Source organism: Euleptes europaea, chromosome 17 (assembly GCF_029931775.1).
Source record: "Euleptes europaea isolate rEulEur1 chromosome 17, rEulEur1.hap1, whole genome shotgun sequence".
Lineage (NCBI taxonomy): Eukaryota > Metazoa > Chordata > Lepidosauria > Squamata > Sphaerodactylidae > Euleptes > Euleptes europaea.
Window position 1 is genome coordinate 46713000 of NC_079328.1, and position 72089 is coordinate 46785088.

Here is a 72089-nt window from a genome sequence, read left to right on the forward strand (position 1 = left end):
ACCAAGGCCTGGCTCAGAGCAGCTCACATCCATTAGAATATAGCACATAACATATAAAATCCAATAAAACTCAGTAAAAACTCAACATAAGATTAAAATTTACCAATAACCAATTTGCACCTATTATTTGCACACTGGTCCCTAATGAGCTAGGGGATGGCAATCGGAACCTTTACTTGAATTTGATAAGATGGAAGAGAAAAGATGGGGTGGGGGAGGAAGGCCAGCTAGGATAACACACCATTGCTGCCCTCATCCATAGGCCTGGTGGAACATCTCAGTCTTACAGGCCCTGTGGAACTGTGTCAAATCCCGCAGGGCCCTTGTTCCACCAAGTCATGGCCGTGGCAGAAAATGCCCTGGCCCTAGTTGAGGGCGGCTGGACACTCTTCGGGCCAGGAACCACCAATACCTCACCTAGAGTATTGTATTCACAATTTAAGAAGGATGTAGACAAGCTGGAACGTGCCCAGAGGAGGGCAACAAAGATGGCGAGGGGTCTGGAGACCAAGTCCTATGAGGAAAGGGTGAAGGAGCTGGGTATGTTTAGCCTGCAGAGGAGAAGACTGAGAGGGGATAGGATCACCATCTTCAAGGATTTGAAGGGCTGACATATAGAGGATGGTGAAGAGTTGTTTTCTGTTGCCCCAGAAGGTTGGACCAGAACCAACGGGTTGAAATTAAATCAAAAGAGTTTTCATCTGGACATCAGGAAGAATTTTCTAACAGAGTGGTTCCTCGGGAGGTGGTAACCTCTCCTTCCCTGGAGGTTTTAAAGCAGAGGCTAGATGGCCATCTGTCAGCAATGCTGATTCTATGACCTTAGGCAGATCCTGAGAGGGAGGGCATCTTGGACATCTTCTGGGCATGGAGTAGGGGTCACTGGGGGGTGAGGGGTGAGGTAATTGTGAATTTCCTGCATTGCGCAGGGGTTTGGACTAGATGACCCTGGTGATCCCTTCCAACTCTGTGATTCTATGAATACATTATTATTTGCAGAGCGTAATGCTCTCTTGGGAGTGTGCCAGGAGAGACAGTCCCATAGATATGGTGGTTCCAGGCCTGCTATTGTTAAGGAACCTGGTGATCCATGAGGCTCTCATCTCTGGTTCTATGTTTATTTAGGCTGCCCCCCCCCCCCAAAAAAAATGACTTCAATGCATGTGCTACTGGGATTTGATAAGTGCTGATTGGCATGTTCCACTTCGTCCTTGCCAGGATTGCTCTTAGCCAGTTGTTTAAGTGTTTGCTGTGATTACACCCCATAAAGCTAAATGTTGACATTGGTTTTTATGACTCCATTGGAGCTGCTGCTGCAATCTAATAGCTCCGCTTCAAATATGAAGACGTAAAAAAATTATCACTACCGACTGAATTTCCCCCCATAAGGAAAGACCTTGAAAGTATTTCTACTCCAGCAATTGAGGCTAACTAGATATGCCATTAGAAGCTAGACAAGCTCAAGTAGAAAGTAACTCCTGTTTTTGTCCATGGCATATGGCCATTGCTAGTTTTCTCTGTGTTTTTCCAAAATGGCGGCAAAATGGCAACCAGAATGAAAAAGGTAAATGCCAGATGGGCCACCCTAAGCAGGGGGATAACCAACAGATAGTTGACTGGTGACCATAGGTGGCACACATGGACATATGGAAGGAGGTAGTCCTTCCAGGATGTAGACAAGCTGGAACATGTCCAGAGGAGGGCAACAAAGATGGTGAATGGTCTGGAGACCAAGTCCTATGAGGAAATGTTGAAGGAGCCAGGTATGTTTAGCCTCAACAGGAGAAGATTGAGAGGTGATATGATAACCACCTTCAAGTTCTTGAAGGACTGTCATATAAAGGATGGCGCCGAGTTGTTTTCTGTTGCCCCAGGAGGTCAGACCAGAACCAATGGGTTGAAAATAAATCAAAAGAGTTTCCGACTAGACATCAGGAAGAATTTTCTAACAGAGTGGTTCCTCAGTGGAACAGGCTTCCTCGGGAGGTGATAAGTGCTCCTTCCCTGGAGATTTTTAAGCAGAGGCTAGATAACCGTCTGTCAGCAATGCTGATTTTATGACCTTAAGCAGATCATGAGAGGGAGGGCATCTTGGCCATCTTCTGGGCATGGAGTATGGGTCACTGGGGGTGTGGGGAGAGGTAGTTGTGAATTTCCTGCATTGTGCAGGGGGTTGAACTAGATGACTCGGGAGGTCCCTTCCAACTCTATGATTCTATGATTCTAAGTATGTGGGTCGTGAAGGGTTCTTGCATGGCACATCTTCCTTGGAAAGGACGTGTGGAGGAGAATACCCCAGTACGTTGAGTCCAGAATTCACAAGGAGATGGACCCTTCGTAGCCCGATGCGGCAAAGTGATTCACGTTGAACATTTACTTTTAAGTCACCCCCAGATGTGCAGTGATTAAGGGCTAGCAGGCAAAGAAAGAGCCACGGCGGATTGCTTAGCTTAGAAGGCATTATGGGAGTGAGAAATTGTCAGGCGAATTTGGCCTGCATCGTCTTGTTTTGGGGAGGAAATGGATGGGAAACATTTACTTGAATCTTCCGAGTTGCCTCGTTAGCACCGCGATTCTGATCCATTTTCCATCCCCCTGGTCAATAGCATTTAGGTTTCACGGAATGTAATGCTGGGAGTCTGCGGGGTTTTTTTTTAATCATCTGAAATTAATTTGGTGATATCCATCGAGAGGGTAATTTGAGCTTTCCCCCAGAAAGAAATGGAGTGTTCAATAAAGCCAGCAAACGTGAACCATCTATCCTTACTAACTAAATTATTACGTATTAACTAGCCTGGCTGTTAAACGACAGGTGAATTTTAAACACAAGGAAAAGAAGGGTTGTTATACCCCAATTTTTCTCTGCCTTTAAGGAGTCTCAAAGCGGCTTACAGTCACCTTCTTTTCTCCTCCCCACAACAGACACCTTGTGAGGTAGATGGGGCTGAGTTTGGAGAGAACTGTGACTGGCCCAAGGTCACCCAGCGGGCTTCATGTGTAGGAGTGGAGAAACCCACCCGGTTCACCAGATTAGAGTCCACTGCTCTTAACCAATCACCCACGTTGAGTCACATTAAGTGTTGTTGTTTTTTTAAGAGCTTCTTGAGCTAAGTATCTATAGTTCATATCTTCTCCAACTGGGAAAGACATCATTTTATGAAGAAGACATTCTGATAGTAAATATTCTGCACTCCTTGGGTGATTCACCAGGAATCTCTCTGACCTTCATTTAGGGTTTTAAATTCTCTCAACTCCTCTTTATCTGAATTTCTCCCTGAAATCCATCAATACTTTTATTTTCTTCTTTTGTAGAAATTTGGATTTAAACTCTCCTTAATTCCATTTTGATCGAAAGAGAACTTGGAAGAGAGGAGGGACAGGAAGGGACGTTCTGCAGAATTTCACTTTGTAGATGCTCAGAGGCAGGCACTGTCATCCCCAATTTCCTTACCCTCCTGCTAGAACACCACCCTGTGGTGCACAACATAAAACTAAGGCTGCAGCTGAAGTTACAAAAGGGTGCATTGATTTTGGGTCAAAGAGAGATTAAAGAGAGCCCCATCTTTGAAAAGAGACTAGCTGAGGAACCAATGGCTAGGGTCATTTATCCATGGGTACTTTCAAAGTAGATTCCTTTGAAATGTGGTGTTGGAGGAGAGTGTTATGGATACTGTGGACTGCCAAAAAAACAAATCAGTTATAGATCAAATCAAGTCTAGAAGCTAAAATGACTAAACTGAGGCTATCGTACTTTGGCCACATTATGAGAAGACAGGAGTCACTGGAAAAGACAGTCATGCTAGGAAAAGTTGAGGGCAGCAGGGAAAGAGGAAGACCCAACCTGAGATGGATTGACTCCATCAAGGAAGCCACAGCCCTCAGTTTGCAAGATCTGAGCAAGGCTGTCAAAGACAGGACATTTTGGAGGACACTGATTCATAGGGTTGCCATGAGTGAGAAGCCACTTGACGGCACTTAACACACACACACTTTCACTCACATTCACCCCCCCCCCCGGACTGTCTCGGTTACATGAGTTTTCCGTCCTTAAGTATGTATGCAATCTGCCCTGGAGTAGCATGACACTGTCTCCAAGACTGGATGACGAGTTTATGAAAATGGTGATCATAAAATTTGGGATCTGACAGAGAGCGTCCACAGATGAGTGTACAGGCAAAGAATTGGATGGTCTCCATTCTTTGTTCCTTCCAAAGAAAAGTATACTGAGCAAGGCATACTTGTAGGGCAGGGCATGATAGATTACATATTTGCAAATCTCACAGACCCCTAGTTAGTGAAACTCCACCTCAAATTTGATTTGAGTAATAGCACAGCAATATTAACAAACAAATGTTTTTTTTCCCCTCTGCTTTATCTGATTCCATGTGAAAAGTCAATTTGCCCAGAAGGGAAACAAACAAATTATTTAAAAACAAACAGCAATAACCGTCTAGCAAACAAAGTAGCAAACGCTGCTTCAGCAGCATCTCTTTTGAGTTCAATGGCACGCGTATAGGCATTGGATCAGTTAGCAGAAGAAGCGTAGTCTCCTGCGTTGACTTGATTTGCATGCTAACAAGAATGGGGCTGTGGCTCAGTGGAAGAGCCCCTGCTTTGCACGCAGAGGGTCCTGAGTTCAACCCCCAGCATCTCCCGTTAAAAGGAACAGGTAGAAAGTGAGATGGAAGACCTCCGCCTGAGATCCTGGAGAGCAGTTGCTAGTCTGAGTAGACTGTACTGACCTTGGGGAGTTCCGTTTCCGGTTAGCTGTGTGGCGGTGGTATTTTGTTGTGCCCTCCAAAGAGTTGTGCCTTTTTACTATTACTTCTTTTACTTCTTTTATTTTGGACCAGCTGATTTGGGTCTCTTTTGTTCTGTCTCAAGGTAGCTGCCTCGGCAGCCTTGAGATTTTTTCTTAGTATTTCTCAGTATTTACTTGATAAGATGATAAGAGTGTCTTAATTAGCGTTGGTTTCGGGGAGGGTTAAATTGTGGAACTCCCTGCCCCAGGATGTGGTGATGGCTGCCAACTTGGACGGCTTTAGGAGGGGAGTGGACATGTTTATGGAAGAGAGGGCTATCCATGGCTACTAGTAAAAATGGATACTAGTGATGATGCACGACTATTCTCTCCAGGATCAGAGGAGCATGCTGAGTATATTAGGTGCTGTGGAACACAGGCAGGATAATGCTGCTGCAGTCGTCTTGTTTGGGGGCTTCCTTGAGGCCCCTGGTTGGCCACTGTGTGAACAGACTGGGGGACTAGATCGGACTTGATCCGATCCAGCAGGGCCTTTTGAGGGAACAGCTGGGGTATAGGTAGAGACAGAGCCTTCTTCTCTGCTTTATAGCTGTATGCTGCATATTGTGTTTTAATATTTATCTATTTATTCATTCATTTTAATTGTTATTACTTTTGAGAGAGTACTGACCTTGATGGACCAATGGCCTGATCCAGTATAAGTCAGCTTCACATGTAGGCGCCTGCTCCTCTGATACTGTAGAGCAGAGGTTCCCATACTTTTTGAGTCATGGAGTACTAATTTTCACCTGGCACCTAGAGAAATTCGTCACGGAGCACTAATTTTCACCTAGCATCTATATACTAAACTGAATGACAGTAGTATTTTTCTTTCCAATCTCTTCGCTGAGCGCTAGGAGATTCTTCGCGGAGAATAGGTATGCATCATGACTAGTATTCATTTTGACTAATAGCCATAGAGAGCTCCGTGAACGTGTCCACTCCCCTCTTAAAGCCTCTTATAGATACGCGTGTGCATAAAGTATTTCCTTATATACGAAGTAATTCTTCACATATATATAACCACAAATTACTGCCCATCGCTTTAGGTCTGTAAAGAACTCCTGACGTTTAAAGCTGGTCCACCAAGTTGCCATGGCGACAAGCAAAGGCTCGACATCCCACTCAGACGATCACCTTTTACACTTTCGGCTCCTCACTTCCAAGCCTCAGTTACTCCAGTCTGGATGCGCCGCCATGATCCCACTGCGTCCGCCCCAGCCGCACGACTGTCTTTGACGAACCTTTGGCCTCACTCTGGCTCACCGATGGATTCCTCCTTCGCGGCGGACAGCCGACACAATCGGTGGCCTCTCCGTTTCAGAGATTGCACCGTCGAGACTGGATCTTTCGGGAGCAGAGTTACAGAACGACTCGATTCCCCCCTCGCCCTTTCTCTGTTGACTCGTTGCTATTCAACTGTTTAAAAAAAAAACTTGTCTGTGGGTTAGTATTTGTATATGTATGAGTGTATGTATATGTATATATATTTATATAGAGAGAAGAGATATACAATAGGGTTAGCTTTTGTATGGCATTAGGTTTGTGGTCAAGGGACGGGGCAGAATCGCGCAGAGGCGTGGTGGCAAACACCCGCGAACAGCTAAACCCATTGTATAGGCTGCATATACAACGGTTTAACCAAAAGATGAGAGCGGGCCAGGATAGCGCCATGAGAAAAAGCCACCTTTGTGGCGTCCATTTTTCTCTGGCAAGTTTTCTAACCCTTGGTATAACTGATCATCCCTTTTTTTTCCAGCCCTCCCTTTCCTGTTTAAAGATGGTTGTATTCTTTCAGAGGCCTGGGTGAGCAAAAGTCGTGGGGGGGGGGGGGAGTTGAAAATTAAGTTCCTGCTGATTCTGAATGCAATTAGCTAGTTCTGATATATTTTAAACATGGTCTTTATAATAAAGGATTGGTCTTACCATGAAGAACAATACAGATGGTACAGTTGCCAGTTCTGGGTTGGTAACTTCCTGGAGATTAGGGGGTGGAGCCTGGGGAGGGCGGGGTTTGGGGAGGGCAGGGACCTCAGCATGGTATAATGCCGCAGAGTCCACCCTCCAAAGCAGCCATTTTCTCCTGGGGGACCTATCTCTGTCATCTGGAGATCAGTTGTAATTCTGGGAAATCTCCAGGTCCTACCAGGAGGATGGCAACCCTAACGGATGGTGAATCCCGAAAGAGGTTCTACCTTTCTCCCTCTCTGAACTTGTTCTTATAGAAATTGCCAGCTTGTTGTCTTGAAGGAATCTAATTTACCACTTGAACGACTAATGACTGAAGGCGGTGGACGGATCAGATGACTCAATGAATTCTCCACCCAACAATAAAATCCCTGAACATGGAAAACCAGAGGCTAGGGAGAAAAAGCTTTCTTGGTGTGCTAGTTTTCTATGTGGAGGGAAGGGGATCTGTACAGGGGATCTGTCAGCCACATCCTATGGTTTACCAGCATGGTGTATTGGTTAAGAGTGGTGGACTCCAATATGGAGAATCGGGCTTGATTCCCCACTCCTCCACATGAGCGGCGGACTTGACTCTGGAGAACCAAGTTGGTTTCTCCACTCATCCACATGAAGCCAGTGGGGTGACCTTGGGCCAGTCACGGTTCTCTCAGAACTCTCTCAGCCCATATATCCTCACAAGGTGTCTGTTGTGTGGAGGGGAAGGGAAGGTGATTGTAAGCCGGTTTGAGTCTGCTTAAAAAGGTAGAGAAAATCGGGGTATAAAACCCCCTCCCCCTCCCTCTCCCCCTCCCCTTCTTCTTCTTCTTCTTCTTCTTCTTCTTCTTCTTCTCCGTAACCTGGTATAGCCCAAACACAGGTTTGGCTGACCATCTTAGTCAGAACTAGAACGCTTTGTGTCCGTAACAAAACTGAGCATTGAAGATGCGTCATTTTGAATGTTTGCCTCAGGCACAAGAATGTTTACAAGCAGCACGAGCATGAACCATGTTATTCTACCATCAGATCATAAATTATGGTGGAAATGACTAGAAATTCAGTTTCCCGGGATCTATGAACTTGGGAAGAGGGGGAAAGTTGACGTCATTCAGGCCCACAAATGCAGTAAGATTCTAGATTATTTTGTCTTTCAGGAAGCTATGGTTCTTACTTTTTAATTTTTTTTAAGTTCCTTAATTACTAGTTCTGTTGTCTCAGCACCTGTGAAGCTAGCTCTCTTGAGCAAACCTGGGGGAGGGGAATTATATAAATATATACATATATATAATTTGTTTTGAATATAGTATATATACATACATACACACAGAGGTACACACAGAGTTTTAAAATGACAACTAACAAGATCTCTTTTTCTTCTTCTTTTTTCTTCTGTTTTCTTTTTGGCGTGTGCAAAATAATCACACTTGTTTGCAAGCTATAGAAATAAAGGGTGTTCATGATGTACGAATACGAATCCTCGAAAAGAAATCTGGTGAGCATGTAAGAAACCTTCTAACTGTATCATCGAGACGATCATCTTGTTAATAAATTGTAAATGAATCACGAAGCTCACACCAATTTTTTTTATAACAAAAGAAAAATCAGCAAAACAAGTATATTAGTGACAGACTGTGGCTTTTAATAGAACTTGACAGTAACTAGGGTAAGGTAAGTGTCTTAGACTCTTTTAATAAAGTTGCTTATTTAAAGTTTAAATTGCAGAGCTTTCTTACGCAATAGAATGTTGCGGCTGTATATTTTGGGTTGGGTTTTAAACAGGAATTCACACATCATGCTGTTTGTGATGAAGCGTTCTCCTTCTATGTCATACCTCTGTTCTAATAATAGCTTTTAATTTTCAAATCATTAAAGAAATCCAACCACACATTTAGTTTTTCATCCTGTTGCACCAAATAGCAAATGCGTATTGATAGGGGTGGGTGGGAAATGCTGCACACTGATCTCTTTCCTACCTCCTTATTGTATCAAACATGACTGGTCGCTGTAAATTTACTTAATGGGAATTGGGATTACACTGTGAGGTTGTGGGATAATGCTGATGTGGAAATTCGGTCCCTGATCCCTACAAATTGGCAGAAGCATATTACAGTTCAGGCCTTGCACAGTGGTTTGTTCAATTCTGCTAACCCATCCCTTAGTACATACCAGTTGGGCCAGGGGCCAAGTGGATGAGCTGTGAGCCAGAAGGTCCTAAGTTCAACTCATAAGTTGGATCCTGTGAAACTGTTGCATGAACAGAGATGCTTTCCTCCTAGCAGAAGGTCCCTTTCTCTGGTGCAAGAGAGTGGTTAAGAGAAACTGTGTGGTGGAGTGGTTAAAAGCATCAGACTAGTATCTGGAAGACCCAGGTTTGAATCCCTAACTGTGCCATGGAAACTTGCTGGGTGTCCTTGGGCCAGTCACACTCTCTCAGCCTACCCTACCTCACAGGGTTGTTGTGAGGATAAAAGGGAGGAAAGGAGAATGATATAAGCTGCTTTGGGTCCATGTTGGGGAGAAAGGTAGAGTATAAATGAATTAAATGAACCAATCAATAAATTAAGCATCTCCAGTAGCAGAATAGACCCATGGCATCCAATTCTATACTTTTTTTCAAGACTTAAAGAAATAACAGAAGAACTAAAAACAGTTTGGTCACAAAACAGTTTTAATTTCACCCAACGTGGAAGTTATTTTGTCACGGCATGAAAAAACAAGCCAAAAAATTGTTTTAACACAAACTCCCGTCTTTCTTATTTTGGATTAAGTGCAACATTTGTTAAGCATTAAGGCACATCATGCTGGTTTTATAGCCCAGAATTACTTCCCCCCTCTGCTCGCTATTTGAGTTGCTCGAATATTTCATTCCCCCCCCCCCGAAAAACAAGATATACTGACAGTGCAATCCTAAGGGGGGGGGAAGGCTTAAGAGACAGAATGGCCCTGGTGCCGACATAAACGCCACTTGTGCAGTCGAAATGTGCACTTACCCTGGCGCTGGGCCACTTACATCGGTGCCGGGGAGTGGTGAGGCAGCGCCGCGCATGGACGCCAGCGCAGCCATGGCTGCAGTGCACCTCCAGCACAGGGCCTGGCGACTTTAATCTGCTCCCTGACCTCTTTTGCCCCGGGAACACCCCTTTTGCCAGCACAAACCTGTGCCAACAAAAATGGTGGTGCAACCCTTACACATGAACACATGAAGCTGCCTTATACTGAACCAGACCCTTGGTCTATTGAAGTCAGTCTTGTCTACTCAGACCCGCAGTGGCTCTCCAGGGTCAGGCAGAGGTCTTCCCCATCACCTACTTGCCTAGTCCCTTTAACTGGAGATGCTGGGGATTGAACCTGGGACCTTCTGCATTCCGAGCAGATGCTCTACCACTGAGCCACAGCCCCTCCCGTAGAAAAGCATACAACAATTTCATGGGCATTGGGGGAGTATTCCTGTTCGGCTTGCTGGCCGCAGTGCAGCAACCCACTCAGGAGGTGGTGCAGTTACGCTATGGCTGCTTTCTCCTGGCCGCGGCGCAACTATGCCCCCCCCTTAGGATTGCGCTGTAAGTTGACTACATTCAGAGAGAGGCTCAGAATTTAATCAATTTTGTTTTTCAAGCGTGCATTACCAACAGCTTCAGTATTAAATCATGTCATTCCTTAAAACAGTATTTTCTGCTCAAAGCACAAGTTTGATATAACAGTCATTAAGTCAATCAAAGAATGGGACTGATTAGCAGGAGGGAAATGTGTCATTTTTCCATAGTAGTCATAATCGGAGAAACAGTCAACAAGCCTGTTCACATTTGGATTGTGCACATACATTAATGCTCATTTTTGTTGATATCTTCAAAGCTGAAAGATCAAAGCCAATGGAATTTCCCAGTGTGTGTCAAATGAGATTTTTATATTGTAAAAACCATTTGAGGGGGGGTGGGGCTTGGGATACCTGCTCAGCCAGAATCCTTTCTAACCCTTGTGTTAATCAAGAGTAATTTAAATGAACACAGTTTTATTTTTGATTCACGTGGATGTTGAATAGAGAAAATTATGCTTATTGTGTGCATTCAAGTGTTTCTTGGATTGGTTGATCCAGTTGGCACCTGTGCAATTTGGGGAGGGGCTGTGGCTCAGTGGTAGAGCATCTGCTTGGCAAGCAGAAGGTCCCAGGTTCAATCCCCGGCATCTCCAGTTGGACCAAGGGTCTGATGCAGTATAAGGCAGCTTCATGTGTTCCTGTGTCACACACAGGCTTGGGCAATTTGTCACATGTACATGTACACACACACAGTGCTTGCATGAATCTGCAGAGATAAACAGCAAGGACACTGTGCGCATGGGAGTATCGCTGGAAATGAGATGCCGCTTCAAATGGAGCTCAGTATAGGTACTGGAACCCTTGAGTCTGGATTCTGAGTACCCGACACAGCAAGTCCATTGTTAACATCCATTACAATTTCATTACATAACATCCGTTGTCAAAGTGGCTTACAACATCATTCTCCCCTCCTCCATTTTCTCACAACAACTCTGTGAGGTAGGCCAGGCCAAGAGTTTGCGATTGGCCAAGGTCACACAGAAAGCTTCCATGGTGAAAGTAGAAATTCAAACCCAGGATCCTAGCCCAACACTCAATCCACTATGTCACACCGACTCTCTCTGGCTGAGCTGGGGCCCTTCTCCACTAGGGTTGCCAACCTCCAGGTAAATGCAGGAGAGCTCCTGCTATTGCAACTGATCTCCAGGTGACAGAGATCAGTTCCCCTGGAGAAAATGGCCACTTCGGACAATTGGGCTCTATGGCATTGAAGTCCCTCCCCAAACCCTGCCCTCCTCAGGCTCTGCCCCAAAAATCTTTGGGTATTTCCCAACTACCCCCCTCCCCGGGCCACCTCACAAACTCTTCTGCAATGAGACAGAGTTTGATAGGCAGGCAGCTCTGAACAGATACCAGAGTCTGCAAATAAACTAAAATGCAGATTAAGCATTTCCACAGACCATTAACTTTATGCCACTGCAAAACTCGCTTTGATCCAGAATATTCAGGCTGACTTAAGTGCACAAGAAAACCACAGACTTGGGATCAATGAAGCAGTGCGCCAGGAATACTGGCTGCTGTCCCCCAGTTCAGCTTTGCATGGGATCCTGGAGGACACCGCCAAAACATTTATGACCACTTGTCAATCACATTTTCATCCATCACCCATCAATCACATTTTGAGAGAGAGAGAGAGAGAGAGAGAGAGAGAGAGAGAGAGAGAGAGAGAGAGAGAGAGAGAGAGAGAAAGATTCACCCAGTCAGATGAATGATCAGGGGCTAGAGCAACTGCCATATGAGGAGCGGTTAAAACACTTAGGGCTGTTTAGCTTAGAAAGAAGGTGGTTAAGGGAAGACATGATAGAGGTCTATAAAATTATGCATGGTATGGGGAGACTGTGGATAGGGAGAAGCTTTCCTCCCTCTCTCATAATACTAGAATGCAGGGTGAGAGATTCAAAACAGATAAAAGGGAGTATTTCTTCACACAACACATAGTTAAATTGTGGAACTCCCTGCCCCAGGATGTGGTGATGGCTGCCAACTTGGAAGGCTTGAAGAGGGGAGAGGAGAGATCTCCTGCTATTACAACTGATCTCCAGAGACCTGGAAAAAATGGCTGCTTTGGCAATTGGACTCTATGGCACTGAAGTCCCTCCCCAAACCCCGCCCCCTTCAGGCTCTGCCTCAAAAACCTCCCACCGGTGGTGAAGAGGGACCTGGCAACCCTATTTCTGGCAGAGCCTCATTGGAAACCAACTGAAAAAAAGGGGGGGAGAAACTCAACCTGAAAAAAGAGGGGGAGAAGAGGGGGCCCTTTGCTGGGCCAGATTCTGCCATATTCCTCCTCCGGCTCCTACCCTAGTTCTGCAACCTGCCAAGCACTGCTAATTAAGGCAGGGAATAAGCCTCTATGGCCCAAAGCACTTCACATTGCGCCAAAGCCACGTTTCCTTCTTTATGAGCTTGCAAGGATATCACAGCTGCTGCAGGCCTTTGTGAAGCGCCCATTATCCCAGCAGGGAGGTTTGCTTTCCAGGGCTTGGATTTTGAACTGCGGTAGAAAGCGCCCAATATATCCCCGCATCTCGGCGTCTGGAACGGCTCGCTTCAGGGCACACAAAGCAAAATAATAACACTAATAATAATTTTAAAAATCTCAATCCAGAGACAGGAAGTGATCTAATTAATCAAACCTCCCCACTTAATGATGTGCTATTTGCAATGGCTAAGAAGGTGGGTGGAACACCCAAGGCAATGAAGGGTCATTCCTTGCCCTCTGGAAAAAAAAGGGATTATCAGGAACTCAGCAGAGGAAGCTGACAAGCAGCTGCCGTAAAAATTATTGGTATCATTACTGCCACTTAAGCGTAGGGCTCCCACTACCCTGCTAAGACACGCCACTGATGCCACTTGCAATAAGAGGGGATAAAACACATACAGGATGATAAAAAGCCATATAAAACCGGACACAAAATATAAAAATTTGAATAGTGGGAATTAAAAAAAAAAAAACAATTCTAGGAGCAGAGAGCAACTGTTCAACAGAATTCAACCTGTGGATTAAACAGGGGGAATGTGGATCCACCCACACATCTATTCATAGGGTTGCCAATCTTCAGGTGGTGGCTGGAGATCTCCCGCTATTACAACTGATCTCCAGGTGACAAGAAATCGGTTCACTTGGAGAAAATGTCCGCTTTGGCAATTGGTATTAAAGTCCCTCCCCTCCCCAAACCCCACCCTCCTCAGGCTCTACCCCAAAAACCTCCCGCCAGTGGCGAAGAGGGACCTGGCAACCCTATTTCTGGCAGAGTCTCACTGGAAACCAACTGAAAAAAGGGGGGAGAAACACTGCCTGAAAAAAGGGGGGAGAAGAGAGGGGCCATTCGCTGGGACCTGGCAACCCTACCCGTGAGGTAGGTGGGACTGAGAGAGTTCTAAGAGATCTGTGACTAGCCCTGGGTCACCCAGCTGGCTTCATGTGGAGGAGTGGGGAATCAAACCCGGTTCTCCAGATTAGAGTCCACTGCTCCTGACCACCACTCTTAACCACTACACTGTGCTGGCATGGAAAGTGAGGCCTGCCATTCATCCCCCACCTACAAAGATGCCTGCCATTCAAACCCTGTCAAAAGAACTGCCAAGCAGGCAGGCCTTGCAGCACCTCATGAAGATCTCCAAGGAGGGGACCCACCTCACCTTTTCAGGGAGCTGGATAGGGTTGCCAGGTCCCTCTTTGCCACTGATGGGAGGTTTTTGGGGAGGAGACTGAGGAGGGCGGGGTTTGAGGAGGGGAGGGACTTCAATGCCATAGAGCCCAATTGCCAAAGCAGCAATTTTCTCCAGGTGATCTGATATCTATTGGCTGGAGATCAGTTATAATAGCAAGAGATCTCCAGATACTACCTGGAGGTTGGCGACCCTAGTGCTGGAGCCACAATGGAAAAGGCCCGGGCTCTGGTCAACACCAGGTGGGCCCTAAAAGTAGGCTCCTTCTAGAAGGACTTGAGAGGGGAAGGCTGAATGTTTGGCCCTTTCGTTAAAATTTTGAGCCATATACTCTGGCGCAGTCTCACTGGTTTTAATCTGAATACCTCTGTTGCCGCTTTTGTCAAGTGACAAAACATGTTTCCCCAAAACAAGAGGCCCTGCTGCCGCAATCGAGCCGATAATGAAAGTGAAAGCTTTGAAGTTTCTAATCACATCCGGCGCTCGCTTGGTTTTACATTAACAACAGGGAGAAAGGAAAAAAAAAACTAATGGAAATAATCCCGTAACATAAAGCTTGATTAAAGTGGCAATTAAAAAGGAATTGATCTGACGCATCTGATTCTTAAAATTACAAGGCTATGTCACATTTAAATCTTTATCTCTGCCGCGGAAGCCTTAAAGACTCCGGTGCTGATGGGCGACGCTTTTGAGAACAATAATGATTTGTCACCAAAGTAAGCTTTTACTACAGGATGTAGGGAAGGAAAACATGCGCGTGCGCACAGCACCCGATTCTTCCATTTTCCACAGCAGAGCGCCTTTCGCATTAGTGTTTGCTATTAGCGTAGTTCACGTCAATCCATCCTGCTGCCTTTCACTCAAAATCTTACATTTGTCAGAGCAGATGGGAAGTTAGTTTAAATTAATTGAGAGCATGCTGTGCGCAGCTTGTGGTGCTGAGAACATGCAAAGGAGGAAGGCAGAGACATCAATTCCCCGGTCTACGATACCTATAAATTCGAGACGAAATTTTGTTCACAAAGACGTCGGGCAAATTATACTCTACCACAAGCATCCCTTCCCTTTTAAAAAAGGCTATATTGCTTTGGTTTTGACATGAGGCAGCGGCGGCGGTAATGAAAATGCTTGGATGCGCTTCATTTGAAAACCCAGAGCCGGGCGGAGGGGGTTGGTTGCAATGACACAGCACTTTGCCGTTCCATTCCTGCCGTTTCCTTTTAGCCAGGATTTCCTGTGTGCTTCACCCGGTATTGATGTACTATTGCAGCTCATGATCTAATCACCTGCTTATCAGATCTTTCACAGGAAAGGGAAGAAGGCCAAGTCGAGCCAAAAGGGGAAAAAATGGGCCCGTCACTCTCCTTCGGTGATGGCCATTCTCTCCTTCCGACATTCACTCTGGCTGCTTGAGCTTTCTTTTTGTGCCTCTTTTGAACCGACTGCGCTGCACATCTCTAAACTGAAGGACGAATAATGACGGCCGCTGTCTCTTGACAACCGTGTGTGCTTTCTAAGCTTCTTTCCAAATTCAGAATGCTTTCCCCATCTCTCTATTGTGCAACGAAACAAACAAAAATGAGTAACCATGGGCTTAATAGAGCCAGCGTGGTGTAGTGGTTAAGAGCGGTGGTTTGGACGCTAATCTGGTGAACTGGATTTATTTATATTTCCACTCCTACACATGAAGCCAGTTGGGGGACCTTGGGCCTGTTACAGTTCTCTCAGAACTCTCTCAGCCCACACGGTGGCAAACCACCTCCGAACGTCTCTTGCTTTGAAAACCCTACGGGGTTGCCATAAGTCAGCTGTGACTTGACGGCACATACACACCATATCTGGGACCTATTCCCTTTTTACCTTCACAAGAACCTTGTCAAGAGGAAACCACAATTGGCCCAAGGCCATCAAGTAAACTTCCCAGCTGTGATTTGAATCAGAATGTCTCCAACTGGGTGTACTAACGTGTGTGTTAGTACAGCCAGTTGGACGCTTCCGACTCATGGCGACTCTTTGAATCAACGTCCTCCAAAATGTCCTATCTTTGACAGCCTTGCTCAGATCTTGCAAATTGAAGGCTGCGGCTTCCTTTATTGAGTCCATCCATCTCGTGTTCGGTTTTCCTCTTTTCCTGCTGCCCTCAACTTTTCCTAGCATGACTGTCTTTTCCCGTCTTTTCCACACAGTTAAAATGCCATGTACTGAGAAGCCCTTTAAGAATATAAGAAAGGCCATGCTGGATCAGACCAAGGCCCATCAAGTCCAGCAGTCTGTTCACATTTTGGTTGCTCTTTTCTGCACCCTCTCAAGCTCTGCAATAGCCTTTTTTTAGGTGTGGTGAGCAGAACTGTACACAGTATTCCAAGAGTGGTCTGACCATAGATTTGTACAAGGGAAGTATGAAAGTTTCCATCGGAAAATGGGAAGTGTCACTGATAAACAGATTTAAGAGTCCTTACATCTCCCCGCTTCCTTTATAAGACACTTTTGGATCAAGATACCCATCTGAGGGCGAGTCAGATATTGCTTTTATTTTAAACAAACAGAAATAACACCTTTAAAGAAACGGTGGCCTTTGAAAGAACACAAAGCCGAGAGGCAAATGTTAGACGAGATGTCCTGATGTAAAGGGAATCCATTTCCTGCCGAATGACATCTTTCAGCCTTCTTCAGCTAAACAGGTGTGGGCTCTCAACAAGTGGATTCATCATGACCAGCTAACTTCACAGAACCGAGACACAATCTTGTCAGTCCACGGAGGAAAACTGATGTGCCGAGGCCTTCCTCCGACTGTTTGAGAGGCGCATATTTCTTTGAAGCAGTGTCAGCCGTGCTCTTGGCTGTCAACAGTGATTTAGCATTTCTAAACACTTGGTTTAGAACATCCAAGATTGAGGTTGGTGCCCAGCGCTCCTTTTCTCACACACTCATCTTAAGATGCATGAAAACATCACTTAGGCAGGATCTATTCACGTCTCCTTCGTTTCCAGGAGACGTATTTGAACAACCGGCTGCCACAATTTTGTCGGACGCCTACCACTCAATTAGAAGTACACCATTCTTCTTGTTTTCTCTGATTTATTCAATTCACACAAAAAAAAATTAGACGAGCTCTGATAAGTACCAGGATGAGTAACAACAAATAAAGCTCATTTACAGGAAGCTAAAATGACCATTCCCAATTACTTAGTTATGAAGTTACCTTGGGGACTTGAAAGATGGGTGCGTAGGACTATGGATTTGTGTTGGAATTATCCTTGCTTCCCGACAGACCACTCAATTGTTTCAGCATAATCCAGTTGTCCCAGTCAAGTGACCCATTTTGAGGGCAGGAGCCCCAGTGAATATAGACCAGGTTGGAGCCTATGGGAAAATCTGTCAGGAGCACCTGGGAGAACAGGTATTTCCCCAGCAAATCCTCAAATCCTGTGCTGAAGGACTCCAGTAAACAAACTACATGGCCATGCAGGAAACAAACTCCGCTTGATCAAAATGAAAGGGGATGAGGCCAGATTAGCATCCGCTGCTCATGTGGAGGAGTGGAGAATCAATCCTGGTTCTCCAGATTAGAGTCCACCACTCCAAACCACCACTCTTAACCACTACACCATGCTGGCTATCTAGAGATGTCTGTGCGGAGATTCCAGAGGGAACTGGGAGGCACAAAAGAGAAATGGGTGATGACCAAGAAGAACTCACTGCATGTCGTATACAAATGAACAATTGTGGTGAGAAAGTTTGTGCTGCAGAGTCATGGTCACGAGCAAAGAGAGTTGAGACAATGAGGTTGTTTTTAAAGGAGCCATCTTAAACATGGCAATTGAGAACATTTGGGGAAATGAACAGAAGGCGTTGAATATATTAACATATAAGTGATTTGATCATGAGAATAAGTTGAAAACAAAAGAGATTGATGAGCAATGGATAGTTATCCTGTGTGGGTCTTGCTGGCTACATTCTTAGTCTTATAAATAAGGTAGCACCGAAGAGATCGACAAGATTTTCAGGATTTTCAGGGTTTTCGGGGCAGCTTTCAAGCATCAAGCTCATACCTCAAAAATCGCATTGGTCTCTAAGGTGCTACTGGATTTCAATCTAGCTGTTCTACTGCAGGCAAGCGTGGCTACCCTCTGAAAATACCATAAACGTGGCATTCTTTTAAACATGTCCTCCAGCTCAATGATATCACATATTGGGCATTTCACCGTTGTGATTCCAACCCCTCCGAGGCAATTTCATCACTTCTTTAATAAAAATGAAGATGAGACGCCAACCTAAAGTCAGTCCAGTTTGCATATCTTGCTCAGCTTTTATTTTTTTCCCCACCCACCCCCTTCTTTTAAACCGCTGACATGACATTTTGGGGATAGGTACGTGCACAAATGTTCATGAATAATTCGGTATTCATAAAGTAACTGGGAATGAGAGAAAAATTAACTTCTCACCTCCGAGTGTTACTTGAAGATTAATTTGCCTAAAAAAAAAAAAAAAAACCTAATGAGTTGACGCTCCACAAGTACAGTACCTCAGGTTAAAAAAAGGTTAAAAAAAAGAATAAAATTAATGTCTGTGTTGGGGAGAGGGATGCTAGCATACACGTACAAAATCTCGACGTGAATGGGTTCGATACACTGTTTATGAAGAATGCTGGATTAAACCTTCAAAGAAAATGTTTCCAGGGGAGACATGAAAAGGCAATATAGCATGCTCTCCTCCCCCCTTCCCCGGCTCCCAATGCTTGCAGTTAAAAACAAACATGTCCTTATATTAAAATTCCTTGCTGAAAGTGAACACGTTTGCCCTATATTGCCAAAGTTTATGTCATAACGTAACATAACATATGAACATAAGAAAAGCCATGCTGGATCAGACCAAGGCCCATCAAGTTCAACAGTCTGTTCACACAGTGGCCAACCAGGTGCCTCTAGGAAGCCCACAAACCAGACGACTGCAGCAGCACCATCCTGCGGCACCTAATATATTAGGCATGCTCCACTGATAATGGAGAGTATAGGTATGCATCATGACTCGTATCCATTTTTACCAGTAGCCATGAATAATCCTCTCCTCCACAAACATGTCCACTCCCCTCTTAAAGCCTTCCAAGTTGGCAGCCATCACCACATCCCGGGACAGGGAGTTCCAGAATTTAACTATGTGTGTATGAAGAAATACTCCCTTTTATCTTTTTTGAATCTCTCGCCCTCCAGCTTCAGCAGATGACCCTGTGTTCTAGTATTATGAGAGAGGGAGGAAAGCTTCTCCCGGTCCACTCTCTCCACACCATGCATCATTTTATAGACCTCTATCATGTCTCCCCTTAACGGCCTTCTTTCCAAGCTAAACAGCCCTAACATAACATATGGCCCAGGCTAGCCTGATCACATCAGATCTCAGAAGCTAAGCAGGTCAGCCCTGGTTAGTACTTGGATGGGAGACATCCGAAGAAGTCCAGGATCTCTATGCAGAGGCAAGCAATGGCAAGCCACCCCTGAACATTTCTTGCCTTGACTGCCCTATGGGGTCGACAAAAGTTGGCTACGACTTTATATCAACTCTCCCCCCAAAGGCCTAGCAACTCAACCCCCTGGAAGTCTTGGTTTTGGAAAGCATCATCCTGTGGTCAGCCCACATCACCATCTGAGATTGAAAGATGGTCAGTCAAGAAGTTTCCCTCTGCTGATGCCTTCAGTCTTTGCCTGCCTAAGGAGGTGCTGTCCATGGTATCTAACTGGCTCTTTTGCAAAAAAAAGTGTGCGTTTGGGTGTACGCACTGTCAAGTTGCAGCCAATTTATGGTGACCATGGCAGCTCCACTACTATCCCAACCGTGCAAAATATACAAGGAGGGGAAAGAACGGCAGCCCGTTAACACTTCCACCGAGAATCCTCCCCAAAACCACCAAAGGCAGGAACATTCACCTTTGGCGGACATGAATCAGCCTTTGCTTTGATTTTGTCTTTCAGAAAAGACTGCTAAGTTGCTTTGGTGATTGTCTGCCATTCTTTATTGGCCAGAACCTTTTTTTTTTTTATCTTCACTCACTCCTGTTGGAGCCAGCGCTTTGCAGGAAAGGAACATAAGACTGGAAGCATAAAAATACTCACTCTGAATATGAGAGAATTTCCCATATGTTGACAATGTAATACAGGCAAGACCATGGTTTTGCCATATGATGAAAAACCAACCGGCATCCTCTTCCTTTTAGGAGTTAAGTTATTGCTTGGCTTAAATTCACAAATCTACCACGTATGATAAGAACAAACTTACCAAGCCTTTTGGTATTCACCTTTTGGATTAAACCTGGGCACATCGACTCTTGAATTGTTACACAGCCTGAATCAGAAAAGAAAGAAGAACAATTGACTTAGAAATAATACATTTCATACATTTTTAATTTTCTGAGTGGTATTTTGCTCTCCCATTTCCTTTCTTTCCTCTCTTATTTCCTGCAATACTTAAGACTGTTTGAATTTGAGATCTGCTTTTGCTACACCCAAGCATGAGTTCAATGTTCTGTAAAGAGTCCCTGCTGAGAGTACTTAAGAATGTAAGAAAAGCCATGCTGGATCAGACCAAGGTCCATCAATTCCCGCAGTCTGTTCACACAGTGGCCAACCAGGTGCCTCTAGGAAGCCCACAAACAAGGAGGAAGCACAAAAACAAAACAAAAAACTTAAATGTGACATTGGGTAGAATGAGAAGAGAAGTAAATTAGAAAACAGTCAGCTGAGATTATGTGTAGAAGCAGCCCTGCAAGGAAAGTTGGGGAGATCATCATGGGAGGTAGTGAGCACATTTAAGGTAGCGGGCAGAATTGGCTCAGGGGACACAGTCTGCCAGAAAACTTTCTTTTGAAATGAACAGGGGTTGCAAAAGAGGAGGAGGAGCAGAGTTGGTTTTTATACCCGATTTTCTCTACCTTTTAAGGAGAATCAAAACCAGCTTCCAATCTCCTTCCCTTCCTCTCCCCACAACAGGCATCTTGTAAGGTAGGTGGGGCTGAGAGAGTTTGGAGAGAACTGTGACTAGCCCAAGGTTATCCAGCAGGCTTCATGCATAGATGTGGGGAATCAGACCCAGTTCACCAGATTAGAGTCCACCACTCATATGGAGGAGTGGGGAATCAAACCCGGTTCACCAGATTAGAGTCCACCACTCTAAACCACTACACCAGGATGGCAGGGATTTTATTTGTTTATATTCTACATTTATCCCACGGAACTGAAGGCAGTATACCTGGGGCTCCCTGACAATCTCCAACCAGCTTCAGTTCTGCTGAGCTTCAGCACGGTTCTTGTCATGTGCCTGAAGACCTGGGAACACGTTTATCATTTTCTGCCTCCAGGCAACAGAAATGCCTTTGGCATACCAGTGGAGGGATCTTGGATAGCCTCGAGGGCATTGGTTACCATCTGTTACCCTTCTGGAAGGGGCTACTTTAGCCAAGGTGACTGCAAACCAGGAACACAGCTTAATTGTTGGGGAAGAGGGAATACAACAACAAAAAACCTGTAATTGGATTAGAACACTTTCTCATCCCTGTCAGATCAAGAACCTGTTCACATCTCTTGCTTGACTCAGACAGACAAAAGCAGAGGACAATCAGACTTCCAATTAGCAGATAACACTTCATTATGAGTACAAGATCCCAGTATCTGGATGGATGGAGCCCTATATATTTTCTAACCAAGAACCATGGGCAGTGAAATACATTTAACGAAACAAGTCTTTGGGGGAAGTTGCAATTTATAAGCTAAGGCAACAAGAAAAGGGGCCATTTCCAGGAAATTGGTTGGTACTCAAAGGATAGAAAGAAGCTGACGAAAGAGCACCATCAAAACCTGTCCTGAGGCACCTGCCACGAAAAAGACAGGGTGCTTTTAATAGGCCTGCTTAGGAGGCTGTGCTTTTCACCCATCTGTAGCTCAATGTTTTGTCCAATGACCGCTGGTGTATTTTGCTGAATCAGTATGTTGACTCGCAAAGGTATAAGAGAGAGAAGTCTGGCTTCTATACTTGAGCTACAAATGCAATTTCCAGATTGAAAGGATCTGCTGATCCTTCTGCACACTTGGCCATTCAAAGGCAACCCAGGCAACCGTGAAGTGCTCTTTTCTAACTCCTGGACTAGATATAATTTGGCACAGATAGCCAGGATAGCCCATTTGTTTGAGAGCCGTCCTGGACCCCGAGGTAAGGATTTCCTCTGGGCCTGGAGATCTCCCAGAATGACAGCTGCTCTCCAGATGACAGAGGTCAGTTCCCCTGGAAAAAATTGCTGCTTTGGAGGGTGGACACTATGGCATTATACCCAACTGATGACCCTCCCCCAAACCTTGGCCTGGCCAGGCTCCACCCCCAAAATCCCCAGGGATTTCCCAATCCAGGGGTGGCAACCCTAGCTTCCAATAAGGAATTCTCTGTTCTTTCAAGGCCCAAACTATCGTGACTCAACAAATCCCGGGGAGTCCAAACCAAGGGTTCAGAACCACGAAGGGAGGCTAGCTAGTCAAGCTGCCTGTTGGCTTGTGCTGTGCAGACTGTTAACAAGGATGTTTTCCTCCCTGGTAGCAAACTTTTCTTCAAAATGAAGAAAAGGAATAAGAAAGGCAGCTCAACCAGAGCGTGATCTAACACCACTGCTGATGATTTGAGACAAGCGATCTTGGCTCCTCTGACTCCTTGACACATTAGGTCTTATTCCACCTTTGTTCTTTCTCCCTTTGTTCTCTTTTAATTACAATCCCTCTAAGCCTGGACATCTCCGGCTTGTCCTAGCCAGCAACTCCCCACTTGAATACTAACTGCAAAAAGAAGGTTAGGGGAGGGAGGGAGTTATTTGTTCTTTGCAGACTCCGAGGCTAAGAGCGGAAGACAAAACCCACTGCCAGAAACCAGTTCCTTTGACCTTGATCAAGTAAGACTTTTATTTCTCTCTGCGGACATTTTACAGCGCAGCGTCTAAAATATATATGTATGCAGATGAACGAGAAGAAAAGGGGAGGCAAACAAAAGGAATATCCTAGCCAAGGAAAACCAAGAGAGAGTACTGTGACGCCTTATAAATTGAAGCGTTTATTAGACCAAGCTCAGTTGGTGTAGTAGTTCATTAATCAGTCAGTCATATTTATCGTGCCTGGCCATAGGCCTTTACAATCAAGACAATATTATAACAACTTAAAATATACATAAAACCATGAAAAATCATAAGATTAAAATACACCAGTTTGGCTCCTTTCCTCATTTGATGGCTTTCATTGCCCTGATTTTCCTGGAAGCCCTTAGAGAGTGGGTCTTTTGTACACGCCAACAACATTCTTCCCCAAAAGAAGTAGTTTTCTTTCTTTTCTTTTTTTTTTAAATTAATCCCTTTTTTCCTGTCTTTCAAAAAAGTTATACACTTCACATTACTAATGTGTTGGTTTTTATTGCATGCTTTCACCACTGGGTGCGCACGGGGACGAGGCAGTGAAATATAACTGCCATGTCAAATATAATATATGGAAGGATGATTAGGAGGAAACTTTTAGCATTTGTTGCAGATTAATATGTTAATTACAGCACATGTTGTGGGAAGGAAAAAGATTAAGTATCTCCAAAGTAAATTTATTTTTTAACCAGCTTTATTTCTCACACTTCATAAATTAACCAGCAGAATGCATAATGGAGCGAGAGGCGAATCTGTGAGCTCCCTGCAAACCGCAACATGAACAAAGATGTAATACAGATGAAGTCTCAGCTTCCAAATAAGCTCTTCATCTTGAAGACTGATTCATGGTTCAGGGTACCTGTTTCCACAAGGCATCCTAAGTATCTCCAATAGTAACCCCCCCCCCCACACACACACCACATTTGAGAGCCAGCTTGGTGTAGTGGTTAAGAGCAGTGGTTTGGAGTGGTGGACTCTAATCTGGAGAACCAGGATTGATTCTCCATTCCTCCACATGAGCAGCGGATGCTAATCTGATGAACCGGGTTGGTTTTCCCACTCCTGCACATGAAGCCAGCTGGGTGACCTTGGGCTAGTCACAATTCTCTTAGAGCCCTCTCAGTCCCCCTACCTCACAAGGTGTCTGTTCTGGGGAGATGAAGAGAAGGTGGTTGTAAGCCGGTTTCATTCTTCCTTAAGTGGTAGAGAAAGTCGGCATATGAAAACCAACTCTTCTTCTTCCTCCTTTTCTTCATCTTCGTCTTGTTCTTCTTCAATGATCAAAACATGTGTAACTCCAGTGTTCTGGTACCAAAGAGCATTTCCTCACATGTGCACATACTCAACTCCACACATGAACACACACACCATTATTGATGTGTAGTACCCATGTCACAAGTAGTACTAGTTTGACCTGGAGCTAGCCTGACCTCATCTGGAGTCCTGTGTCCAGTTCTGAGTGCCACATTTTCAGAAAGTCATAGATTAATTGAAATGGATTCAGAACAGAGCAAGAAGAGAAGAGGTGGTTTTTTATATGCTGACTTTCTCTACCACTTAAGAAAGAATCAAACCGGCTCACCTTACCTTCCCCTCCCCACAACAGACACCCTGTGAGGTAGGTGGGGCTGAAAGAGCTCTCAGAGAGCTGTGACTAGCCCAAGGTCACCCGGCTGGCTTTGAGGCAAAGAGGACTCCTGTGTGTGAGATGAGTCAATGGCTCAGTGTGACCGGCCTGCTCTATGCCTGAACGGGCAAGTGAGCAGGCCCTGGAAGATGGAAGCAGAGAAAATCTCCTGTTCTCATAAATTTGGTTAATTTCAAAAAATTAACTAAAAAACCCTGGAGCAAATCAAAGATACCATTTATCCCCCCCCCCCAATACTACAGAATTAACTATTGTTTGAAAAACTGAAATGTTATAGCAGATCACTATGCTACATTCTAGGTCAAATTGTCAAGGATAATCTTATGCAAATTGGCCTGTCTAAGCCTTAGGGTTGAACCAAAAAAAAAAAAGTCCCTTAGCCAATGATTCCGGCCAATTCCGGCTTGACAACGCTTTGATTGTCAAATTTAGCGTGAAAACAGTTCCCCTGCTGGTAATGATGGTATTAAAGGAGATCTGTCCACGCAATCCTCCATGTGGCGAGAGTCGCTTGCCGGAGAGATATGAACTTGCTTGTTGTACGGACAAACGCTTAACATGTAATTCACATCAATTTCTGATTTGTGGAGCAGAGCTTAATCAGCAGTGACATTTTGATAAAGCGTGTGGGGAAGCATTAGCGCTGGGGGAGGGGGGGGGGGGAGAAGCCTGCAAAAGAAAAACAGACAGCTGACAAGTGGTAGGGATTTTAGCGATTTCTGTAAGAGCTGCCACAAAAGTCTACGGGTGAAATCCAACAAGATGTTCTAATGTCCTGATACAACCACCTTGCCCTAGCTAAGCCAGGCTGGCTTTGGACTGGGAACCCTATGTTTGTTCCCTTGAAATGGAGGGTTGTGAGTAGGGTTGCCAACCACCAGGTACTAGCTGGGGATCTCCTGCTGTTACAACTGATCTCCAGCCGATAGAAATCGGTTCACCTGGAGAAAATGGCTGCTTTGGCACCACATTCCGTACATGGCTGTGCCTGTTCTTTCTGTGGGGTCATCTTTTTCATGAAATATGCTCTGTGTGGCCTTCTGCCAACGCATCAAACACCTGTATATACATACAAAAAACATGGTTGTAAACCTCCAGGTGGTAGCTGGAGAGTTCCTGGCATTTCAACAGATCTCCAGGCAACAGAGATCAGTTCCCCTGGAGAATATGGCTGCTTTGGAAGAAGAAGAAGAAGAAGAAGAAGAAGAAGAAGAAGAAGAAGAAGAAGAAGAAGAAGAAGAGGAGGAGGAGGAGGAGGAGGAGGAGGAGGAGGAAGAGGAAGACGAAGACGAAGAGGAAGAGGAAGAAGAAGGAGTTGGTTTTTATATGCTGACTTTCTCTACCACTTACGGAAGAATCAAACCGGCTTACAATCACCTTCCCCTCCCCACAACAGACACCCTGTGAGGTAGGTGGGGTTGAGAGAGCTCTTAAGAGAACTGTGACGAGCCCAAGGTCACCCAATTCACCAGAATAGCCTCCGCCGCTCATGTGGAGCGGTGGGGAATCAAACCCGGTTCTCCAGATCAGACTCCACCGCTTCAAACCACCGCTCTTAACCACTACACCACACTGACAAAATCAGATCAGGGATTTTGGGGGAAGGGTCAACAGAGGGGGAATGAGGAATTTGAGATGCTCCTCCCGAGGTGCAAGAAAAGAGGCAATAGTGATCTGACAACCCTGAGGAACCATCACCCAAGCTATGCAAAACAAGGGTTTTCTGGGTGTTCATGGAACCTTTTGGCATTTTGTGGCAGGCAGTGAAGTGGGATAGGGTCTCCATCCTTGGGGGTCCTTTAGGCTCCCCTCCCCACCCCTCCACCCCAACAGCCCCATCCTTCATTAAAATCCCCATTTCCCTGTCAGCCGGCAGCTTATTACATTTTACGAATGGCTGTCATTCGTCGCAGCCACCCAGAAAAAAAACAATTAAAGTGGCCGGTTGTCAGGCTGAACAATTGCAAACTCTCCGGCTCCCGCAGTTGGAGGAGCGGCTCCGGCGTTGTCATTGTGATTGCCGCTTGAGTGACGGTGGCAGCCGCCGCCTAGACATTCAATTCCTCCTTCAACCTTCTGAATCCCATCATATTTTCCCAGATTCCAATCAGAGTTGAGATGACAATCATTTTTCTTTTGTTTTTTGGTTCTTTTTTTTTGGTCTGTGCATTGTCGACGTCAGTCAAAGTATTATTTTTTTTGTCACTCTAGGCCAGCTGATTTTTTTTTCTTGCTCCGAAAGATGAATTTTGATGAGGCGCGCCTCTGTATTTTTGAGATCAACAAAATCCAAGATACGATTTACGATAGATCCTTTTTTCATTTCGTTTTGAAATCATGGATGGAGGTTAAATCAAAGGAGAACAAAGAGATGAAGTTTTAATTTTGAGCAAAATAATATCGGGAAATGAGTTGAAGGGATGCCTTGCTTGGCATGACTTAGGGTTGCCAACGCCAAACAGGGAAATACCTGGAGATTTTGGGGGGTGGAGCCTGAGGAGGGTGGACTTTGGGGAGGGGAGGAACTTCAATGCCAGAGAGTCCAATGGCCAACATGGCCATTTTCTCCAAGGGAATGGACTCTGTAGTCTGGGGACCAGTTGTACTTGTAGGAGATCTCCAGGCCCCATGTGGAGATTGGCAATCCTAGCAGTGAGAGGGGGGAGGCTGGAAAGTTCCATTCAAATGATGGAAAAATTACTCCGTGCATCTCAAATCTGGGTGTGGGGTTATTGTTGTTTTTTGGCCCATGTTTGCTTCCTTGTACCAAATTTTCTCTGTAAAACATATGCATTTTTGCAACATTCTTTCTTTGTGCAATCATCATGATGTATATAGATAGAGACATATACAGATAGAGATAGATACGTGAAATCTATTATTTATTTACTTCATTAATAACCCACCTTTCTACCTAGTGAAGACGCAAAGCGGCTTACATTAGGTAATGTAGGTAGGTTAGGCTGAGAGTACGTGACTGGCCCAAGGTCACCTAGTGATGGCAGAATGGGGATTCGAACCTGGGTCTCCCAGATCCTAGTCTTACACTTTAACCACTGTACCACACAGTCTTGCTCTCTCTGTATAAAATAGGGTTGCCAGGTCCCCTTTCACCACCAGGGGGTTTCGTTGTGGTGGAGCTGGGGGGTGATCGGCACAATAACGCCACTTCCGGGTAAACCCAGAAGTGACAGGGATGCTCTAGCACATCCCTCTGAAAACTCCATGGAAACCATAGAGTTTTTGGAGGAATGTGCTAAAGCATCGCCATCACTTCTGGGGTAAACCCGGAAGTGACGTTAATCGCCCCCCTTCAGCTGGCCTGCTTCCGCCCACCAGCCATCTGGGGGTGGCGAGCAGCCCTCTTAATTGGCAGGCAATTGCCCGCCATTACCTGGTATCTGGCAACCCTAGTATTCAAATTATGATGTGCATCTAAATATCACAAAAGTAGCGTATTAATATAAATCACACACATACACAATACCCTGTAAAACCAACAGCAAAAAACACACAAAGGCCATTTTTGCATGGTAATTAGCAGCGCATTCCATATATATTTTTAAATTTTGCACGCTGAACCCTCATTCCGGAAGTGACTGCGAAGCCGGCGCATACCTGCTTCACATTACTAAAGAGCCCATTTAATGCGACCTTTGGTGTTTGCCATGAAGAATCCCCCTCAAGGAACCATGCAAAACAACAGAGGTGTATTAGCTATGCACATGCTAATGGCTATTCAAACAGGAACAAAGGAGCAGGCGGATGGGGATGGAATTTCTCCTTTTGCGTCGGGACCGTGAATAGGCATTTTTAAAGTCGCATTTTAAAAAAGAGCTTTGAGAGTACAAAACTTGACCGTGCAAAAATGGCCAAAGAGAAAATCACAACTGTTTCCAAAACAGAAACAAGAAGAAACAAAATGGGGTCTTTAATCCCTAGTTGAATTCTGAATGGGCAGACGATAACTTTGAGCTGATTTTCACCACTCTTACAGGAATACATATGCACAAACCTGTATCCCATATTCTTGAAAACATGCCGGAAACCTAACACTTGGGCTCGCCCACAAAGCAATGGCTGGCCGCTAAAGCCCTACAACTGAATAAATTAATTTAATGTACTATCAGTGTGTGGGGGGGAAATTATACAATCACTGCAGATGCTGCTGGGCCTGTGATGAACTGTGAATGTACCTGAGGGCAGATAATTAAGAGTCTAAATTAGAATTTTATATCTGGCAGTCTACTTCGCTCCAGAATGACAGAGAACATGCCACGGGTCTGATCTTTGCAAGAGAACACACAGGAAACCTTTAAACTAAGTAATTTTAACACGAATGGAACAGAAAACTTAATTCCCTCCTACGCCTCTCCTTCTACTGTAGCTACAGCACTCCTTGTTTTTAAAATAATATCACAACTGCTGTCAATAGTCACGCAATATTCGGGACATGCACTGTGCCCCATTCTTCCCACTGTACAAAATTGTGTTTGTGTAACCAGGGTTGCCAGCCTCCAGGGAGTGGCTGGAGATCTCCCATAATTACAACTGATCTGTAGGCTACAGAGATCACTTCCCTGGACAAAGTAACTGCTTTGGAAGGTGGACTCAAGGGCATTATACCCTGCTGAGTTCTCGCCCCACACCCCACCCTCCCCAGGCGCCACGCCCAAAATCTCCAGGAATTTCCTAACCCAGAGCTGGCAATCTAGGAAGCCAGACTCCAAGTGGGAACTGGGGATCCCCCAGAATCCCAGTTTATCTCCAGACTACAGAGATCAGTTCCCCTTGAGAAAAGGGCAGCTTTGGAGGGTTGACTCTATGGCATTGTGTCCCACTGAGGTCTCTGTTCTCCCCAGGCTCCATACCCAAATTTCTAGGAGTTTCCCAACCTGGAGCTGGCAACCCTACCCCCCCTTCCATCCCCTGCTGGTGGACAGGGGGGACCTGGCAACCCTATGGCAACCATATGTATAACGTAGATGAGATATATGGGGGAAAGAGGGAGGGTAGTGTTGCCAACCTCCAGGTACTGGCTGGAAATCTCCTGCTATTACAACTGATCTTCAGCCGATAGGGATCAGTTCACCTGGAGAAAATGGCCACTTTGGCCATTGGACTCTATGGCATTGAAGTCCCTCCCCTCCCCAAACCCTGCCCTTCTCAGGCTCCACCCCAAAAACCTCCCACCGGTGGCCAAGAGGGACCTGGCAACCTTGGGCAGAGCCAACCATAAAATGGCTGCCATGGGAGATGGAGCCAACCACACAGAGGAAGACCAAGTGCAAAGGCGAAGAGGCACAATTTAAAAACATTCGGGGGGGAATCAAAAATAACCCCCCATGCAGAGTTTTGAGAATTCAGATGGGGAAAATGTGCATCTAGAGAGCAGCAAAACTTCCCATGTGAGAGAGGAGTGCCAGTATCAGCTCTTCAAGGAAGACTTCTGCCAGAACCCCGGCATACAATTAAACTCTTTCCATGGCATGAGCTCTCTCTCTCTCTCTCTCTCACTCATACTTTCACCACAGGAAATGTAATTCGGTTAATAGCTGATTAATTTATTTTTAATCAAAATGTTTTTCCTTTGGCATCAGATTCCCTAAAGGTTAATGGTTCCAGTGCATTCCTATAACCCGTCTAACGCTCAAGAGTATTCTCTCAGAAGTCAACCAAGATTTCACTTTGCATATTGATGGCGCCCTGAACTTTCCACTGTTGAATATTCATCCGTACCGAACGGAAGACTGATTGCAATCTGCTGCATGCTCAGCTTCAATGCAGCTTCAGTGTTGGGTGGGGGGCTGGCCATTAAGGGAAAATCACAAGGGAACCATAATGGGGGAGCCCTTGGATATCCCAAGACCAGGGGCTGTGGTCATCTGATACAGCATCTGATTCAGTATAAGGCAGCTTCCTGTGTTCGTTGAGGAGAGGACTATTCATGGCTACTAGTCAAAATTGATACTATTCATGATGCATACCTATTCTCTCCAGGATCACAGGAGCACAGCAACGTGGTGTAGTGGTTAAGAGCAGTGGTTTGGAGTGGTGGACCCTGATCTGGAGAGCCGGCTTTGATTCCCCACTCCTCCACATGAGCGGCGGAGGCTAATCTGGTGAACCGGGTTGGTTTCCCCACTCCTACACATGAAGCCAGCTGGGTGATCTTGGGCTAGTCACAGCTCTCTCAGCCCCACCTACCTGTTGTGGGAAGGGAAGGTGGTAAGCAGGTTTGATTCTGCCTTAAGTGGTAGAGAAAGTCAGCATATAAAAGCCAACTCTTCTTCTATTGTATTATCTTAGGTGCTGTGGAACACAGGCAGGATGGTGCTGCTGCAGTCGTCTTGTTTGTGGGCTTCCTAGAGGCACCTGGGTGGCAACTTTGTGAACAGACTGCTGGACTTGATGGGCCTTGGTCTGATCCAGCATGGCTTTTCTTATGTTCTCTCCACCACTATTTTATCTTCACAACAACCCTGCGACATTGGTTTTCCAGAGATTGATTAGCCCCAAGGTCACCCAGTGAGCAATTTTAGCTGAGAGAGAATTTGAACCTGCGTCTCCCCTGGTCCTAGCCTGACACTATAACCACTACACCACACTGTCACTTCTTAGAACATCCCCACTTCTCTTTCCCCTGTTTCTTCTTTGGCTCATTCTTTTCCATTTAATTAAGCTGCCACCACATCAGTGTTCCTGGAAAGCCTTTCTCCTGCTTTAACTGACGAGTTAATTAATTGATTGACAAATTAAGGAAAACAAACTCGGTCCTGCTTTATCAATATACCCAGAGGGAACTCCAGTTGTAGATGACACTCTCCCGAAATGTTGTGTCCCCCACCCCTGCGGGCATTAGTTTCCCTCAGCACCCATCACTTATGTGGGTTGGCTTATCACTCTTCCAACAGATAGCACCCCAAGGGTCAGAGCCACGTTCTCACAGTGGCTCTCCCGCATTTGTAAAAAGGCACGCAGCAACGCTGCTGCTAGAAGAGGCCGCAATGAGCGGAAGACGAAAATGGTTTTCAGCCATGCCTGCAGAAGAGCTTAGGCAGCCGATGCTGTGATTTCAGAGCTTTCTCGTGGAAAACTGACGTTGCGACAACGGAAACAGCTCTTTCGTTCATCTACACCAGTGGTTCCCAAAGTGGTCAGTACCACCCCGGGTGGGGGGATTACGTAGAGGGGCACTAAGAGGCAAGGGGGCACTAAGAGGCAAGGGGTCTCTAGAGGTGGGCCCCTTCAGCTGTGTAGTTCACTAATTTACAATAGATCAAGCTACGGCAACATGCTGGCAAATTTGGTGGAAACGATCAGATTTCCCCCCCCAGACTTTGAAGAGCTGTTACCGCTGGATCAAGTTCATCAGTTTGGTTGAATAAATTTCAATGAAAAAGTTTTAATTGGATTTTGAAAAGATGTGCAATTAATTGTTACTGTTTTGAAATTTTATTGTTACTATCTTCTTTAGTGAGTCACACAAACCCCTATTTTGAATAATGCTTTTTATAGGGTAGGGGGCGTTGGGGGGTTGAGTTTGTAGAACCAAGGGGGCAATGGCACAAAATGTTTGGGAACCACTGATCTGCACAACAACCTGACAAAGTAAGTTGGGCAGACAAATCACCACCCTTTCTCCAATTCAAGACCAGTTCTCACCTTATTTATTCCATGCAAGGTTGAGATGACCTGGAGGGCCCGGGCTAGCCTGATCTTGTCAGATCTTGGAAGCTAAGCAGGGTCAGGCCTGGTTAATATTTGGATGGGAGACCACCAAGGAATTTCAGGGTCTCTGCACAGAGGCAGGCAATGGCAAACCACCTCTGAACTTCTCTTGCTTTAAAAACCCTGAGGGGTTGCCATACGTCGGCTGCAACTTCCTGGCATTTTCCACCACCAACACCAAGGTAGAGATGTTGTTGAGAAACAGGTGAGACACATCCTGGTATTTATGGATTTAGACATTTATGCCCCACTCCCCCCACACCATTAAGGAATCAAAGCACCTTAATAAGGGTTCTTCCCACCTTTATTTCACCCATACAACCCTGTAAGGTAGGTGAGGCTTCCATGAATCTCGCAGACCTTAGTCCAGGGTCCCCAATGTGGTGTCTGCTGACACATGAACACACATGAAACTGCCTTCTACTGAATCAGACTCTTGGTCCATCAAAGTCAGTATTGTTTACTCAGACCGGCAGCAGCTCTCCAGGGTCTCCGGCAGAGGTCTTTCATATCACCTACTTGCCTGGTCCCTTTAACTGGAGATGCCGGGGATTGAACCTGGGACCTTCTGCATGCCAAGCAGAGGCTCTACCAAGGAGCCACGGCCCCTCCTCACCTTTCTTGGCACCCACCAAATGTTTTCAGAAAGTGGGAGGGGTCAGATGGAGCTGTTGCCGAGCAAGGCTTCTGATTGGCCTCTGGAGAGCTGATTAAAATAACTTTGCTTCAGCAGCAATGGCCATCACAGTGATGGTTTTATTCTCCCTCATTCCTCTTTCCCAATGATTTTTTAAAAAATCACCCCTCTTCTCCCCTGCAATCGAGCATCCTTTGAGTGTGCAGCTCCGCCCCCTGCGGCAGCCATTTTGTAGTTGGGTACACCTCCAGTGTGGTGTAGTGGTTAAGAGGTGTGGTTTGGAGCTGTGGACTCTTATTGATCTGGAGAACCGTGTTTGATTCCCCACTCCTCCACATGAGCGGCGGACACTAATCCGGTGAACACTGTTTGATTCCCCACTCCTCCACATGAGTGGAGGACGCTAATCCGGTGAACAGGTTTGGTATCCCCACTCCTCCACATGAAGCCAGCTTGGTGACCTTGGGCTAGTCACAGCTCTTAGAGCTCTGTCAGCCCCACCTACCTCACAGGGTGTCTGTTGTGAGGAGGGGAAGGGAAGGTAATTGTAAGCCGGTTTGATTCTCCCTTAAGTGGTACAAAAATTTGGCATATAAAAACCAGCTCTTCTTCTCCTCCTCCTGTGGAAGGCATTCTGTGGCTGTGCCCACCACCCTTTGTCAGAATTCCAAAGGTTTCCGTAGGCCTAAAAAGGTTGGGGGCTTCTGCCCTTGCCTGATACTCTAAGCATCACATCATGCAGGGTCTCATTTTTAAGGAAGGAAGGAAGAGCCATGTGCACACCAACACGAGCTCCTTAGAATGACACCACTGTGGTTGATAGGGAGGTATGCTGAGCCCAAACAGGGGCCCACCCAGCCTCAAGCAGAGTTATGCACAGAGATCTGACCACGGCCCATAAAATCCAGCAGTCCATCCACACAGTGGCCAACCAGGTGCCTCTAGGAAGCCCACAAGCAAGACGGCTGCAGCAGCACCATCCTGCCTGGGTTCCACAGCACCTAATATAATGGGCATGCTCCTCTGATCCTGGAGAGAATAGGTATGCATCATGACTCGTATCCATTTTTATCAGTAGCCATGGATAGCCCTCTCCCCCATGAACATGTCCACTCCCCTCTTAAAGCCTTCCAAGCTGGCAGCCATCACCACATCTTGGGGCAGGGAGTTCCACAATTTAACTATGCGCTGTGTGAAAAAATACTTCCTTTTATCTGTTTTGAATCTGTCACCCTCCAGCTTCAACAGATGACCTCGTGTTCTAGTATTATGGGAGAGGGAGAAAAACTTCTTCCTGTTCACTCTCTCCTAACCACGCATAATTTTATAGACTTCTATCATGTCTCCCCTTGGCCGTCTTCTTTCCAAGCTAAACAGCCCTAAGTGTTTTAACTGCTCTTCATAGGGCAGTCGCTCTAACCCCCTGATCATTTTGGTTGCTCTTTTCTGCATCTTCTCAAGCTCTGCAATATCCTTTTTTAAGCGACGTGACCACCTTTTTGAATACTCATTATTAAGACCGACCCAGTTTCCCGTGAGTATTAGCATGTTTGTACAGTTGTGGTTAGGCTCGACACACACACATCTGTCGCTAGATGGCCAGCCTGGGAAATCTAGTGGCTAAACAAAATCCCCAAACATCTGGCGCCTTCCACAGAGGATAACGGGACAGATCCAGGAGGGTGCACATGCCTCATATTCTTGACAAGTCTATATCAATGTGATGCCCTTTCGATTCTGCATGCTCTCGTAAATGCACACAAAGAGCAGGCATGTTCCCTGCGGCATGGAAGAGCTCGCTGCGTGTTAATCAATCAGTCACAGATACCAAATCCACTTTGCTGGCGCTGAGAATCAGGCAGCCAATTTAGATATAATAGGAACTAATCCAAGTCTCTGCTGCACCTGAGCCTGCGCTGGGAGGAGGCGGTTTGGGGAAATTGAGTTAATGTATTTTGATGATGTGCAAAGACAGGCTGTTCCTTGAATGCACTGGGAAGGGGGCTGCCGGCCTTCAGGTGGGACCTAGAGATCTCCCCAAAGAAGAAGAAGAAGAGTTGTTTTTTTATATGCTGACCACTTAAGGGAGGAACAAACCAGCTTACAATCACCTTCCCTTCCCCTCCCCACAACAGACACCCTGTGAGGTAGGTGGGGCTGAGAGAGCTCTAAGAGAGCTGTGACTAGCCCAAGGTCACCCAGCTGGCTTCATGTGGAGGAGTGGGGTAGGGCTGTCAGTTCAGTTCCATCCGAACTGGAAACCGGCCAAATTTCCGGCTCGGATGGAGCCGAACTGCAAAAAAGGCGGGAAACCACGGTGCCGAACTTGGCAAGTTTGGGGGACCGCGGAACAAATTTGGCAAGTTCTATGTCCCCCGAACCTGCCTTTTCCCGCCTTTAAAGAGCTCTCTAAACAGGGGGGATTCAGAATTCGGCCGAATCTGACCCAAATCGGGGTAGATTTGGCCGAATCCGAACCGAGCTGAATTTTTTCCCAACAGTCCTAGAGTGGGGAAACAAATCCAGTTCACCAGATTATCCTCCCCCACTCATGTGGAGGAGTGGGGAATCAAACCCGGTTCTCCAGATCAGAGTCCACTGCTCCAAACCAACGCTCTTAACCACTACATCACGCTGGCTCCCATTACAACTGGTAATTATAACTTGTCTCCAGATAACAGACATCAGTTTCCCTGGAGAAAATGCCTGTTTCGGGGTAGATTCTTCAGCATTATACCTTGCTGAGTTCCCTCCCTCCCTACCTCACAGGGTGTCTGTTGAGGGGAGGAGAAGGTAAGGTGATTGAAAGCCAGTTTGATTCTTCTTTAAGGGGTAGAGAAAGTCAGCATATCCAAAAGCAGTACGGCCCACACTCATGCTCCCCTTCTGACAGCATGCGCAGAATCTGAAATGACAGCCACTGTCTCGCACCTTGAATACCCAATGCTAATTTATTTGCCTCTTAGTATTCTGCTAATAAAAAGGATAGTTCCTTCACATTCAGGATGGTTTAATTTGCTAATGGTGAGGTTGCTGATCTCCCGCGATTGGCATTCGAGGGCTGCCGCTTGTCAAGCCATTGACAGTTTGCAAAGTTCAGCTCACTTTTTTAGTGGGACAAGGGGGCCCCTTTAAAATGACCAGACTTTGTCCCGAAATACATTAATTTTGTGCTTGTAGGGAAGAAGGGAAGTGATATGATTATGAAGGGAAAATAGAGATATCTGTTTGAAACGACGATGTTTCAGAGCTTATGATTCCGGGAACCCTGCGGTTCGCCACATCAAGCGAAACATCGGTTTCCAGGCCTCCAGCTGAGAGTGAGAGTCGCATCGCCAAGTCCTTCCCCAAACCAAGTCCTTCACAGGGCTAACAGATGTGTCGCCCGCAGTGCTGAGCAGCTCGGGTACAAAGGTTGGAGCTGCTTCCAGGAAATTAACATTACTTAGCCTTTCCGAGAGAAATCCCATCACTTATGTTCTTGCGATAATATATCTAGCGGGCTCTGTTTCCTCCAACCGGATTCCCAAATGCCCCGTCTCGCTGATGGGTTGGTGTGGAATCTGTTGCATGAAATTAATAAAGAGAGAGAATGGCCTGGGAAATGGGAATGTTGTGACCTCAGCCGGTATGGCCTAGAAGTCTAATCCTCTTAGAGTCTTTGGCCTCCGGCACACGGGTGAGAACGCCAGCGATGATTCGGCATCCTTTCCAACCGATACTGGCGAAGCCTCAAAATGGCCCAAGACACTGCTTGGTTATGATAAGCTTCAGAGAGCACTGAAGCTTTGAGGTGTTTGTTTGAACCTCTGGGCCTAGCCAGGTTCCTCTTCATGTCTCGGGAGATGGATGCCATTGAAAGTTCTCCCGCTTCTTCTACTAAGCTTGGGCATAAAAGCATAAGAAGAAAGTGCTGGGTTATGATGGTGATAATCCTAGCTGTGAAGAACTAAAATCAGCCATGATGCCAGTGCATGGAGGGTTGCGTTTAAGCTCATGAGCACACACACATGATGCTGCCTTATACTAGATCACACACTGGTCCATCAAGGTCAGAATTGTCTACTCAGACTGGTAGCAGCTCTCCAAGGTTTCAAGTAAGCTATTAATTCATTATTAATTATTACAACAAAGATGGTGAGGGGTCTGGAGCCCAAGTCCTATGAGGAAAGGTTGAAGGAGCTGGGTATGTTTAGCCTGAAGAGGAGAAGACTGAGAGGTGATATGATAACTATCTTCAAGTACTTGAAGGGCTGTCATATAGAGGGTGGTGCCCCAGAAGGTTGGACCAGAACCAACGGGTTGAAATTAAATCAAGAGTTTCTGTCTAGACATTAGGAACAGTTAGAGCAGTTCCTCACTGGAACAGGCTTCCTCGGGAGGTGGTAAGCTCTCCTTCCCTGGAGGTTTTTAAGCAGAGGCTAGATGGCCATCTGTCAGCAATGCTGATTCTATGACTTTAGACAGATCATGAGAGGGAGAGCATCTTGGCCATCTTCTGGGCATGGAGTAGGGGGTCACTGGTGGTATGCGTGTGGGGGGAGGTAGTTGTGAATTCCCTGCATTGTGCAGGGGGTTGGACTAGATGATGCTGGTAGTCCCCTCCAACTCTATGATTCTATTATTCTATGAAATATAGAAGGTCAAAGTCTATGAGTGGCCCTTGTCCCCATTTAGGGGCTAAGGAAGGAAATCTCAAAAGGGTCTCAACATCTCAAGTGTCTCCCTTTCCTTGGAAACCTACTGTGGGTAAAACTTCACCCATCCCAGCCAAGCAGTTCTGGCTTCTTTGCATTAACACCAAGTGCCAGTGTGGTCTAATGGTTAGAGAACCAGGGCCTGAGAGGCTTGAGTCTGAATCATCTGCCCAGATCAGTTTCTCTCAGCCTGGCATATACCACTGGATTGTTGTGAGGGGGGGGGTAGGATTGCTTCTTCATCCAGACATCCAATTCCCACTTCTTGTAGGCAAGCTATGCTCACAAATGTGAGGGGTGGAAGGAGAAGGAGAAGGAAGAAGAAGAAGAGTTGGTTTTTATATGCTAACTTTCTCTACCACTTAAGGAAGAATCAAACCGGCTTACAATCACCTTCCCTTCCCCTCCCCACAACAGACACCTAGTGAGGTAGGTGGGGCTGAGAGAGTTCTGAGCAAATTGTGACTAGCCCAAAGTCACCCTGCAGGCTTCAAGTGTAGGAGTGGGGGATCAAACCCGGTTCTCCAGATTAAACTCCACCACTCCAAACCGCTGCTCTTAATCCTTGTGACTCTGCAGAAGCCACAAAGAGAAATGGAGTTGCCAAGTTTGAGTAAACTGAAGCCACCACAGGGATGCTTACTGCTCAAGAGACATTTCCCAGCGTCAGGGCTGACGAAGTATGGAAAAGTGCCTTTCAGGACTCAACAGCCTGTGCAGAGAACACCACTTCACAGCAGATTGGGGGATGCTGGAGTGGAAGGGCATGAAGGGGACCTTCACACCCCAGGTCCACCACTGCCCGGAGCTGTCTTCAAGCCCATGCAGGGTTGCCAGCCTCCAGGTGGGGCCTGGAGATCTCCAGAGACTACAACTGACAGAGATCAGCTGCCCTGGAGAAAATGGCTGCTTTGGAGGGTGGCATCTATGGCGTTGTACCCTGCTGAGGTCCCTTCTCTCCCCAAGCCCCACCCTCCCCAGGCTCCACCTCCAAAATCTCCAGGTATTTCTCTGCCCAGAGCTGGCAACCCTAAGCCCACAGCAGGCCAGGTCTAATCAAAGCCCACAATCTAATGTGATTCTTGTGCCTGATCTCACAATGGCTCTCAGAGTACTGCTGGCAGATCATGAGAGGGAGGGCAGGAAGGGTTGTACCAGTAATTAGCTCTCATGGCCCTTTCTTTCATGCCCAGGCTAATGCCAATTGCCACTTTGGGGGCAGGAAGCAATTTTCCTCCAGGCCAGCTGCACAGGGATCCTGGAGGATTCCCCCCCCCCATCTTCTGGGCATGGAGTAGGGGTCACTGGGGGTGTGTGGGGGGAGGTAGTTATGAATTTCCTGCATTGTGCAGGGGGTTGGACTAGATGACCCTGGTGATCCATTTAACTCTGTGAATCTATGATTCTATGCCATCACATCTAGTTCTGCTTCAAATTAGTTAAATTCTGGTGTTCTAAGGACGGGGCTAGTGTGAAGGGAGACTGCAGCCAAGAAATCAGAAGAATTTCTGGGAGGGGCAGCCATGAAGGAGCTAGAAAAAAACCTTAAGTGTAAGGATGTGTCACTGGCAACCACGAACAAGTTAATTCATGCCATCATATTCCCTATTACTATGTATGGGTGGGAAAGCTGGGCAATGGAGAATGCTGATAGGAAGAAAGTAGATTCATTTGAAATGTGGTGTTGGAGGAAAGTGTTACAAATACCGTGGACTGCAAAAAAAGAAGAAAAGAAATCAGTGGGTTCCAGATCAAATCAAGCCTGAACTGACCCTAGAGGCTAAAATGACTCAACTGAGGCTGTTGTACTTTGGGGGGAAGAAGGAGGAGGAGGAGGAGGAGGAGGAGTTGGTTTTTATATGTCGATTTTCTCTACCACTTAAGGGAGACTCAAACTGGCTTACAATCACCTTCCTTTCCCCTCCCCATAATATACACCCTGTGAGGTAGGTGGGGATGAGAGAGCTCTAACAGAGCTTTAACTTGTCCAAGCTCCCCCAGCTGGCTTCATGTGTTGGAGCGGGGAAACAAATTCAGTTCACCAGATTAGACTCAGCCACTCATGTGGAGGAGAGGGGAATCAAACCTGGTTCTCCAGATCAGACTCCACCACTCCAAACCACAGCTCTTAACCACTACACCACGCTGGCTCTTGAGATGACAAGAGTCATTGGAAAAGACAATTATGGTAGGAAAAGTTGAAGGCAGCAGGAAAAGAGGATGACCCAACAAGGGATGGATTGACTCTATAAAGGAAGCCACGGCCCTCAATTTGCAAGATCTGAGCAAGGGTGTTAAGGATACGATGTTTGGGGGGACATTGATTCACAGGGTCGCCATGAGTTGGAACAGACTTGATGGCACTTAACACACACAGTGTGAAGTAACTCCTTCTCTCCAGGGTACTGGGAAAAAGCAGAGATTAAGCAAGGCCCGACTGCACTGAATCCAATCCTCCATGCTTGTATAACCGGGTGGGCATGAAGGACTGACTAGTTAGCCAGAGGTTGCCATAAGATGCCTAGTAACAAGCAATGTAGGTAGACCCGCCTTTACAGCAACCAACACAGACAGTGTATTGTATTGCCCTGTTCCACACAGCCAGGTAGGGTTGCCAACCTCCAGATGGGGCCTGGAGATCTGGAATTACAACTGATCTCCAAAAGACAAAGATCAGTCCCCACTGGAGAAATTGGCTGCTTTGGAGAGTGGGCTCAATGGCATTCTATCCTACGAAGGTTCTGCCGCTCCACAAACCTCGCCCTCCCCAGGTTCCACCCCCAAATCACCAGGAACTTCATGAATGAATGAATGAATGCAAAATGGAGGCCAAGGAAGAAAGGAAGCTTCCAAGCAAGAGAGGGGCCAGCTCCCAAGTGAATTGCCATAAAGAAGACAATGGGGAATAAAAGAGGTGTGGGAAGGGGAACTGAAAAGCATCTATGTGGCCAAGTAGGGTTGCCAACCTCCAGGTAGTAGCTGGAGATCTCCTGCTGTTACAACTGATCTCCAGCCAATAGAGATCAGTTCCCCTGGAGAAAATGATCACTTTGGCAATTGGACTCTATGGCATTGAAGTCCCTCCCCTCCCCAAAACCCACCCTCCTCAGCTTCCCCCCAAAAAACCTCCCACCGGTGGTGAAGAGGGACCTGGCAACCCTATTCCCACCCCATAGTTAGCAACTCAACAGCCAGGTTTGATGCCTTCCTGCAGCCTAAGAAGTTTCCTTCCTCCAGAAGAGCCTCAGAAGAGGTTGGGCCTTTCTGTGGAGGAATGAAATGCACTGACAAACTGCACTTATTTTCCTGCTATGCATGACTTGGAGAAAGACGAAGAAGAAAAAATAAAGATCTTTATCTGCATGCTCAACATTTCTCCGCTTGGGAAGTGAAATCTCAAAAGCCCTGGATTTCTAGCAGATTTAGCTCTCAAGAAAGAGGCTCGAAGAAAACCTTCATCTCGGCCGCAAATCCTACCAAGGCATGACCCTGCCATTTCTGAAGATGCGGATCACACTGGAAACTGAACCACTCGTTCTGAGACTGGAAACTGTGAAAGTATAACGGGGGGAGCAGCTTTGTGAAGCGAAATTTCATTTTTCTTCCTAGGGAAAGTGTCAGCCACAATGCCCCAAATTTTAACAAGAGCGTCTCACATCCCCGGCTCTTTTATACTTAACATGAACACACACAAAAAGCAACCCGTTTTGATGCTTTCAGAAGACAGAACTTGCAAAGAGGCAGGCGGATGACGACGGTCCAGTCAATACAGCGGGCGTTTTGGGGAATCCTTTGACAAGGTCACTCAAAGGTTCTTTACGATTTAATCACAGAGCAGGTGGAAATGTCTCTCCTCACCCCCCTCCTGCACATTAGCAGTGCCTTAAAAACATACGCAGCAGGGGTGGAACATCAAAAGCTATCCCAGAAAAGCAGCGGCCTGCCGAAGCGGCAAATGCCATTGACCTTGGCCTGCGTTAAACTACCCAATAGGAAGGCAGCACAAAAGTTCTGGTGCAACTTTTCCAGCGCTCAGAGTCCCAGGCTTAGTCAGGTGGGGCCTGGAGATCTCCCAGAATTCCAAGTGATCTCCAGGCAACAGAGAACAGGTCCTCTGGAGAAAATGGCAGCTCTGGGGGGTGGGTTCTATGGCATTATACCCAGCTGAGGTCCCTCTCATCCCCAAGCCCTGCCCTCCCCTAAGCTCCCCCTCCAAATCTCCAGGAATTTCCCATCCCAGGGTTGGCAACCCTAGTGTGCCAACACTTCACAGGTGTCAGTACAAGGGCACTAAAGGGAGATGATAGAGGTCTATAAAATTATGCATGGCATGGAGAGAGCGGACAGGGAGAAGCTTTTCTCCCTTCTCTCGTAATACTACAACGCGGGGTCATCTGCTGAAGCTGGAGGGGGAGAGATTCAAACCAGATAAAAGGAAGTATTTCTTCACACAGCTCATAGTTAAATTGTGGAACTCCCTGACCCAGGATGTGGTGACGGCTGCCAACTTGGAAGGCTTGAAGAGGGGTGTGGACATGTTCATGGAGAGGGCTATTCATGGCTACTAGTAAAAATGGCTATTAGTCATGATGCATGCCTGTTCTCTCCAGGATCAGAGGAGCAGGCCTATTATATTATGTGCTGTGAAACACAGGCAGGATGCTGCTGCTGCTGCAGTCGTCTTGTTTGTGGGCTTCCTAGGTTTGCGTGCTGAACACAAATAAGGACAAGAAACAAATGGAACACAGGCAGGATAACGCTGCTGCAGTCGATTTGCTTGTAGGCTTCCTAGAGGCACCTGGTTGGCCACTGTATGAACAGACTGCTGGACTTGATGGGCCTTGGTCTGATCCAGCAGGGCTTTTCTTATATTCTTATGTTCATACCTATTCTCTCCAGGATCAGAGGAGCATGCCTATGATATTAGGTGCTGTGAAACACAGGCAGGATGCTGCTGCTGCTGCAGTCGTCTTGTTTGTGGGCTTCCTAGGTTTGCATGCTGAACACAAATAAGGACATGAAACAAATGGCCATTTGAAGAACAAGTGTATAAGACAAGCCCTATCCAACATGAGCCAATATTTGAGGCCTGCTTGTGAGCGTCTCCATTATTTTCATTGTAGAGAGCTTCCTCCCATAACTAATCCCAGTGAAAACGTAGTGGGATTAGGAGTTCTTCTGCTGACATAATTTACATCTCCCATTCCTGTGATAATGTCGCCTTTCTAGGACTCTTCCACTCACCCCTGCTGGCTTTATCATTCCAGAACCTAGTCCTAGTCCTTATCATAAAGCTTTCCAATTGATGAATATTCTGCATCTAGATCATGTCTTAGGGCATTCAAAGAATTATAAATACACAGGAGACCGACCAACTACCATTAACCATGACAGATAAATGGAACCTGCATGCACAGGGGCAGGGTACCTCTGTATGGAAGATGCTGTCCCCTTCATGAAACATAGAAGGTTTACCTTATAAGCTAAGCAGGGTCGGACCTGGTTTTATTACTTGCATGGGAGACCACCAAGGAAGTCCAGGGTTGCTATGTACAGGCAGGCAATGGCAAACCACCTCTGTTTGTCTCCTGCCTTGAAAACCCTAAAGGGTCACCATAAGTCGACTGTGTCTCAACAGCCCTTTCCACCACCATGAAGCCATCATGACTAATATCCATGGACAGATTTCTACTCCATAAATATGACTAAGCTCTTTTTAGAAAATTCACAGTGGGTAGCCGTGTTAGTCTGTCTGCAGTAGCAGAAAAGAACAAGAGTCCAGTAGCACCTTAAAGACTAACAAAAATATTTTCTGGCAGGGTATGAAAGCTCATACCCTGCAAGAAAATATTTTTGTTAGTCTTTAAGGTGCTACTGGACGCTTTTTAGAAAACATCTAAGCAAATATCAATCATTACAATTTGTAATCTACTTGCTGCTACATCTTGTGGTGCTGAGTTCCACAAATTCATTATGCACAGTGAAAAACCTCTTCCTTTCGTCTATCCTGAATCAACCATCCATCCATTTCACTTGTATTTTGGAGAAAGAGGGGGGGGAAATCTCTACCCACTTTTTCCACCCTGTACTTCATTTCATAAATCTCTAATATGCCCCCCTTACGTCGTCTTTCTTTCTTTCCTTTCCTGCACTGAAAAGCCTTGATCTCTTTAGCCTTTGCTTCTAGGGAAGGGGCTTGTTCCCCCGGTTTCTCTGTTTTATAAATTAGCTTTCCATGAGCTCCTGAGCAAAACCTGATCATCTGAACCTTTTCAGCGCCTGCCAATGTGGTGTGCTTTTTAAATTCACTTCAATGGAAAAGAAGACAGTGTTCAGTGTTAGCGAGAGAGTGAAAATCTGCAGCGTCTCAGAGCCGGTGCCAGTTCTGTAATGACTGTACACAGATGTTCCTGGAGTAAACTTCAGGAAATATGATTAAGACCAAACAATCAGCCATTCGCTGTCAAGCGGCAATCCTCTAAGTAGCTGGTTGAGTGGGAACATGTGCAAGATGAATGAATCCCAAACAGGGGCCAGATGCGTAGCAGCAACATCTGTGGCGACAAAGTTGGCAACCCAGGAAACTGCATATTCATAGCATCATTATCCCTGCCTGTTCGGAAGGTCTCCCCCAAACAGAAAAGGGGGAAGGGCTGTGCCTCAGTTTGTAGAGCATCTGCTTAGCATGCAGAAGGTCCCAGGTTCAATCCCTGGCATCTCCAATGGAAGGAACCAGGCAAACAGGTGAAGTGAAAGACCTCTGCTTGAGACCCTGCAAAGCTGCTGCGGGTCTGAGTAGACAATACTGACTTTGATGGACCCAGGGTCTGATTCAGAATAAGGCAACTTTTGTTTCTTCTTCTTTGGGGAGGGGCTGTGGCTCAGTGGTAGAGCTGTTGCTGGTCTGAGTAGACAATACTGACTTTGATGGACCAAGGGTCTGATTCAGTATGAGGCAGCTTCATGTGTTCATGTGCCACGTTGCACCAATGGCAACAACAAAAAATACACCACATAGCCTGTACTCTCGCACCTGGAGACCTCCCACTATTACAATTAATCTCCAATCACTGTTACAACCCTGGAGATAGGGTTGCCAGGTCCCTCTTCGCCACCGGCGGGAGGTTTTTGGGGCAGAGCTTGAGGAGGGCGGGGTTTGGGGAGGGGAAGGACTTCAATGCCATAGAGTCCAACAGCCAAAGCGGCCATTTTCTCCAGGTGAACTGATCTCTATCGGCTGGAGATCAGTTGTAATAGCAGATCTCCAGCTAGTACCTGGAGGTTGGCAACCCTACAAAGAAGCCTCTGCCCCAGGTGAGGTTTGAGCAACAAGCAAATTAAAACCATGGGGAAATGATGGTTATCTTGTTATCTAATGGCAATACAACAACGTTGGGAAACTATAAGTGGCATCTTAACACAAACGCCTTAATCTTCTGGCTATCTTTTATTGTAGGCTACATTAAATAATGCCCTGACCAGGACAGCCCAGGCCACCCTGATCTCATCAGATCTCAGAAGCTAAGCAGGGACATGCCTGGTTAGTACTTGGATGGGAGACCACTAAAGGAAGTCCAGGGTTGCTTTGCAGAGGCAGGCAATGGCAAACCACCTTTGTTTGTCTCTGCAGTATCACCAAGAATAGCGTGGTGTAGTGGTTAAGAAGAAGAGGAGGTTGTGGCTGGCTCCACCTCCTGCGGCAGCCATTTTGTGGCTGCGCCAACCACGCCGCGTCCCAATTCCAATGGTGCCTGCAGGATCAAAAGTTGGGGGGGGGGGCCTGGACAATGAGGGGACGGTACATCAAATGGGAAGGGGTGAGTAGATCTGAATTTTACATATGATACCAGCCAAACATTTCCAGTTTATGTCATCTAGATGCAAGCTGGAGGAAACATCCATCCTGCTCTCCGCTTCAGCTCCAGAGCTGTCATTTGGCCTTCCTAATGGAGGTGGACTAGCATATGGTAATTAGGGTTAATGAGGAAAAATTGCCATTTCAGCCAGACAGTAGCTGTGCAGTCTTTTTCCCATCCATCAAAGGAAATAAATGGAACCCCTATGACCAGCACAGCCAAAGGAAGCAGCTGAACCGACAGCATTGTGCCGCCTGCAGCCAGCGTGGTGTAGCGGTTAAGAGCAGTGGACTCTGATCTGGAGAACCAAGTTCGATTCCCCACTCCTCCACATGAGCGGCAGAATCTCATCTGGTCAACCGGGTTGGTATCCCCACTCCGGCACATGAAGCCTGCTGGGTGACCTTGGGCCAGTCACAGTTCTCTCCACTCTCTCAGCCCCACCTACTTCACAAGGCGTCTGTGGTAGGGAGAGGGAAGGAAGGTGATTGTGAGCCAGCATGGTGTAGTGGTTAAGAGCGGTGGTTTGGAGCGGTGGATTCAGATCTGGAGAACCGGGTTTGATTCCCCGCTCCTCCACATGAGCGGCGGAGGCTAATCTGGTGAACTGGATTTGTTTCCCCACTCCTACTTATGAAGCTGGCTGGGTGACCTTGGGCTAATCACAGCTCTCTTAGAGCTCTCTCAGCCCCACCTACCTCACAGGGTGTCTGTTGTGGGGAGAGGAAGGGAAGGTGATTGTAAGCCGGTTTGAGTCTGCCTTAATTGGTAGAGAAAGTCAGCACATAAAAACCAACTCTTCTTCTTCTAAGCCGTTTTGATTCTTCCTTAAGTGGTAGAGAAAGTCGGCATATAAAAACCAACTCTTCTTCTTCTGAAGGCAGAGAAAATCAGGGCATAAAAACAAACTTTTCTTCTTGATTTTCAGTGGAGTTATTTTATACTGGTTTGATCCAACACATGAAAATAAATCAACATATGGACTCCTCTTGGGCAAGTCACAGCTGTCTCAGAGCTCTCCCAGCCTCACCTACTTCACAGGGTGTCTGTTGTGTGGAGGGGAAGGGAAGGTGATTATAAGCCAGTTTGATTCTTCCTTAAGTGGTAGAGAAAGTCGGCATATAAAAACCAACTCTTTTTCTACTAAAGGTAGAGAAAATCGGGGTATAAAAACCAACTCTTCCTACTCCTTCTCCTCTACTTCTTCCTTCTTCTTCTTCTTTGTCTTTTTCGTCTTCCTCTTCCTCTTCTTTATTTTCGATGGTGTTATTTCATGCAGGTTTGATCCAACACATGAAAAGAAATCAAAATAAGAATCCAGTCATTTTATTCGAAAACACTGGAAAGACTGTTTTTGTTTTAAATGCATGAGGACCCAAGATAAAATATAAATATTATTAACTTGTGTCTCATAACAGTTCACTGAATATTTAATCGGTTGCTCATCGATGTGTCTCACCAAATTTTATGCTTCTGTGGTTTTGGAAGGCAGACCTGTGAGGCTGCTCTGTCCTACCGAGAAACTTCACTGGGTTTGAAACCTGCGATGCTCTGATAACTTTACTCACCCATCCCGAAACATCTGCAAATTATTATTAGATGCAGAGCAAAAAACAAAGATGCTTTTGAAATTCTTGTTTGAATTTCTTCCAGATTTGTGAGTTCTGAATTACTTGGTCTTATTTCCAACAGATGTCAGAGAAACAATATGTTAGGAATTTTCTACTGATGTTTTAAAAAAATCAAATTCTTGTGCTCAGGCACAATTTGCAGCACGCTGGCTTCTTCCATTCATGTTTGTCTCCCCCCCGCACACAAAAACCACTTTGCATACATGGCTGTGCCTGTTCTTTCTGTGGGGTCATCTTTTTCATGAAATATGCTCTGTGTGGCCTTCTGCCAATGCATCAAACACCTGTGTATGCATCCATCAAACATGGGTGTCAACCTCCAGGTAGTGGCTGAAGAGCTCCTGGTATTTCAAGGGATCTCCAGGCAACAGATATCAGTTCCCCTGGAGAATATGCTGCTTTGGAGGAAGAGGAGGAGGAAGAGGAGGAAGAGGAAGAGGAGGAAGAAGAAGAGTTGGTTTTTACATGCACTCATGAACACATGAAACTGCCTTAGACTGAATCAGACCCTCAGTCCATCAAAGTCAGCACTGTCTACTCAGACCAGCAGCAGCTCTCCAGGGTCGCAGGCAGAGGTCTTTCACATCACCTACCTGCCTGGTCCCTTTAACTGGAAATGCCAGGGATTGAACTTGGGACCTTCTGCATGCTAAGCTCATTTTGATGCCTTCCCAGAGCTTTGGCTCTTCTGAGCCAGCTTAACAATTCTGCTATGACGCCAATCCATATTTCTCAATTAAAAATATCCCCTGTAAATGTTGAACATGCCACAAATATCGCTAGCTGTGACATCTGTTTGCCCTCTTCCCCCCCCCACCCCCCGGCAAATAAGGTCCAATGGCAAATAACACCTGGTGGATTCAGAATAGTTTACAAGGCCATTTCTGTCATAACCATTCTTCTTGGTGGCTTGACAAAGACCTCTTCCCCTTTCTTCTCCTCACTCCGGAAAATGCCGTAAATGCTTGCCAGAGGTTGCAAATGGAAGAGGGGAAAGGTTTGAGCAGGGGGGTGGAACTCATGCGCAAGAGTGAGCGAACACTCAGGGAGGAGACAATCGAGAGTCTCTCGTCTCCTCGGCAGCAATTTAAGGCTCGGTTCTTGAAAAGAAACCGCTACTCTGACGTATTAAATTTTGATAACCCCTTAATCATTTCAGCTTAATGAGAAACAGGGAGAGGTGAAAGGAAGATCCATCATGTCCGTTCGAGTACCTGATTCTCCTCCTGCACAGAGCATTTAACATGACACCAAATCCTCTGTCCTGCCTCGTGCCCCTGTAGTTCAATGGATTTTGTATGCGTGCAACCGAGTTTGATTTCCCCACAGAATCCGCGTACTCGGGCTGTTTTATAAGATAAAAGTCACCCTTCGCTACCTGCAGAATATACGCTTCTTCTTTTTTCAAGGAGCAACCGACCTGGGAGGATTTAATGCACAATCTGATTCTGCGAGATTGCCAAGATTCGCCTGTTTTATTGGGCAGGTGGTGTGTTACGAATGCCACTGCGGTTCTGGAGAAAACAGCCAGAGTCCAGCAGTACCTTCGAGATGAACAAAACGTCTGGCGGGGTATGCGCTTTTGTGAGTCACAGCTCACTTCTTCAGATGCATAATGGATCTTCCTTCTTCAGTTGCTGATGAAGGGAGCTGTGGCTCACAAAAGCTTGGATGGCTTTAAGAGGGGAGTGGACATGTTCATGGAGAAGAGGGCTATGCATGGCTACTAGTCAAAATGGATACTAGTTCATGATGCATACATGTTCTCTCCAGGATCAGAGGAGCAGGCCTATTATATTGGGTGCTGTGGAACACAGGCAGGATAAATGCTGCTGCGGTCTTCTTGTTTGTGGACTTCCTGGAGGCACCTGATTGGCGAATGTGTGAACAGACAGCTGGACTTGATGGATAGGGTTGCCAACCTCCAGGTGGTGGCTGGAGATCTCCTGCTATTGCAACTGATCTCCAGCCAATAGAGATCAGTCCACCTGGAGAAAATGGCCACTTTGGCCATTGGACTCTATGACATTGAATTCCCTTCCCTCTCCAAAACCTGCCCTTCTCAGGCTCCAACCCCCAAAACTCCAGGTATTTCCCAACCCAGAGCTGGCAACCCTATTGATCGACCTTGGTCTGATCCAGCACTTTGGCCACTATGCCAACAACCTCGGTTGCAGCGCTCACCTCTGCTTCTCAGAGTGGTTAAGAACGGTGGTTTGGAGTGGTGGACTCTAATCTGGAAAACCGGGTTTGATTCCACACTCCTCCACATGAGCTGCAGGCTCTAATCTGGTGAACTGGGTTTGTTTTTAGAGTTGCCAGGTCACCACCGGTGGGAGGTTTCTGGGGCAGAGCCTGAAGAGGGCGGGGTTTGGGGAGGGGAGGGACTTCAATGCCATAGAGTCCAATTGCCAAAGCGGCCATTTTCTCCAGGTGAACTAATCTCTGTTGGCTGGAGAGCGGTTGTAATAGCAGGAGATCGCCAGCTAGTACCTGGAGGTTGGAAACTCTAGTTAGTTTCCCCACTCCTACACCTGAAGCCTGCTGGGTGACCTTGGGCTAGTCACAGCTCTCTTCGAGCTCTTTCAGCTCTCCTACCTCACAGGGCGTCTGTTGTGGGGAAGGGAAGGCAATTGCAAGGGAAGGCAATTTGATTCTTCCTTAAGTGGTAGAGAAAGTCGGCATATAAAAACCAACTCTTCTTCTTCTTCTGGGTTTCTACTTTGCTACAAACGGCCATTTCTCTCCAGTCACCCACTTGGAAAAGTTCCGCAGCGACACTGGGGGCAAAATCGATCCCCTCTTTCCTTCCAAGGCCAGCCAAGGGCCCCCGGCGGGCCTCTCTTGGCTTGCTTGGCATGCACAGTCCCCTTCCGCCCTGCTCTAAAAAGCAATTAGAAACCCGGCTCGTCATTTGCAAGCTGGGGACGGCAAAGCACACGGCGGTGGCCAGGGCTCCTATTTGAACACTAATGACTTTTTTGGGGAAGAGCAGCTGCAGTGCCATTTAGAATACATATGCTGGCTTGCCTTTATTTGCCTGCTCAGAATTGCTTGGAAAGATGGATAAAGCCCTCGTGGCTTCTCAGAAAAGAATGGGTCGGTTTATTTCCCCCCCCCCCTCCAGCACACACACACACACACTCCTCTACTTAATGGCAGACAGGTTGATGCTGGGTTTTTTCCCTCCCACTCTCCCCCAGTGACCCTGTCCCACCCCCTTTCCTAGTGCAGTAAGTTCCTCTTAATAACAGCCATGCTTTTATCTCTCCTGTTCTTAATACTGCCCTTTCACTCCTTTTATGTATTTCTCAAAATTACCAGCCCTACACACAATCTGTCACCTTTACACCCCTCTGCAAATTGAATTTCAAGCTTGCTAAAGCCTTGCCAAGATTTTGTGCGCTTTGGGTTTAGATGTGGTGTGTGTGTGAGGGGGGAGGAATGGCAAACATGGCATGATTTATAATACGGTGCGCTCCTTTTGCACTGCTGGCAGTAGAAGCCACTTCCTACGACAGCACAAACAATTTGGGAGGAGGGAACGCAGCAAGCAAATGCTCTTCATTAAAATGCAAAGAAGCCCAGAGTGAAGACATTTGACTCCTTGGCCCTTTCTGGTAACATCTAGATTAGATTACTGCAATGCTCTCTACGTGGGGCTGCCCTTGAAGACTGTCCAGAAGCTGCAGTTGGTACAGAATGCCCTGGAAAGAATGTTGATTGGAGTGGGTCACAGGGACCATATCACTCCAGTCTTGTTCCATCTACACTGGCTTTCAGTTTGCTTCTTGGCTCAATTCACGGTGTTGGGTATTGACCTTTGAAATGTGGTATTGGAGGAGAGTGTTACAGATACTGCAGGCTGCCAAAAAACAAATCAGTGGGTTGTAGATCAAATCAAGCCTGAACTGACCCTAGAAGCTAAAATGACTAAGCTGAGGCTATTGTATTTTGGCACGTTATGAGAAGACGAGAGTCACTGGAAAAGACAGTCATGCTAGGAAAAGTTGAGAACAGCAGGGAAAGAGGAAGACCCAACAAGAGATGGATTGACTCAATAAAGGAAGCCACAGCCCTCAATTTACAAGATCTGAGCAAGGCTGTCAAAGATAGGACATTTTGGAGGACTTTCATTCATAGGGTCGCCATGAGTTGGAAGCAACTTGACGGCACTTAACACACACACATGGCCTGGGATGAATATACCTCAAAGACCAACTCCTCTCATATGAGTCTACCCACTCCGTCCAGTCACCTTTGGAGGTCCTACTTTGGCTACCTCTACCATCTAAGGCTAGATGGATGGCAACGCGAGAAAGAGCTTTCTCGGTCGTGGCACCAAAACTTTGGAACTCCCTCCACAGTGAGATCCTTCTGTTTCTCTCTATCAGTGCCTTCTGCCAGTGGGTAGAGATTTTGTTTCATCTGGCAGACCCCCCCCCCCACAACAACAACTGTTATTGGACCTCCTCCCTCGTTCTGGTATTGTTCGTTGGTATGTCTTTATAGTATTATTTTAAAATTTTAATTGTTTAAACGTTTTAATCCTTTATACGTGCCACCTTGGAGACCCTGATCAGATGGAAAGGAGGCATAAAAATGTTTTAAATAAATAAATATTCCCATTGTCCAGTCTCCCAGAAGCCATTGGGAATAGAGAAACTCTTCATCTATCAAAACAAACTACAGGAAGTTGTGCAGAAATCCAGCACCCGTGGAACAACATTCCATCCACAAAGGTTCAATTCCAGGAAGATTCACTCTACTATCAGATTAGTGCATCTCGGTCTTAAATCTAACATTGCGTTAGCTTTGGTTGTTGCTTTGAGTCTTCTTCTCTCCCCCCTCCATTCTTTTTCAATGTACTCCACACATGGGATAGGCCAGCGTGGTGTAGTGGTTAAGAGCGGTGATTTGGAGCAGTGGACTCTAATCTGGTGAACTGGGTTGGTTTCCCCACTCCTACATATGAAGCCAGCTGGGCGACCTTGGGCTAGTCACAGCTGTCTTAGAGCTCTCTCTGCCCCACCTACCTCACAGGGTGTCTGTTGTGGGGAGGGGAAGGGAATCATAGAATCATAGAGTTGGAAGGGACCACCAGGGTCATCTAGTCCAACCCCCTGCACAATGCAGAAAGGCGATTGTAAGCTGGTTTGATTCTTCCTTAAGTGGTAGAGAAAGTTGGCATATAAAAACCAACTCTTCTTCTTTATAGTACTTTGGAATATCCATGGTTACCACATTCATTGGAAACCAAAAAGCTATTTCCTCTGGTTAATCGCAACGTGAAAGAAACCTGTCAGAAAAGGACAATATTAAGGACAACCCAAATTCAAGTATTTTGGGGGAAAAAATGCTCACACCTTTCTGGGAAGATTCCTGAATGACAATTTTCCTTAAGGTCATCTTGTTCTTGTCGCGGTCCTGGACTGGCAGCGTACTGACACGGGTACATGGAAACATGCTACAAGATGGGGCCCCAGGCACAGAAGACTAGGACCTTATATAGAGTTGTCAACCTCCAGGTGAGGCCTGGAGATCTCCCAGAATTACAAGTGTTCTCCAGACTACAGAGATCAGTTCCCCTGGAGGAAATGGCTCCTTTGAAGGGGGACTATATGGCGTTACACCCTGCTGAGGTCCCTCCCTGCTGCAAACCCCACCCTTCCCAGGCTTCACCCCCAAATCTTCATTTATTTCCCAACCCAGCGTTGGCAACAATAGCCTTATACCATGTTGACATCTCTGAGAAGAAGCAGAATTTCCTCTTCATGCTCCTTTGCATTGCTTGCTTGAAGATATCGGAAAATTTTCAAGCAATCTGCTTCTGGCTCTTATCAGAATTATACATTTGGTGTTGATAGCTTTTAAGGCAAGTTATTATTAGGCAACCTTCTACTTTTATCTCTTATCAGCTCCCCACTCTGGAAAACCTTATCACCTCTTTTAGCTAACGGTATGATAATTGGAACTTTGCAATCACAGGTACAACAGGCAACGGCTTAATGGGCCAATTTGACAAAGTAAACAAGTAAGGGAGCAAGAAAGTGTGGTTGTCTTATCTATCAGCGTTTGAAGAGCGCCCCTCCACATACACATAATTAATCCACAGTAACCAAAATGATTGCTGGTAACTATAATTATAGATAAAAGTTATATAGCCAGGTACCAACTAAGGATCATGAAGAAAGGGGTGGGGCAGAAAAGGGCTTGCAGAATAAGGTTGCCAACTCTGGGTTGGGAAATTCCTGGAGATTGGGGGGGTGGAGCCTGAGGAGGGCGGGGTTTGGGGAGGGGAGGGACTTCAATGGGGTATAATGCCACAGAATCCACCTTCCAAAGCAGCCATTCTTTCCAGATGAACTGCTCTCTGTCGTCTGGAGATCAGTTGTAATAGTGGGAGATCTCTAGCCACCACCTGGAGGTTGGCTACCCTAGGTAGAGCTTGAGCAGAGCAGGGTTTAGTGTGGGGAGGGTTTTCAGAGGGGTGAAATGCCATAGAGTCCACCTTCCATAGCAGCCATTCTCTCCAGGTGAACTGATCTCTGTCGCCTGGAGATCAGATGTAATAGCAGGAGATCTCCAGCTACAACCTGGAGGCTGGCACCCCTATTACTGGGTGATTTTGGCCCCGTCACCCTGTCCTAACCTAACCTTATAGGGTTGTTGTGAGGGGAAAATGGGGAAAGGAGAACCAGAGTTGCCAGCTCTGGGTTGTGAAATACCTAGAGATTTTGGGTGGTGGAACCTGAGGAGGGTGGGGTTTGGAGAGGGGAGGGACTTCAGTGGGGTATAATGCCATAGAATCCACCTTCCAAAGTGGTCATTTTCGCCAGGTGAATGGATCTCTGTCATTGGGAGATCAGTTGCAATCCCAGGAAATTTCCAAACACCAGCTGGAGGGAAGGGCAAACCGTAAAGAAGCTAGAACTAGACAGACAGAATTTAAACTCTAATGAGTCCTGCAATTCTCTTCTACGCAGCCTTGGTTCAGAGCAAAAGGTTGTCCAAACTGTGCATCCCTTCAAGAAAAACCCTTGTTTTTGCCTGGAGATTAGCACTGGGGAATTCATCCGTAGTGAATTTGGTAGATTCAAGTTAGCTAAATGCATCACTATCATTCTCATTCCCTCTACCCACTTTGTAAATATATTCTAAAATTACTTTTTTATCTGGTTTGGTAGAGTGAAAATGGATTTTGCTTTTTCATGGGGCGGAGGGAATGCAACAAGAATGGTTAACCATACGGCATCGGGGCACACTGCTTACAAGGCAATCCTATGCTAAGTCTGAGCTAATTGATTTCAATAGGCTTAGACTAGGATATCTCTGAATGGGACTGCACTGTTACTGAAAATGGCAACACAGGATAAACATAACATAAGAGTATAAGAAAGGCCATGCTGGATCAGACCAAGGTCCATCAAGTCCAGCAGACTGTTCACACAGTGACCAACCAGGTGCCTCTAGGAAGCCCATAAGCAAGACGATTGCAGCAGCACCATCCCTCCTGTGTTCCACAGCACCTAATATATTTGGCATGCTCCTCTGATCATGGAGAGAATAGGTATGCATCATGACAAGCATCAATTTTTACTAGTAGCCATGGATAGGCCTCTCCTCCATGAATATGTCCACTCCCCTCTTAAGGCCTTCCAAGTTGGCAGCCATCACCACATCCTGGGGCAGGGAGTTCCACAATTTAACTATGCTCTTTCTGCAGTTCTCATTGAATTCGGTACACAGGGGTGTCCTTTAGTGACACAACAAAGGAAGATACGGTTCTGGTCACCAAGCCTAAAAAAGAATATTGCAGAGCTTGAGAAGGTGCAGGAAAGAGCAACCAAAATGATCAGAGGGCTACAGTGACTGACCTATGAGGAGCAGTTAAAACACTTAGGGCTGCTTAGCTTGGAAAGAAGGCGGTTGAGGGGAGACATGATCGAGGTCTATAAAATTATGCATGGTATGGAGAGAGTGGACAGGGAGAAAACTCTCTCGTAATACTGGGACATGGAGTCATCTGCTGAAGCTGGAAACCACTCTCCTCCATGAACATGTCCCCTCTTAAAGCCTTCCAAGTTTGCCTCCATCACCACATCCTGGGGCAGGGAGTTCCACAATTTAACTATGTGTGGTGTGAAGAAATGCTTCTTTTTATCTGTTTTGAATCTCTCACCCTCCAGCTTCAGCAGGTGACCCCACATTCTAGTATTATGAGAGTTGGAGAAAACCTTCTCCCTGTCCACTCTCTCCACACCATGCATATTTTATAGACCTCTATCATGTCTCCCCTTAACCGCAGAGGCTGATCTGGTGAACTGGATTTGTTTCCCCACTCCTACACCTGAAGCCAGCTGGGTGACCTTGGCCTAGTCACAGCTCTGTTCTCAGCCCCACCCACCTCACAGGGTGTCTGTTGTGGGGAGGGGAAGGGAAGGTGATTGTAAGCCGGTTTGAGTCTCCCTTAAGTGGTAGAGAAAGTAGGCATATAAAAACCAACTCTTCTTCTTCTTTGATTAATTCTAATTGTCTGCATCAGTATCAGAATTTTTAGGTGGCCAAATAGCAGACTTGTAGCAACTCACCTGCTATCTGAAGGGGTGCAGTTCAGAAGTTTGTCCCCTCAAGGGGCAACCCCACTATTGGATTCTGCCTGATCAGCCTTGTGTCTTAAATTAGGCAAGTGCCCAGGGCAGAATAAACCAAGAGGGCGAAACATTACAGGTTAGCCGGCTTTAAATGGTTGCTGTGTGAAGAACACTGCTTGGACCCCCCCAGTCGCTAATTACATCCTTAGTGAGGAAACAAAAGTTCTTTGGCAGACATCCAGATGGAGGAAACAAGTTTGGTCCCCGTATTCATCTATGGCGAAGCGAGTCTGGCTGCAAACAGGGGTCTTCTTTGGGGACGGGATTTCCGACGCCTCAACCCAAATCGTTTTTGGCATGTACGAGGTCGTTTTGTGTAAAACAAGCGCTGGCAAAAAGACAGACAACCCTCTCTGGGACTGCTGCAACAGCGCACGCTCTGCAGTGCGCAGTCCAGCTGAAGGCAAGCGTTAAAAAAAAAAAACCAGGAAGCATCTAGCACAAGAAAGCGAATTTCCATGTAAGGAACCTGTTTCGTTTTGGTTGGCAGTAGAACAGCTAGATTCGAGTTCAGTAGTTCTTTAGAGACCAAGAAGATTTTAGGGGCACGAGCTTTCGAGAGTCAAATCTCCCTTCGGTATATGACAAATGAAGCTTTGACTCTTGAAAGCTTATGCCCCCCCCCCAAAAAAAAAAATCTTGTTGGTCAATGCGAAGACGAAGAAGAGGAGGAGGAGGAGTTGGTTTTTATATGCCGACTTTCTCTACCACTTAAGGGAGACTCAAACCGGCTTACAATCACCTTCCCTTCCCCTCTCCACAACAGACACCCTGTGAGGTGGGTGGGGCTGAGAGAGTGTGACTGGCCCAAGGTCACCCAGCTAGCTTCGTGTGCAGGAGTGGGGAAACAAATCCAGTTCACCCGATTAGCCTCCTCTGCCGCTCATGTGGAGGAGTGGGGAATCAAACCCGGTTCTCCAGATCAGAATCCACTGCTCCAAACCACCGCTCTTAACCACTACACCATGCTGGCTCTCAGAATGGCACTGACTCTTTGTTTACTTTTGAAACTTGAGAAGAGAAAGAGTTCCAACTTCCAAGTTTTAGTGCACACACCCGTCTGGGTTTTTGTGAATGAATTATGCTTTTTTTTTTTTTTTTACTGGAATGGCCAAGTTTTCTGCAATAAACCCACAAGAGGGGGCATCATTCATCCTTTGCTGAGCATTGATTTTATGCTTAATGCAACGAAACCCAGCCTCTAAACCAGATGCGTGTGCCATCTGCAATCGATGGCCCTCTGCCCGCGTCTATTACCATTTGACCTCAGGCACAGTTTGGCCTCAAGTTTACAAAGTTCAATGCGAACTGGTTGTACACATCAATTCCAATGAGGGTGATCTTTCACCAACAAATCCAATGGGCCAGTGCCAACAAACAAATCCAGTGGGGCAATGCCAAATCAAGACGACAAGGTTCTGTATTTTCTCATAATGCCTTATGAACGATCCACGCCTCAAATGCAATGTGAGAAAAGGGTCAGCTCCAGTTTTCACAGACAGAGATGGTGCAGTCATCTTATGGGATGGTAACTGTTACAGTTCTCATATGCGATTGAAAGTCTTGATCCCTGGTCAATAGTGCACCAATGAACAGCTGGAAAGCTATTACTCAGGAAAGACAGTTCCATTCCCTTACAACATTCATATCTAATTCCACATGTAATTTTGTGAAGATAATTCACAGTGGGTAGCCGTGTTAGTCTGTCTGCAGTAGTAGAAAAGAACCTGAAGGAGTGAGCTGTGGCTCACGAAAGCTCATACCCTACCAGAAAATATTTTTTGTTAGTCTTTAAGGTGCTACTGGACTCTTGCCCTTTTCTACTAATGTAATTCTGTGGTTTGCCTCTCCTCATTAATGGGATTTGGACACTCCTCAAACAGAGACTATTGCGAAGAAGATGGAGGAGGAGGAGGAGGAGGAGGAGAAGGAGTTGGTTTTTAATATGCCGGCTTACAAGGTCACCCAACTTTAAAGATGAATCAAGGCATGTGTGTGTGTTAAGTGCCATCAAGTCACTTCCGACTCACGGCAACCCTATGAATCAATGTCTTTGACAGCCTTGCTCATATCTTGCAACTTGAGGGCTGTGGCTTCCTTTATAGAGTCTATCCATCTCTTGTTGGGTCTTCCACTTTTCTTGCTGCCTTCCACCTTTCCTAGCATGATTATCTTTTCCAGTGACTCGTCTCCTCATAATGTGACCAAAATACGATAGCTTCAGTTTAGTCATGTTAGCTTCTAGGGTCAGTTTAGGCTTGATTTGATCTATGACCCACTGATTATTATTTTTTGCAGTCCACGGTATCCATAACACTCTTTTCGAACACCATACTTCAAAGGAATCTACTTTCTTCCTGTCAGCTTTCTTCAATGTCCACCTCTCACACCCATACATAGTAATAGGGAATACGATGGCATGAATTAACCTGATCTTGGTTGCTAGTGACACATCCTTACACTTAAGAATCTTTTCTAGCTCCTTCAAGGCAGCCCTTCCCAGTCTCAATCAAGGCATACACTATCAATAAGCTAAAGTTTATACTTCAAATAATCTGTTAGTTTTTCAGATGCCATGAGGGTTGAAGCCCCACCGGGTGATGAAACAAAAGCAGTTTCTAGATGTTCTCAGCAAGTGCAATTAACACTCATCAACGCATTATTGCAGCAAGCTCCAACCCTGACCTGAGCCTTATGCTTAGAGTGTACGCACACAAAGCTCTCTTTCCACCATTGGGATTCTGAAATGGAGGGATTTCCAATTGTGCAGAAAGAGCTGTATGCATGCAGTGAGCAATGGATGTTCATAGGCACCTAATATTGCGGTCCTACTCCCCTCCATCAACACACACGCACACACAGACACACATATTATGCATTCATTGTAAAGGTAAAGGTAGTCCCCTGTGCAAGCACCGGGTCGTTACTGACCCATGGGGTGACACCACATCCCGACGTTCACTAGGCAGACTACATTTATGGGGTGGTTTGCCATTGCCTTCCCCAGTCATCTACACTTTACCCCCAGCAAACTGGGTACTCATTTTACCGATCTTGGAAGGATGGAAGGCTGAGTCAACCTTGAGCCGGCTACCTGAAACCGACTTCTGTCGGGATCAAACTCAGGTCGTGAGTAGAGCTTTTGACTGCAGTACTGCAGCTTACCACTCTGTGCCACGGTATTCATAGTACATATCTGCAATGTCCAAAAGGGGCTATTGCCAGCGAGATCAGTCTTGAGGAGCAGGCAAATGGAGATTGGCTTCAAAACCGAGAATCTCCTGCCCTCAATGAGAGACTTTGCCGGTCCTGAGGGTTTGGCCTTAATGTAATAATGCACAGATGGAGAGGTTGTTTCCAGGGGCCGGAGTTGCTTCTCAGATTCAAAACAGTCACTTCTTTGTTTTCTGCCCCATCGACCTTTCTGAATGCCAGCAGTCCATCAGACATGGTTAGACACAGAAGCAGCATTAGAAGGTGCAATGGAGTGGAACCAGAGTTACTCCTCTGTTTGCTGCTTGCAAAAGGGATTCGGGAGCAAAACAGCTGCATTTCTAAAGTGACTAGGGTTGCCAGCTCTGGGTTGGGAAATACCTAGAGATTTTGGGGGGTGGAGCCTGGGGAGAGTGGGGTTTGGGTATAATGCCACAGAGTAAAATACCATAGAGTCCACCCTCCAAAGCAGCCATTTTTTTCCAGGGGAACTGATCTTGGTCATCTGGAGATCAATTGTAATAGCGGGAGATCTTCAGGTGTCACCTGGAGGTTGGCAACCCCAGGAGTGACACCTCTTCCTTCTTCCAGCAAACAGGGCCGAATGTATTGCTATTTGAAGTAGCAAGGCCTGCCAGGGAGGGATGGGTAGAGCCTCTGCTTGCATGCAGAGGGTCCCAGGTTCCATCCCTGGCATCTCCAATTATTAAAGATCAGGTGGTACCTAATGTGGAAGACCTCCACCTGAGTCCTTGAAAAGACACTGCCAGTCTGAGTAGTCAAGACTGACCTTGGTGGATCAAGGGTCTGATGCAGTATAAGGCATCACGTGTGCTAGTTCTCTTCCCCATCCCCCCACCTAACTCAAACTGGCCCCTCCCTGCTCTCAAATGAAGCCTTCCCTGTTGGCAATAATGGACTGGTGCCATCTTCATCCTGAATGTTTGTGAAGATTCCCTGGAATCCCTGCCAGTAGCTTGGGAGAACAGGGTTCTTGTTTGAGATGACTGAGACAAACATCTGACCATTTAATGTTCTTTATATTGCATATCATCCAAGTAACCTCCACATACGGCGAAGCCTCAATTTGGCATTTCTCAGGAAACAAGCAAGCGTGTAGCCGTTCGCACCCTGGAATAATTTTCTGTGCTTCACAAAGACGAAAAGATGGCATTAATCACCCCGAACGACGAGGAACCGCTCGTTTCCCCCTTGCCTCCTCCTGTTGTAGTCCAGCCCGTTGTGCAATTATCACATGCAACATAAAAAAATAGCTCCCTGTTAATAAGCGAAAGGCTCGGTGGTGATTTCTGAATGATTCTGACAGTGCTGGTATTTCAGGCACATGCATAATCATTGGCTAGTTTGATCAAAGCTGACACCATTTGTGCACGCTTCAGCGGGTCTCCCACCTGCCCAAACGTTACCGAAATCAAGCCATTCCACATCAGTGGAAGCCTCCTCCGTCTGTGCGCCTTTGGTCTGGGAAGAATGGGCTGCTCAACAGAAGCTGGCTGGCAACCATACGTCAGGCAGAAGAACCAAGTGAACTCTACTTTGCAATTCTGCCCCACTACTTCTGGAGCTGGGGGCTGATCGGGCTAAGAAAATGGTGAAACAAAGAGTGAGGGACGTCGAGCGGCAGATGGATCTAGCAAGAACTCCCACCTTCTCAGCCCCGGATAAGTCCAGACACATCGTTGCCCCTGTGTGATATAGGGGAGATAGAAACCATGGAGACTATTCTCATCCGCTGCCCTTACTATGTAGAGATCCGTGGCAAATTTATCCAATCCTGGATTAACAAGCTCTCTGATAACTTGGAGGCAGAGAGGGCAAGGAAGCTCCTCTTGGATAAAAATCCAAGGGTTACCTTAGACACTGCTAAATTCTGTGCTGCTGCGACTAAAATTAGGCGCAAATTGCTGGGGTAACATCCCCTATAACCTATGTACACAGTAGCGCCCTCTTAGGATTTTATGTGTTTTATACTTTTTATACTTGTATTTATGTATCTTAAATTTTTATATCTGTATTTTCTGCTTTTAATATCAATGGGATTTTAGCCAACTGTTGACGATTTTATTCTTTTGTATGTGACTGGCCATGTGCCGTATTAATAAATGACTGACTTCTTCCCCACTATGTTTCTCCTCCTGCTGATTCCTTGGTGTAGTGGTTAAGAGCGGTAGTTTGGAGCGGTGGACTCTGATCTGGAGAACCAGGTTTGATTCCCCACTGGTTGGCCACTGTGTGAACAGGCTGCTGGACTCATAGAAAGGCTGGGCTTCTCTCCACTTGCCCTGTTGGTGGTGGGTAAAGATCATGCAATATGCCTTCTGAAGCAAAGGGTGAATGACATAGAACATCAGGCAGATCTCAGGAGATCACAATTTTTCCTATCACCTGAAAAAATCTAGGTACATGGTCTCCCCCGCAGCATATCTTTCCCAATGAGAACTTATCAATCATAGGAAAGCTTTCACCCTCGCTAGGTGCCAGTTCTTACCTTTGGCAGTATTGGAGGGAAGATATAAGAAGGTCCCTATAGCAGAAAGTCTTTGCCCTTGTGGGTCAGGGGATATAGAAACTTCAGAACATTTCTTGATCTGCTGCTCATTCTACCAAGAAGTCCACACAAGGTTTCTTTCCCCTTTGTTTAACGCTTGCCCTGACCAACCAGATGAGTTTCTGGCTAAGAAGCTCTTAACTGATGAAAAATCAGTTTACACTCTTGACTGCGAAATTCTGTGCTGCAACTATTAAAAGACGTTGTACCCTGACAGGATAAGAGCAACAGAAATACTTTATTACTCAAACTATTAAGGGGGTCACACCAAGTTATACGACGTTTACATAAATTTTATTCATGCACGTTATATGTAATGTTTAGGCTTAGATTATTTGTAGTAGCAGTAGTAGCTGTTGTTGTGGTTTTCTTATTATCTATTGTGGCTGTTGTTGTATGCTTATTCTGGTTGTTTGTTTTTGCTGGTCAGTGACTGAATTAATAAATTATTATAGGTATCATTAGACTGCTGGACTTGAGCCTTGGTCTGACCCAGCAGGGCTTTTCTCATGTTCTTAGATCTTCCAGGTAAATTGCGAAGGAAGGGTAAATGTTAAAATCAATACTGTCATTGCAAATTAAAATCAGCTTCTGCACTGTACACCATACTCTCAATTATCAATATAAACAATAAGCAGTCACGGACAATTGGGTCTATGTAAGTATCACAGCCCTGAGTAAGCCGAAATGTTTCAAGACCATCTTAAAAACAGACAGATCCTGAAGTGGATCCTGCCGATGTCGGCAGCCAACTTGTCCATGCTAGTTCTATTGGGGTTGGATCTTACCAACTTTTCTGCGGCTGCAAGAGGGAAGAGGGAAGATCTCACCCTGCTCCCCTCCTCAACAGAGCCCCGACTCACAATTCCTGGCATAGCTTGTTCAGCCCGCCCTGCCTCTTCATGTGTAAAGTCTCATCAAGTCACAATGGACTTATGGTGACCGTGTACGATTTTCAAGGCATGAGACATTCAGAGGCGGTTTGCCATTGTCTGCCTCTGAGTAGCGACCCTGGACTTCTTTGGTGGTCTCCCATCCGAGTACTAACCAGGGCCAACCGTGCTTCGCTTCCAAGATCTGAAGGTGGGGGTTTGTCACTGCCTGCCTCTGTGCAGTGACCCCGGACTTCTTCGGTGGTCTCCTATCCAAATACTAACCAGGGCTGACTCTGCTTAGCTTCTGAGATCTGATGAGGTTGGGCTAGCCTGGCCCATCCAGGTCAAGGCCCTGCCTCTTCTACCAATGAAAAACCTGTTGGGATCCAGCCCTTTACTTTCTGCTTGTACTGGTGGTGGGAAACCTTGTCCCAGAAAGAGAAGCTTAAATCTCCACACTTTGTATGTTTAAATCTTGGCAGACACAGGCAAGAAGAGACTGTACGTTTTATTTTCACTCTTGTCCCTAGCGACAATCCTCAGTTCCACGTTTTTCATCTACTGTCACCTGTATATTTCTTTCCTCTTTCCTGCAGCGGAACTGTCTTGATACTATGTACTTTCCACTACTCAAGATTTCTAAAAATACTCGAGGACCTGAGCAAACCTGTCTATTTAGTCAAGACTACTCCGCAGCAGCTCAAATTATTTAAATTAAAGTTGATCCTGTGTAATTTAACAGCCAAAAACCTAACTTTGACACAACAGCACAAAACTGCCAGGAAAAGTTCTAAAGGACTCGTGACACATCTAACTTTCATCTTTTTGTCACGTCTCACTTAGCAAGAAAGACGGTTTTCGACAGCCACGGTGATTGTGAAAACGATGTTGCACTAATTTGTAGCTGCTGTTCATCGAGTGGTCTTCTGTGCAGGCACACATGGGAACTGCACATGCGCAGGCTGGCCTACGCATGCACAGTTCCCATTTGGGACTGCATAGAAGCCACAAAGAGGAACCAGGGTGATATTATGCTACAGAATGCTGAGTTTAGTCTGGGTGGGTCTGGATCTGGAGTCTGATCTGGAGAACCGGGTATAATTCCCTACTCCTCCATGTGAGTGGCAGAGACTAATCTGGTGAACTGGATTTGCTTCCCCACTCCTACACATGAAGCCAGCTGGGTGACCTTGGGCTAGTCACACACTCTCAGCCCCACCTACCTCATAGGGTGTCTGATGTGGGGAGGGGAAGGGAAGGTGATTGTAAGCCGGTTTGATTCTCCCTTAAGTGGCAGAGAAAGTCAGTGTATAAAAACCAACTCCTACTCCTCTTCTTCCTCTTCCTCTTCTAGAAGCAGCAACTCCAGAGGGCAGCCTCTAAGACATCACATCCCTGCTGAGCTAACTCTCCTCCCCAGACTCCACCCTCCCAATACAATACCTCCCAAATCTGCAGGAATTTCTCAAGTCAGAGTCAGCCACCCCTCTTCCCAAGAGGTCATCCCTTGATGAACACCCTAGAAACCGTCCCATTGACACTTTATGCCATTCATTTTTGAAATCATAGAATCAGAGAGTTGGAAGGGACCACCAGGGTCACCTAGTCCAACCCCCTGCACAATGCAGGGAATTAACAACTACCTCCCCTCTCACACCCCCAGTGACCCCTACTCCATGTCCAGCAGATGCCCCCCAAAAAATCCTCCAGGATCCCTAGCCAATCTGGTCTGGAAGAAAATTGCTTCCCAACCCCAAAGTGGTAATCGGCATTTCCCTGGGCATGTAAGAAAGGGCCACGACAGTCAAGCACAGACGCTACCCTTCCTGCCCTCCTTCTCAAGATCTGCCTAAGTTCAAAGAATCACCCTTGCTGATCCCTTCTGTGACTGAGGGATCAAGCCCTAAACCGCAGGCCAGCTAGACAGCTTCATGCCTTCAGTTTTCTTTTTTTTTTCTTTGTGAAGTTTTGGCAGCACGTTTATGTTCCTCTGCCATGCTTCATATTCATAAGAAACATGAAATGCAATGATCAAGAGCTTCGTTTCCAAAGAGGGCGGCATTTCTGACAACCTAATTCACTTGTACAATAAAATGACACATTTGATGGCTCCCTGCGGTGGCAGCAGGAATGAATGGAACTCACGCCATGAGACATTCTATTTATCCCTTCCCTACTTATGGCATTTCTTGACTGATTCTCCAAATGATGCCTCGAGCGGCTCGCGACACAACAACAAAGATGCACAATACATTATAGCACATAAAAACCAATAAAATCACACCAGCAGCCCTGTTGGGGTCAGAACAGTGGTCCATCTAGTCCACCATTTCACCAAGAGAGCCATCGTGGTATAATGGTTAAGAGTGGTGACTCTCATCTGGAGAACCTGGTTTGACTCCCCACTCCTCCACATGAGAGGCAGACGCTAATCTGGTGAACTGGATTTGTTTCCCCACTCCTCCACATGAAGCCAGCTGGGTGACCTTGAGCTAGTCACAGCTCTCTCAGCCCCACCCACCTCACAAAAAGCAGCTCTTCTTCTTCTTCTTCTTCTTCTTCAACCAGATGCACCTAGAAGGCCTACAAGCAGGGACACAGAGGGCAAACCATGTTTTTGCTCCTCGGCACTGATATTAGAGGATTACTGCTTCTGAATACAGAGGTTCCATTTTGGCATTCTGGATAATAGACTCATAGAGTTGGAAGGGACCACCAGGGTCATCTAGTCCAACCCCCTGCACAATGCAGGAAATTCACAACTACCTCCCCCACACACAGTGCCCAGAAGATAGCTACTGTGATAGGGTTGCCAGCTCTGAGATGGGAAATACCTGGAGATTTTAGAAGTGGAGCCTGAGGAGAGTGGGGTTTGGAGGGGCATCAGTGGGGTATAATACCATAGAATCCACCTTCCAAAGTGGCCATTTTCTCCAAGTGAACTGATCTCTGTCACCTGGAGATCCGTTATAATAGCAGGAGATCTCCAGCCACCACCTGGAGGTTGGCAACCCTAGCTATTGATGGACATCGCCTCCTTGAGTTTCTCTTGTAAAGCCTACTGAGCTGGCAGCCATGACTTCATCTTCTGGCAGGAAATTCTACAAGTTAATTACTCTTGGGTTGAAGACGTGCTTTTCGGCTGCCTTGAACTTACTTCCCATTAACTTCACCGGGTGCTCATGAGTTCTAGTGCCAATAAACACATTAGCAATAAAATCAATGTTTGAAGGAACCCTCCCCCCCCCCGCAAAAAAAAAAAAAAACACCCTTGGGAGCATAAGACCACATTAAAACAATTCAGCAAGCAGTCCGTCAATACAAGTAATTCAGATATGGATCAAGACAATCGGTGATTAACCAGCGCACAATAAAACCGCTTGACCGAAAAAGTCAAAAAATTGATTTTTACTGGATTGGATCCCACGACTTGCATTAGGAGAAGGCTTTTCCTGCTGGATCCAAAGTGTGGGCTCCAGCCCACAGTTCGAATCTGATGGTGTTTAGGGGGCCAGGTTTTTGCTAGATATGTAACTGATTACTTCAATTGTTTTTATATTAGTGCGATAAACCACTGCAGTGTAAAAACAACCTGGGAATCTGCTAAATAATATTAAATAGAAAGCAAAGCACAAGACAAATGATGTGGCGCATATTTGCAGATTATTGCTTGTGTTGGACCTAGGAAGAAAACATCAACTGCTTGTTTGCTTTTCTTTGAATGCAGCAGAAAAATAAAACAAAAAATCAACAGTCACATCTGACTAGCTAAGTCCAGACTGGGAAATTCCTGGAGAGTTGGCGGGTGGAGTCTGGGGAGGGCAGGGGTTGCAGTAGGGTACGATGACATAGAGTCCACCCTCCAAAGCAGCCATTTTATCCAGGGGAACTGATAGGGTTGCCAGCTCCAGGTTGGGAAATACCTGGAGATTTGGAGGTGGAGCCTGAGAAAGGCGGGGTGTGGAGAAGGGAGGGACTTCAATGCCATAGAGTCCAATTGCCAAAGTGGCCATTTTCTACAGGTGAACTGATCTCTATTGGCTGGAGATCAGTTGTAATAGCAAGAGATCTCCAGCCACAAGCTGGAGGTTGGCAACCCTAGGAACTGATCTTTGTAGTCTGGAGATGAATTATAATTTCAGGTGATCCCTAGGTCCCATCTGGAGGCTGGAAACCCTATGTTGGCCTCTCAGCCTTGAGTAACTTATCAACGGCCCATGAGTAATCTACCTAAATGGAACATAGTTCTGTGTTTACCGGGTTCCTTAGCTTTTTACTGTGACTTATCTCACAGATGACTTATGGCGACCCCGTGGGGTTTTCAAGGCAAAAGACCTTTGGAAGTGATTTTGCCATTGCCTGCCTCCGCACGAGGGCTTAGAGAGTTCTGAGAGAACTGTGACTGGGCCAATGTCACCCAGCAGGCTTCACGTGGAGGACTGGGGAATCAAATCTTGTTCCCCAGATTAGAGTCTGCCACTCTTAACCACTACACTATGCTGGCTCTAAGTAGCACATCAGAGATCAACATAGTCAACAATCTCTTATTCGGTTGGGTGGTGAGGGTTATGGAAAGTGTCATCAAGTCGCATCCAACTTGTACAAGACTAATAGAGGTGGTTTGCCATAGCCTGCCTTTGTAAAGCAACCCTGAACTTCCTTGGTGGTCTCCCATCCAAGTACTAACTAGGGCCGACCCAACTTAGCTTCTGAGATCTGATGAGATCAGGCTAGCCTTGGCCATCCAGGTGAGAGTCTTACTAGGTTGGCATTGACTGAATATAAATCTTTAATTGATACATCTGGTGACTAAATCAAGGGCTGGAAGACATCCAATTGGGGTTTTTTCTGTCAAGTCACATGTGACTGATCATGACCCCAGTGGGGTTTTCAAGGCAAGAGATGTTCAAACTAGGGTTGCCAACCTCCAGGTAGTAGTTGGAGATCTCCTGCTATTACAACTGATCTTAAGCCGATAGAGATCATTTCACCTGGAGAAAATGGCCATTTTGGCAACTGGACTCTATGGCATTGAAGTCTCTCCCCTTCCCAAACCCCGCCCTCCTCAGGCTCTGCCCCCAAAATCTCCCACTGGTGGCGAAGAGGAACCTGGCAACCCTAGTTCAAAGGTGGTTTGCCATTGCCTGCCTCTGCATCGGAACCCTGGTATTCCTTGGAGGTCTCCCATCTAAATACTTGGCAGGGTTGACCCTACTTAATTTCTGAGAGGTGATGAAATCAGGCTAGCCTGGGCTATCCAGGTCAGGGCCTGGTCAGCTAGCGGCATCCATTTCCTCTGGCACAAGGAACCTTCCCTAGATGCCAAACACTCCAATTCCCTTGCATCAGGAGAAGGCTCCTGAGTCAGATGAAAGCACCACCGTCAGCAGAATACACATGTGAGACCAAACCCAGGTCAAAACTGCAGATAGGGTTGCCAATCTCCAGATGGAGTTTGGAGAACTCCTGGAATTACACTTGATCTCCAGGCGATCCCCTAGAGAAAATGGCTACTTTGGAGGGTGGACTCTGTGGCATTATACCTGACTGAGGTCCCTCCCCTCCACAAACCCCGTCCTCCCCAAAACTCCAGGAATTTCCCAAACCAGAGTTGGCAACCCTAACTGCAACCCTATGAAACACCAGTTAGTCCCCAAACCAGCATGCAACACATCCTGGATTTCCATCCCCCACCCCCTTGTCTAATGTGACTGACTTTTTTTTGTAAAGCAGGGAACTCATCTGAAGACTGAAAGCGGAGTGAAACTTCACCTCACTCAAGTCAATTTCCCCCCCTGCTAATCTTCTCGACAATGCAGCAATTACATGCTATCTCCTACCAGACAGCCACTAAATACTGTCCTCCAAGGGAATTAGTCCTTCCTCATCTCCTTCCCTTCCTGTATCGGCTAATCATAGGAGGATGGTAATACGCTGCAGCTCCCGTTCTCGGGGGTGAAAGTAATCACAGAGACGCTTGGAGAAATCGGTTGTGAGCAGACAGAAACGAAGCCGCTCTGGATATTCGGTCTATCATTATCGTCATTAGTTGCTCAGCATGGGTTTTTTTTTGGGGGGGGGGGGGTTTAAGAAGTCTTCCCCTACATAGAATTTTCCCCTCACAAGGTAAAGAAATGCTAGGCCAACCTTGTCTCTGTACGTCATAGAGAATATATGTAACGTCGAGGAGCTCAGAGGAAAGGCATTGTAAAGATGCCCAGATCTAGAAAAGCCATGGGAAGACATACAGCCCATTCCTGAGGGGGGGGGGAGTCTTCTTTGGAGGTGGCGTGACCTTGCCGCCAGCGTAAGTGCGTGTAATCACGTGATTACACGCACTTACGCTGGTGGGGAGGGCAGTTCTGCCGGCCCAAGCACCGCAGGGGGGCATTCCCGGGGCGGGTGGAGGAGCTGCCAGTTAGGCAGCTTCCTATCCCCGTTTGGCCTGTTTCGCTGGCACCGTTTGGCCTGTTTCGCCAGTGCCGGGTTTTTATAGCCCCGTTGAAAACAAAAAAAGCCTTCTCAAGGCTTTTTTCGTTCTTGCGGCGTGCGTGAAACGGCTTAGGAGGAGGTGCGGCTACGCCTCTTCCCTGCCGTCTCCGCATGCCGCCAGCTCAGGAATGGGCTGTTAGAGGATCTCCTTCATGCCTCTGGGTACCTCATGTTTGCTCTGCAGGGGATGGTTCTAAGGGGACAGGAGACCTGATGGTCCTTCAGCATCAGCAGAGTTGTCACCCTCCAGGTGGTGGCTCGAGATCTCCTGCTATTACAACTGATCTCCAGGCAACAGAGATCAGTTCACCTGGAGACAATGGAAGGTGGACTCTATGGCATTATACCCCATTGAAGTCACTCCCCTCCCCAAACCCCATCTTCCTCAGACTCTACCCCCAAAATCTGCAGGTATTTCCCAACCCGGAGCTGGCAACCCTAAGCATCAGCAAAGCAACAGGCAGGGACCTGAGTAAGACGACTCAAGTAGATCCTTCGGTCTGCTGGGTGACCGTGGGCTAGTCACAGCTCTCTTAGAGCTCTCTCAACCTCACCTACCTCACAGGGTGTCTGTTGTGGGAAGGGGAAGGGAAGGTGATTGTAAGCCGGTTTGATTCTTCCTTAAGTGGTAAGAAAAAGTCGGGGTGTACAAACCAACTCTTCTTCTTCAAAATGTCATCCCTCTTCTTGCTCCACTGCTCCAAACCACCGTTCTTAACCACTACACCATGCTGGTAAACCAAATCTGGTGGCAATGGCAACATACCGAATCAGTAAGGTACAAAACTCACGATATCATTGCATCCCTATCTCAGATAGAAGTTTCGGTCAACAAAGGTGAAAGAACAGCATTGAAAAGAGAAAGTGAATCTTCCAGCTTTCTCCTAGGAATTATAGGATGAGCATTCCTAGGCATTTTCTCAGGCTCCTTAAAGGCTTATATTTCTGCAGGAATTTATGGGATCAGTTCCTTGGCCATCCTTCAGCGGTGGCAAGATGACAGCTAGTGGAGGGAGATTAACAGGTTGCCTTAACTCACTTTGTCTGACAGGTAGCAAGAAGAGGGATGACATTTTGAGTGGCGAGAAGATTTTATTACGGTGAGAACCTCATCTGGGACGTGGTGAGTGATGGCCATTCAGAAAAAGGGAAGCCCCCAATCAAGGTCAATAGCAAACGAGTCAAGTTAAAGGCAGCCTTTTGGGCTGTTGGGATATCACCCAGTTAAGACATTGAACACATGAAGCTGCCTTCTGCTGAATCAGACCCTTGGTCCATCAAAGTCAGTATTGTCTACTCAGACCAGCAGCGGCTCTCCAGGGTCTTGGGCAGAGGTCTTTCAAATCTCCTACTTGCCTGATCCCTTTAACTGGAGATGCCAAGGATTGAACCTGAGACCTTCTGCATGCCAAGCAGATGCTCTTCCACTGACTAGTGGCCTGTCCCCATGAAGCTGCCTTATACTGAATCAGACCCTTGGTCCATCAAAGTCAGTATTGTCTACTCAGACCAGTAGGGGCTCCCCAGAATCTCAGGCAGGGGTCTTTCACATCACTTACCTGCCTAGTCCCTTTAACTGGGATTGAACCTGGGACCTTCTGCATGCCAAGCAGATGCTCTACCACTGAGCCACGGCCCCTCCCCTATGATTGACCTATGGCAGGTGAAAGCTAGCCTTGTGCACCTCATAGCAAGTGGCTTGGTGGGGGGGAGCTATAGAAAGCAAGCCAGAATTCTTTGCCGGGTGTCAGACGCCCCTGAGCAAGCAGCAGAGTCTGAAAATGAAAGCAGGCCTTATATCCTCATACGAGCCTGGTGTTTAACGCCTTAGAAACATTTGTCAGGAAATGCGCTTGCTTCCTTTTTACTGTTCAAAGGGGACCCGGTTGAGTAAAATGGAAAATTAGCCTCCCCTCGCAAGTTTCAGAGTCCGAGTCTATCTATTTCAGAGTCCGCGTTGGGCAGCGAGCCAGAAAGGTGGCCCCACCAGACCCCCACTAGACGGTGCAGTTAACAGTCGAGCAGCTGGACCATCAATTCACGTCTCTCCAGGCCGACTCCCTGGCAATCAATCAAAGGCTAGTTGTCAAGAAGGCAGAGCCCTACAATCTCGGCTCCAGATGTTTGCAGGAGACCCTGATGCTTGCGGACATCCGAGGGGTGGGGGCTCGGAGGCGCCACTGAAGTTCAGCTCAGCACTTCCAAATGCGTCAAAAGGCTGAGAGTCTGCCTCTCACGGCACCCTGGAGGGTGAATTAAAGCGACAAGGTTGCAACTGTGTTGGCAAATCAGCAATACGGACGTCACCGTTCTACAGTGTGGGGGGCATAACTCACCCCAAGAGGCTATAAAGAGGGCGCATCTTTCCTGCCTAGCCCCTACCACTCCACAAATTTCCTGACAATAAAGGGGTCTGTAGTTTTACGATGTTTCCGCTCTCCCCTTGTGCAAATTTTTAATAGGAGAGTCTCATTAAAAATACCTTTGGGGTCCATAAGACCAGTCGAGTGGATGTGAAGAATTAACTGCTGCATGCTAAAGCATCTAGGGCCCCCAATTCAAACTTCAAACAGATTCTTACCTCCAGAAAAGTTTGAGTCAATGTTCTTTTAAATGCAACAGGATTTAACACGGGGGGATCCTTCCATATCGCAGATAACTACACATACCATTTTGTATTTTTACATAAAATTGGAGTCACAGTGAAATACATCTCACAATTTTTAAAAAAAGAAAAACAACTAAATGTGCAAATGTTAGAACCCAACTAGCTAGTAAGTGCTTTTTGTAAATGCAGAAAGGTTGAACTGGTTTAATTGCCTTTCTCCTTCTCTGCAGCAAATGTTGTCAAGTAGTTTTGCAAGAGATGGACGATAGATCTCTTATCGAGAATTCTCGGCATCTTTACACAATTTACAAAATAACCCAAATTTTTGCACTGACTTTATGACCTTGTTTGGCTGGTTTGTTTCGCACCGCCAAACTTTTCTAACCCCAACCTCCCAAAGGACATGCAAGCAATTATCAGTATATGTTGCCTTCTCAGCAGCAATCCACTTTCAGATTTGTTCTGTCTATTCCCCCCGCCTCCCCGACAGACAACATTTCTGCGGGTCAGATTCCCTTGTGGAAACGACTT